General features: G+C 37.7%; 2 protein-coding genes across 2 annotated transcripts in view; one reads left to right on the forward strand and one right to left on the reverse strand.

Moving 5' to 3' along the window:
• Positions 1 to 505: 505 nt before the first annotated feature.
• Positions 506 to 57,957, forward strand: LOC140169314 (ATP-binding cassette sub-family C member 5-like). Its single transcript, XM_072192572.1, has 25 exons — positions 506 to 616; positions 1,242 to 1,434; positions 3,354 to 3,500; positions 5,874 to 6,021; positions 12,186 to 12,419; positions 12,876 to 13,049; positions 16,000 to 16,147; positions 21,059 to 21,204; positions 25,318 to 25,425; positions 27,046 to 27,486; positions 28,164 to 28,430; positions 29,054 to 29,263; positions 29,937 to 30,234; positions 32,231 to 32,415; positions 33,821 to 34,039; positions 34,755 to 34,884; positions 35,681 to 35,963; positions 39,690 to 39,876; positions 43,941 to 44,030; positions 44,344 to 44,533; positions 45,316 to 45,475; positions 47,582 to 47,660; positions 48,925 to 49,038; positions 54,946 to 55,110; positions 57,180 to 57,957. The coding sequence occupies exons 2-25, from the start codon at positions 1,250 to 1,252 to the stop codon at positions 57,312 to 57,314; spliced, it is 4,443 nt and encodes a 1,480-aa protein (XP_072048673.1). The 5' UTR covers positions 506 to 616; positions 1,242 to 1,249; the 3' UTR covers positions 57,315 to 57,957.
• Positions 57,958 to 70,854: 12,897 nt separating this feature from the next.
• The window catches only part of LOC140169315 (uncharacterized), a 2,010-nt gene continuing 775 nt past the window's right edge, over positions 70,855 to 72,089 (reverse strand). Inside the window, exon 1 of the mRNA XM_072192573.1 lies at positions 70,855 to 72,089. This exon is cut by the window's right edge and continues 775 nt beyond it. Within this exon, the coding sequence (XP_072048674.1) occupies positions 70,855 to 72,089 (1,235 nt within the window).

Below are 72,089 nucleotides of genomic sequence, written 5' to 3' on the forward strand. Positions count from 1 at the left end.
ATTTGCTTACGGATCTGGCACTTGCAATATATTAGTGGAAGAAGGGCCCAATTCCAGCTCGTATTAAGATCTGTACCGCTGCCATGGAAACATCATATATAATTTGGAATGTATGTAATAATGTATGCTCATGTATTAAAGGTTCCCTGAAGATGAAAACATTCTGTCTTTAAAACTTGTCCAAATATTAAGTTTTTTCTTAATATCTCAAAAACAGTTTTGATGGAGTTGGGCTCTTCTTCCACTCAGGTATTCAATTGTGTACACAAATAGGTAGGGAAAGTTTTGGGTTTTTTAGTTGGTGGATCAAGGTTTTTTTTAGTGATAGTGGGGAAAATGTATCTTTTTGCTCATGTAGTGGGGGGACTTTTTCAAAAACTTCCAGCACCCCTTTCCCTCCCCCTTGAAAGTTAAATGGTGCATTCCTAAAATAGCGCCTTTAAACCTGCTCTTTGATCTTTGCCCTAAACCTGAAACGTGTCGAAATGTATTGCACTTCATGTATGTAGATACGGTTCTTTATACGAACAACAGTGCATGCTTCTGTGTTCATTTACATGTGTTTGATATTGGCAGCCAAAATAATGGAAATATAAACAATTAGTTGCTTTAGCAGGTAAGATTTTCATTAGTTTAAATTTTGGTCACATGCGAATAGACCGAGGCAGGGGGAATAGAATAAGGTGGTTTGGTTCAAAAGCTAAATTTGTCAAGATAGCGCCGGCCGCCATCTTGGTTTTTTGGGTGAAAATGACTCCGTAATGTCAAACTAATGTCAGAATCGGAATCCTTGTGCTCGACTTATCCGAAAAAGTGTCTTTGTACATGATTATAGGTGCTCTAGTCCAAAACTTAATTTTTCAAAATGGCGCCGGCGGCAATCTTGGATTTTGAGCGGTAGGAGAATGTCGGGATTTTTGCGAGGGAGCTAACTTTTTTCTAAAACATAGAGGTCTAAAGAAGTCAAATCAATCGTCAAACCGTCAAGCCAGAGAATTGTCATATAATTGAGGTGTTGTTATACCTAATCACATGTATCATACTCACTTTGATGTACAAGTAGTAACACTATTCATGTCTCTTATATACTTCCATGATTATAATTTATAGGCCTGGTGAGTCTCATCTCAAATTGAGAGTAATGCATATTGGATCGCAGCGGATTTGCAATATAAGTGCTATATAATCCGCAATTACATGATAAGTTTTATAACATTGAACTGCACATTTCTATTTTCCAGCGTAAACGATGAATTCAACTAAGCCAATGCGTCTAAAGGGTAACGTCAATCAAAACAATGATGATAAGAAAGGTAACCACGGAAACAGAAGAGATTCATCTGGATCATACCAGGAAGCTACACATGCTGTGTATAACCCAACTTATACCAAAATCAATCCGCGCAAGAAAAAGAAATGGACAACGGATACAAGGTATGTTATTATATTGTTAAAACATCTTTAGGTGATTCGCTGAGGAGGACACGCTCAAATTGTTTTCAAAATTCTGATTTCAAAATTCGATCACGATCGACAACATATTGGCAACATATCGATTTTCTTTGCTTTACCTTATTTGCTATGTTCATTAAAAGGGGACATATCTGATTTTTTTTTATGAATTAGGGGTCAAAGTCATCAATAGAAGAGATTTAAACTTCATGTTATCAAATGATTGACATATGTGACGTGTCATGTTAAGGTAGCTGCCTCGGATACAATACCCTTGCAGAAAAATAGCTCCTGTGTCTAATCAATCAGGTCTATTCATTTAAATCTTTAACATAACAAAGAAAAGTATTTTCCCCACCTATTTTAAGAGTCTTATAAGAATTGTAACAATTCTTATGTTTTCTTTATTTTTGAAAATTCCCTTAATTTTGACAGTTTTTGATTTTTTTTGCCCACTTAGGAAGGAGCTATGGTTACCAAACTTTCAGGGATGGTAAATAAGCTTAATATCTAAATTCTCTCGTCAGTTTTTTTGGATAAAGTGTTTACTTTTTGAAAAAAATTATTTTTTCCATTTTTAATTTTAGGGAATGTTAGAAACACTGTAGCTTAAAATAGAAACACTTAATTGGAAAAAACTGACGAGAGAATTTAGATATTAATCTTATTTACCATCCCTGAAAGTTTGGTAACCATAGCACCCTTTCCTGTTGGCTAAAAAAATCCTAGAATTTAGGTAATTTAGTGTTTCTAGAAAAAAAATAAAAAAATAATAAAAAGTACCAACATTCCTGTTAAATATGTAACACTAAATTAGAAAATAAACTTGGTTTGTATCATTCTGTGATATATTGGCAGCAAAATGAAACTTAAAACTTCTATAATACAACTGCTATAAAGGAGAGAAAAATCAGTTTTAATAAAATCTTTGTTTTCAAAAATGTTGCTATTTTGAGAAATTGGCAAAGTGCCAAAACCCCTTCCCTGTAGTAATTCAATGGGATTTTGAGATGACAAAAAATTGCGTAACTCAAAAACGCTTTGTTGGAAAAAATTAAAACTTGGCAAGTAGACACTTTTGGGCAGGATCGTAAATGGAGAAATCTGCCCGGGGGTGATTTACTCACAATTTGGGTTTGTTGCAAATTTGAGATGTTATTAATGTTAAAAATATTGTCTGATAGTTTCAGACCGGAATATAACTGGCATCTTGTATTTTTAAGACATTTTTCAAGGTAATTCCTACTCTGAACATTGTCCATAATATTTTTAAAGGCGGATATCTCAATTTCCAATTTTATAATACCATAACTTACGAACTCAATATCGTCGCTTAGGAATGTCCGATTTCATTGGGGAAAACGGCGTTGTGGAGCAAAATATCTCTATATTTATGATATGTAAAAATCTCCAAATTGATAACCTGCCCAAAAGTGTCTGCTTTTGACATGACACGTCACAAATTAGTGGATAAGCTTTCTCGACAAGAATTTATAATAATGTGACACGATCAAGCTTTGTTTGTTTGAAAATTCTTTAATTGCTCATATCTTTTGAACTGGTTTTTCAATTTCAATGGGGTTTTCTGCAAATGCAGCTTTGTTAATGCTTTTTACTATCCACATGTGCCCCCTATGCTACATCAGTGGTGGAACCAGAATGGTTTTTTTTGTAGCGAATTGGTGGGAGGGAGAAAATGATATTATTGGTGGTGGAAATGTGAAACGTTGCCCAAAATATTGTGTTTTTCAGTATATTTTGTTCTGATGGGGGGGGGCAATACAAATTTTAAGGGAAATACTCCCATTGGTGTTGTGTTTCATATAATTTGTTTTGATGCATGTTGTATTTCGAGACATGAAATCAAAAATTAATTTGTAAATCAAATCTGAATGTTGCAGGCCTCCAATAGACAAAGCTAGCTGGTTTTCGATCCTCACTTTTTCATGGGTAACGCCACTGTTTATCAAGGGATGGAAAGGAACCCTGAAGACTGAGGATCTAACAGTTGCTTCATATAAAGACTCATCCAAGATGAACAGTTACAGGTTTGTAATTTAAATAATTTATTTTAACTGTGAAAGAGATGGATGTTGGCCAAGTCATCACCCTTTTTTGAAATTGATCACTTATAGGCAGTGGCGTAGCCATTGGGTGGATGAGGGAGGAGGCGTTCCTCATTGCCGTCGATCATCTTAGGCGGTTGGTAGACGACGGGCCTTGGCTAAAAAATGGGGGTCAACAATAGACAATTTTGTGTGTACATGGTGAAGAATTAAAGAACCCGTCGCTCAAATATTTCAAATTGTGGATAAGACTGTGCCTTATTTTTTTGAAAATTTTGCCCTCCCCCAATTTCTCTGCTTAAAGAGAAATTAGCTGCATGTATTTCAATGGGGCTTCAACTTTGTCAACAATGCTATTTCCTTAATGTTTTTCAAATCTTACATTTCAAAAATACCTAATGACAATTCTAATGACGTATCCTTTACTTTTAAGTAATTCGTACACAATTTCAATTTTTTTACACTTTCGCTGGGATCACTGAATGGGACTTTAAGCATGCCAAGAAGCGCCCACTTACAGTTTTCAACTTGCAAAATGTGAATAGTACTTTGAGGAGTTTGATCATTTCAACCCAGAGTGTATACCCGACTTCTAAATCTAATCCCAAAATTGGTTCAAACGATAAATGGCGACATTATACACAAACACAAATATATACGTACCGAACCATGGAGCACAACCATTAAAAGAAGGCGTATACACTGTGTAGATAATCTATACAGACTCCCAGACGAAACCTCAGCATGCCAATAAAGCCCTAGGTAAATTCCAACGCCCTGTTAAATTTAAACGCCCTGTCGGACGACCAAAACCAACGTGGGTGGCGCTTATGCAAAAGGAGGTAAACACACAGGTCCATATGCACAGTTAGACTAGGTCTAACTTGATTAGTCATATGGAGAGGGAACCTTTTGGTATTTACATACCTGTTTCTATATTATTTTAGATCCTGTTAAAGGCAAATACAGGAGCAAAGGATGAAGAGAAAAGAGTAAAAAGATCCCCCGAAGTCCAACACGCACCAGCGTAATAGACATTGTGATGTGCCCTGAGTAATTCAATTTGATTATTTATCTTTGTTTACAATTAAAATCTATTTCATGAGACATTTTAGGGATTCCTCTCTCAAGTATACATCAAGTTGGGCAACAACAAATTGAATCATTTTTAATTTTAAATAGTTGGGAATTCCCCATAGATTGTAAAGTGAAAGTGACATAATTTTGGGGAAAACCCCAGGAAGTGATGTAATGAGAAAGGTTAATGTTATATTTAAGGCTCGGGATTTTCCAAGATCACTTCATGTGTTGTAAAATAGCCAGTGGCTATTAAAATAATGGGATTTCCCAGTGCTTGATATATAAGAAAATTTAAACATAATTTTTGGAGAAAGCAGTGCAAGGGGGTAATCGTTTGGAGAACGCAGTTCAAGGAGATAAGTGTTTGGAGAAAGCAACGCCATTTTTATGTGAGGATCTTATTCGCAAGGATATTTATAAATGCAAGTGTACAATGGACTTCGCTGATTTTTGCAGGACAGGTGAATAAGGATATATACACCAGCCGTCCAGAACATTGCAAGAACTCTAGTACTGATTAGTTTAAAGAGTAATTATATTTGATTATTTTGTATGTGCATTTGTTGTCATATTTTGTACCAATCATATCTTACTTTCAATTAAAGACTTAGATATTGTAAGCTTAATCAAACAGTAAATGAAGAGATTTCATATTTCTAGTCCAAAAAACAGTACTCACTGTGGACGTTTCGAAGTCTAGCAGACTTCTTTCTCAACACTGATGTTGTTGTGACGATCCTCTGTTTACCGCTGATGATACTGGTTGCTTAGCAACGCGGTTGCCAGTTGGTTTTCCAAGAAGATCGTCAAATGCATGACTAAGATTGTATTGCCCCTCGTCACAGCAACATCAGTGTTGAGAAAGAAGTCTGCTAGACTTCGAAACGTCCACAGTGAAAAGTACTGTTTTTTGGACTAGAAACATGAAATCTCTCCATTTATTTATCAACAACAGTCCTGAGGAAAATGTTCAGTAATTAATCAAACAGTGTATTTGTGTTGTGTATTTGTGTGAATTTGGGTAAAAGATGATTTTAGCCTTGAGTCTGTACGACTTGTAACAACATCAAGAAACGCAATATTTGCTGTAAATAACAAAAGTACAATCGCGCAAAAGTCTGACCCTAATTACACTTGGGATAAGGTCCATGAATTCAATATTTTGACCAACAATTTAGATTACTTATAACTTGTATTACGTAAGATGCATGCATAGGTAATACAGGCCTACATGTATGCATTTTGTAAGATTGATTTTCCTCTTTTTCATTTTAGGCTTGAGGCAAGATGGGCTCATTTGATAAGCAAGCATGGAAGTAAAGATGCGTCACTGTTCAATGCGTTGTTATATATCATGCGAAGCGGTGTCATCTGTAGTGCAATCTCCCTTGCCATATCAATCAGTGCAGCTTTGGTCTCTTCAGTGAGTAATAGTGACTGCATTTGTGTTTTTGTCCCTGCCGAACAATTTCAAGACAGGACCAAAAAAGCACAGTTTTTGTGTATGTAGGGGCGTACATGTATGGTATGTACGTGGTGTGACAAAATGTCAAACCTACTTTATTGTGCTCTTCAGCCCCGTGGCCAATTGTAACCCATATTGGATCACATGAATTCACAAATTCATTGGGGATATCAAATGCCATATTTATTAGGCCAAGCAAAGGTCATTTAGAGGTCCACTTAGGATAAGAGTCAACCCTTCAGTAACTATTTCCTTTCCAACCCTTCAGTAGCTATTTCCTCCTCAACCCCTCGGCCGATTATAACCCAAAATGGATCACAGGTAGAGTGCGACTTCACAAATTTCTTGGGGATGTCTAAATTTACATATATGAGGTCAAAGGGGGTAAAAAACTTTGAACATGTGTGTATAAGACAAGACTTTTGATAATTTCCATGAAAGTTAGTCTGATATGGGGGAAGAAAAAGTCCCTGACAAAAAATGAAAGAGAAACTCTAGAGTGCAAAGGGGGAAAAAGGTGCAAGGAGCCCCTTTTCCACTAAATTCAACCCGATCATGGGCCAAAATAGTGTAAAATACAATTTTTTGCGCGCTGCGCAAGCACATTGTTACATTACAGCCCTTTTCATTTGAGCATGGGCGAAAATAGAACATTTTCGCGCACATTGTCCGAAATTAGCCTTTTTGGAAGCTCAAAGACATGTACAGTCTCTCTAAAAAAAACCGGTATAATTATGTATTGTATGATGCAAGTGCAATTTTTTGAAATTTTATTTTGCTTCCCCCCCCCCCCGACCAAGAAAGTTGGCTACGCCCCTGAAACCTTCGCATATAGTGGGTGCTGCCGTAGCAGCGTTTAAATCTGCACTAAGAGTATTTGGATATCTATCAGTAGTACTCATGGCAAATCCTTTGCCACCTCACCTCACCTCACCTCACCAAGCTGTGTTCGACCATTGCATTTCTTGTCCATGTAGGTCCCATGTAGGCAGTAATGTCATCACACCACCTCTTCTTCTGTCTTCCTCTAGATCTTTTCCCTGTTCTTGGTTGCCATTCTGTAAGCCGTTTAGTCCATCTGTTATCTTCCCTTCGTGCAAGGTGACCTGCCCATCTCCATTTCGCTTCTTTGAGTTTCACCATAATGTCTTTGACTTGAGTTTGACGTCTTATTTCAGTGATCTTAATTTTATCCCTTTGGGCTGTTTGTAGTTTCTGTTCCAGGTACTTGGTTGTTGTCCATGTTTCTGCCCCATATGTCATTGTCGGCAATACACACTGGTTAAACATTCTACTTTTCAGATACATTGGTAAGTTTTTATCACATAGCATGTCCTTGAATCTTCCAAAGCAACTCTAACCTGCCTTTATTCCGATCAAAGCTTCTTCCCTGGTGTTGTCCTCCATCTTCACTGTTTGGCCGAGATATTTATAACCATCCACCTTTTCGATAACATCGCCTTCAACTACAATGACATCCTCTGACTGGTGTTTTGTCATATATTTTTGTTTTGCCCTTGTGTATGTTCAGTCCAACCTTTTTACTTCCTTTATTCAGATCATTTAACTGGACCTCCATATCCTTTACTGATGTTGTCACCAAAGCTACATCATCTGCGAATCTCAGATCTGTTAGCTTCTCGCCATTTATGCTGATCCCCCTCTCCTGTAGGTTCAGCTCAGACCCCTAACTAACAAATACAGAATTAACAAGAATTTGTCTTTAAAAAGGCAAAGTTAAGGGATCAGGTGTATAGTACTTTGAGCTACTTTGGTCTAACTTTTAATATTCATATCTAACCTACTCTGCACTTATTCGACAATATATTATTATTCTTGCATTTAGGTTCTTAAGCCACCTACAGGAAACAAGTTTGGCTGTAACTACAAAGAAAAATACAGATTCAAGATGCCTTTATATCACTAAAGTAAACAAACTATACAGCCATTATCACTGATTATGGTCTTGCTAGCTTTTCTCAGAGATATTTGTGTCATAGCCCTGCTTTTGTGAACACCAATTATTATTTTGTAACAGAAAATATATTATACAGGTTTTACACATTGCTGGGTTATTACAAGAGTCAATAATCAAGTTCAATTAACTATAGACAATGGACTTAGTTTTGTGCAATATAGTTATATTTTTTCTGAAGTAAATAACCCACTGTAGCTTGCTGCATACGTTTCTATAACTAAACATTCTGTATACTGACCATGATCTGCCTAGCTTTGATTAACCAATCAGTTATGTGTATTGTCAGCATATGATGGCTTAGCTTTGCTCCAAAACCGACCTATTTTCCATCCAATCGAAAGAAAAAATGAAAAACCATGCCATATGCCCTCTGACACTATAGTAAAGACCGGCTGTACGTGCGCCTCGGTGAGTGGACTTGAGCGGTTGGTGGGTGGGGTAGACCAATATCTGTTGGTATACAGTAATACTGCATAGTTGTCCTTGGTGACTTTAGTACGTAGCTTGCCTAGTGATAGTGAAGCTTGCCTTCGGCACTCTCTGTTCTAGGAGTGGTATTAATTTTTTACAGAATGGTCTAACTAGGCAGGGTTTGGCCTTACATTTTCTTTACTCGTCACTTGCTTGGGTTTATTTTACTCAGGGATCACTGGATCTTCTAAGGTACTGCGAGGGCTCTGATCAAGAGCTAGTGATGGCTATAAGCCAATTGCAAACATGTTTATAAAATGCTAAAAATGTCCTACACTGAACAGTCTCACTGCCAGATTAAATGGGCTAAATAGTCCTTGTCATGTGGGGCAGGATTAGATAAAGGCATACAAACTAGGGTATGATATATTAACAGGGACAAGTGATTTTCGCGGAAAAAATAGCCAATTGCGTGGAGATTTCGCCGAAAAAAAAGTTCCTTGTCCCTGGATATTAGGAATTATTTACTAGCCTCTTAACTACAAAGGCTATTCAAGGCACATGATATGTAAGGGATTAACTGTGCATATGAGATGTGGGGCAAGTGGCATTAATGTTCACTGCAGTGAACACAAAAATACGTTACATATATTACACATCATGTAATTACTACTTTTTTCTATATTTTGTTTTTATATTTACCATAACAAAACCGTAACTCTAGGTGTTTCCCTCTGGAGCATGAGCACTCATGTCGTAAGCGAGGCTAAACAACACAGGTCACCTCCAAACAGTGGCGGCACCATGGTGTGGAGGGCATGACATGGGGAATCCTCCTCCCCAATCTGGACGGTGTATTCCTAAAGTGTTGAAGTTTAGGCAAATTTTTGGCTTTCATCCCTAAGAATGTCTTTCTCCCACCCAAAACAAATTATGGTGCCTACTGCCTTTCCCGGGCTGCCTTTGTTTAGATGGTGATGTTCAGGCCCGGGGGGGGGGTCACTCGGATACACCCTAAACGAGTTTTACCTACCAGCAAATTTAGCCCCTTAATAAAGTAATCTGAAATAAAATTGACCCCCAAATGAGTTTTTGGCTAGTAAAAATGAAAAAATGTACCCTTTTTGGACTCGTAATGTACTAAAAATTTGAAAAGGTACTGTAAACAACTTGTTCAGTTTTAGAAAACTGCCCTTATTCTTGAAAAATGGTGTTTTTAGACCCTAATGCGTCACGCGAGTAACGCACCTTGCCTAAAAACACCCGTTTTTACTTGTTTTTTTGGTCACGCATGCGTACAGATCATTTATGTGAGTGGCCCCCGGGTGTTCAGGGTCCAGGGGTCCATTTTACTCAACATTTAACCCTTCGTATCTCTAGTAACCGTTCGTAAGTTACGAATACCCTACGAATTTACAAGTTGTAACTTTATGAAGGGTCCCTGTAGTAAATCCCGAAAGTTTCGTTTGTAAGTAAGTTACAATTGATTTTGATTTTAAGACTTACGTTCAGGGTGTCCCTGAAAGAACTGTATCATATGGAGGTTTCTATACAAAAACGATTCTCTTATAAACCATCGCGCGCACAGTTCCCACCTCGATACACCTGAGCACACATTTTCGTCCCAAGAGCTTCCAAGCAAAGAACACATTTTCGTCCCAAGAGCTTCCAAGCAAAGAACATCAAGCAGCGAATGTCTACACCACAGTCTTTGATTACACTACACGGTTGAGTGCATAGCAATGTAGGAGCTGTGAAGCTTCTAGCTAAAAATGGGCCTCTTTGATTGGTTTCTGTCGAAACCTCAAGTGTTCCCTTCATCCAATCAGATTTTTTTTTCATATCAAGCTAACACTTCCCCCTAAAAACACGTTTAGTCACTAGGTCAACAGATAACACAATTCAATGTTATAACAAGGCGAATGTGGAAAAATCTGTTGAAAACTACCTATCCAAGCACATTTTTTGACCAAAATGTAGGTTTTAAAAGTCAATACCCCAAGTGTTCCTTACAATATTTTTCAACTTTTATGTCATTAAATGAAAAAGCACACTTACATTGTTCATATACTAGAGTCACTAGAATGAGCAATGGTCAATTATCTTTAAATAGCAAATCTTGTGCAAAAAGGATACTATTTTCGCCTGTTTTGTCATACGGTTGTAAATTCAATGAACTATGACTTTAAAAACAGAGCGCTTATAAATTGATATGCGTCGGGAACTGATTTGTATGGGTACTTTAGCGCATAAAGAAAATGTAACAAAATAATTGGTGATGTTAAGGAACATATCAGCTATCACATACATTTTGAATTTTGACAATTGACCGCTCCGTTTTGAATTTTGCAAAACTCCCTCATTTTCATGCCTTTACACGGAATCAATATCTATCAATGACAACAGACGCATCATGCGCTGATGATGCACAGTGATTAGGCCATTTTTATTTTTAATCTTTATAGTTCGTCTCAAAGCCCTTCCCAAGTTAAAAAGGGAATGCGGTTTTAAGTTAATTAGTTAATTTTTTTAACTTTAATTTTGTGTATCTGTGGCAAGAATAGACCACCTTTTCATCTCTCAGCTCAGGGAGGTTGCACTGTGGTCAAGATAAAGAATTTTTTATTGAGATTTGGTTATGTTGACGTCTAATGATGTCAGACGTGAGATATTTGTGTAGTTGATCGGGAAAAATAAAACGGCGGAAAAAATGAAATTTACTCAATCTACGTTAGCGATTTTACTAATGCGCGCGGGGGCTTTGAGACGACTTATTAAATCAAGATGGCCTTAGCACTCTGGCTATATTATTTAGATCATCGATTGATATTTGAATCCGTGGAAAAGGTTGCAAATGAGAGAGTTGTGTAAAATTCACATATTTCACGTATTTAGTTATGTTTAGATGTGGCGTTAAAATACCCAATCAATTACGTTTCCGACGATACAGTTCTTTCAGGGACACCCTGTACCTTTGTAAAGTTAAGTTAAATGGACCCCTAGTTGGCTTGATCAATCGATGTGTAATGATCATCCATCCTGTAAGTTCTAACAACATAGCAGAAAAGATTTTCCAGACTCTCTGAACATTTTGAAACATCTGTCCTGCGTCTAAACTAAATGGCTGAAAATGCCCCCGAATCTGCCCTGTATCCTTTCTACTAAAGAACCCCACTTCAACAAAAATTGACTTTGTGTTTGAACTCTTGTTATAACATTAGGGCCTATATTATTTTTTTATGTATTCATGGTATTGGTCTTCATGTTGTTTATCTTCATGTTTCCTTCGCTTATAATTTTGAATTTCTTAAATTGCTTTTGTATTGATTTGTAATGGTTAAGTAGAGAGAGCACTAAATAAATGCATCGAATATGGTATTGAAAGCTAATGTGCAATCAAAATTAAGTATGTACACCAAAATACCCAATAAATGTATGAGGTATGGATCGTGCATGAACTCTACTCTTTTCCATGCCCACTACTGCTTTTCTTACAGTACCTACTAATCATCTCAGTAACCAATTGAAATAGATCTTTAGATCTTTTAACAATTTTAAGCTTAGCGTAATTCAGCAGTCCTACTGACCATACTTGGTGTATCTGTCATTGGCTCAATACATGATATAGGCCTAGGCTTCTATGCAACCAATAAATTTACAGGCCGATACTACGACGGGTAGTGCACATGCGCATGAGTATACAAAAAACTTATTGTCAATCTTTTTATTTCAGACCGTCGTAATGCGTAGACTCATAGCCTTTACACAATCACCTGAACCCGACTTCATTTACGGCTGCCTATTAGTTGTTGCGTTCACAGGCCTCCAGTTGACAACGGTTACTTGTTCAAGCTTAGGATTGTACTTGAGTGCACGTGTGGCTGGAAGGATACGAGCAGCATTGGTGGCGATGGTTTATCATAAAATCTTACGATTGCGCAGTTTAAAGGGGAAATCTGTTGGGGAGGTAAGGCTACCGTTTATTAAGTGACGTAGCCAGGACTTCTGAAGTGGGCGGGGCAACAGGGGACCAAGGAGATAAGACAACTTTCAAGGAGAAAAAATTTGAGGAAAATGGTCAAGAGCTAAAACGCCGAGGGTGAGGCACTCATATATTGTTTTTTGATAAGGGTGTGCCACCGGCAGATTGAACTGATAAAAACAAGCTGGATGTATGGAACTGATCTGCCGGCCAAAGGGGGGGGGGGGTCTTGAGAACAAAAAGGAGGTCTCCTTAACTCACCTGCCAGGGGGTGTTGGGACTGATTAGCTGACAAAAATGGATGTCTCTGGGACTGATCACTTCAATTTCGTTGCATTTTTCATTTTTGCCAAAGATTTTTGAAAAGGAGAGGAATCTCAGCTAGAATTCAACATAGCACTAATAATAATACGTGTATGTTTTTTCTTCCTTTTTTATCAGATCATTAATCTGTGTACCAATGACAGCCAAAGAGTGTTTGATCTCGGTATGTTCCTACCGATGGGAATCGTTGGTGTTTTTATTTGTGTGTTCAGTCTTGTTGCCTCTTACGCAATCCTTGGATGGACAGCGGTTCTTGGGACATTATCTTATATCATGTTTTATCCACTACAGGTCAGTGAAACGAAGGAGAAGGAGGGGGTGGTAGGGTGAAGTTGATACGGGTGTGAGAGTTTAAAATAGAGGTTTCGGTGAGAAAAATTAAAAAGATGGGGACATTAGATGCAAGATGGATTTTTAAACCTATTTTATGGCGGCATAAAAGAGAACATAGGTGAAAAACTCCACAGAAGCCCAGAGCGTTGTTTTACCAGCTCTAAAATTGCTTCAGATGGCTTATTTTTTCAGCATATAATTCTAAAAATCACCAAAATCTGTAAATAAATTACTATGTTTGGTATAATGTTATCCCCCAGCCATTTTTACATGCATACAACAATATCATTCAATCTCAGTCCACTATTGGCCACAAAAATATGGGGCCTTTGGGGGACCGTGGTACTGAAAGGAGGGGGCTTAACATTCCAATATATGTATCACCTCCAATATCAAAGTGCCCCCCAGGTGGAAATAAAGAATATGATTAGATACAAAATAGTTAACTTGCACTTACAAAGTCGACTATTGTTTAACGAGTACCTAGTGTAGTAATCATGACTTGGGACTATATTACCTGGTCACAGACGAATATCTTTTGCATCCTCACAAATGCATACATACTGCAGTTACTGTCCGTTTTCCTATACACAATACACAGTGCTCTCACCATTGACGCGTGACCTCTATAAATGATGTATGTTGGAAGAATGGACACTTGCCTAGTTAACATCACTGTGTGAAAAATAACCAGCCAATATTTAATTTATTCTCCAAACTTCTAGCAAATATGTTTCTCTAACATGACCTAAAATTACAGCTAGGTTAGATGTTCAGAAATGGTCGCACTTTTGTAAAATATGAGTGAGGGCAAAGCATAGCTAGCTCATAGCTAGCCAACTCCCCGTGTTAATTGAATGGAGATTTGACAGAAAATATTGAGCTATATTGGTAACGGACCGCTCCGTTATGAAGGATGCCACAAAAAAACGGTACAAGCTACATTTAAACTATTCTAAATAGGTTCTAGAAAATATAGTTTTGTAACATGTCCTAAATTTTTAGCTAATTTAGATGTTTGGAGAGGGTCGCACTTTTGTGTTTTAGGAAGGATATGTAAACGACAGATAACACCAAAAATATGAAGAAATTATTTCCAAACCGTGTTAAGTCAACAATCATTATGTTGCTCATTTTGAAGAATGCTGGTTAACAAAAAGCAGGTTTCGTGAACAAAGGTACACATACCATTGTTTCCTTTCGTTTCCTTTATAATAGGTTACCCAACTGAAGCTATAATACCAGCTTTATTGCGATGTCGCACATGTAAAACAGACACTTGTGCACAACCAGAGAAGATCTGATTTAATCAGTTGAGCTGCTTCAATGAGTGTTATCTTGGTTTAATAGCTTTTAATGGGGTTTAAGTCCTGCAAAGGTCGAGATGAATTCTACTGTAGACATGACTGCATCATGAAATAAAGAAAGGAAGTATTATGCACATATCAACCTCGGCCCCTAGGTACCCGGCGATGGCCGGGTCGTGGGCTGGGGATTTGGGTTTTAAAAGTTAATACTTCATACTTGGCCAGGCCTGAACCCTCCATGACAAAATCTTGAGCCACTCCCCGGTCCACCCGGGACAAATGTGCGATACAAACCGATGCAAACCCCGGGTAGTTCCTGGCCCTGGCCATCGTATTATAGGCCTAGATAATTTTGGTTTTTATATCGTGGCGATCTTGTCATGCGGGTTCAAAAAGACATATCTTGCATGGAGTGGGGTTTCTGAGGTTTCGTCCGGTCGTCGCCAAAAGCATAACCTAGGCCAGTTCTCGTAAGCTATTTTACTGTAGATCATCCGGTTGTTAAATTATATGATAGCTTATGATGTGGAGCCCGAGCACTGATGAAGACCTCAGCATCGCTGGATGTAGATGTTTTTGCTGACTTGTAACTTTTACCATGTTCAAAGACTTTTGTCTGACACGGCGTTTATTTTATAGTCTAACAGCACGCATCCAAACACTCCACTTTTATAATGCACTTTTCGTGCTTTACAGTGGCAAGGGGGACGGGATAAGAGGATGGCCATCTAATTTTGTCACCACTACTATTATGCATGTTTGTTTGTTTTCAAAATAATTTTGCGATGCATGAAGGGTCAAAAAATGCTGGAAATAAACTGGGAATATCGTATGTTGATATGGCCTACATGAAGGCTGATATGATTAACGAAAACCATAGATAAGATGTAAACAAATCAACGGCATTACAAATTGTTTCATGGGGTTCCCATTTTGGATATTATTTAACATCCTTTCAACGATTTGTGATTAATAATATTGTTAAATGCTCCAACATAAAAACATGATAGCTTGGAAAATGTGTATGTTAACACAATACACTGAATTAAATGTTTATATCATACACCTATGCAACTCAGTGCATTGTTAATATTATATCCACGGCAAACCCCGGCTCAAGTACGACAAAGTGCATAGCAGTCCTCTGCCCATAAATGCGGGCATCCTTTCAGCAAATCACGGCAATGTTGTCCATTTTACTGGTTGCAAAACCCCGGGTAACTTACGACCCAATCCCGGTTCTCACCCGACGTCAATTCTTATACCAGTCCCGGCTCCCCCCCCCCCCGGACAAATTTTGAATCAAATCCCAGGTCACATGATATCAAGTCCCGGGCCATCACCGGGTACCCAGGGACCGGGGATGCAATTGGCAGATGCATTAATATTAATATCATTATCATAGTGCTAGAGTACAAATTTTGTCTGTCTAGAGAACAAATCATATTGTTTGTTGTAGAAATTAATCTGTTATTCCAAGGGCGAGTCATTTTGGATCTAAGACTCAAGTCATGTCTCAAGTCCAAAAGTGTTGAGTCAAGACAGAGTCGAGTGGTTACAATATTTTTCAATTTGTTTTGTTTATGTTTATTTATATACAGATACTCTTGTCCAAACTGATAACTCGCTTTCGTCAAGACTGCATTAAAATCACAGATAAACGTGTACGTCTTATGAGTGAAGTTATCACTTGCATTAAGCTTATCAAGATGTACGCTTGGGAGATTCCATTTGCAAAGCAAATAGGAGGTAAGATCACAGCCCTGTAATAGCGCGATGGTTGCATAGTGTTAGAGGGGACTAATAATTGTTTGAATTATGTAAATGACCATGGTGAGCAAGGTCTAATACAACATGTATATTTCACAAAATTTGACCTCAAGTTTCAGAATATGAGTTTTTGTACCCAAATTTTCAAAGGTTATTCAATGATGTGCAAATGTATTGGGGTTAAAGAACAGTGCCTTGATAGATGAGCAAGTTGTGGACCCTAGTGATAGCCATAGCCATTGCCATCTACACTGCGCATGTATTTGTGTTATGCTTGGACGACAGAAAATCTTACCGCCTGTATCGTGATAATTTAGCGCGGCTTAATAGTTGTGCACCTATCGGTGTCTGTGTACCGTGCTGTTGTACTGGGTTCTGAAATTCTTATAACAATAATAACTTATAATAATATGTTTAATAATAATTATGGTTAAAAAGATCAATTTGGACACAACTGCGCAGTCTCAATGCAATCAGAATCTGGTTGCAAAATCTGACACGGTTTTGACACTTAAAAATTTCTCAGTCGTCAACCCAGAAAGTTGGTGAATGATGGCAGCAGTCTAAAGTTTGTTTGGCTTATAATTGGCAAAAAATGAGACTCATAACATCATCTATTGATATAGAATCGCATGCACGCAGTTGGGTGCAGCACCTAGTTGTGCATTGCGAAATGCATGACTGGTGCATGATGTGGATTTATGCAAGCATAAGTTGGGAATTTATTGACAAGCGCATAAACAGAAACCAAAATTTTTTCGCCATTATAAGCCATTGGCAGACAGATCATGTGTCAAACACAATCATATATGACATTGCCAATACTGAGCTTCTTGACAGCTGATATTCCTAGGGCACATCCTTTGTCTGCTACAAGACAGCCTGCTATAAATAAGGAATGTTCTCTATATACCTCCTTGTGGCAAAAGGAGACCTGATGTCCATGCACCACCCATTTAACCTGCTTCCAATGTGTGTTAGGGTAGGATGAAGGAATGATTCAACAGAACAGATGGCCGTACATGCTCAAGATCGCTGAGCATTGAGACATCTTGTGGTAGTGTGACAGGACTGACGCCGCTTGGCTGTTTCTGTAATTAACTTACACCCCTCTGGAATCAAGGCATGAAAAACCCATATGGTAACTTTAAGTGCTACATTTGTTTATTTACTATAATTCAAATGTGTAATTTATAAATACCTGAATAAAATATCACTAGGTATCTGATCCTCTCACACAACAACTCATGCAACCCCACTCCTCTCAACGTCATACATAAATTCGCCCAGTCCCATTTCCCTAATATGAAATTTTTTTTAAAATCAGTTCGGCTGAGGTGGGCCTCGAACTCAAGCTGCTGCTACATACAGAATACTCAAGTCCAGCGCGCTAATCCACTAGACCACATGACTTATTGGGAGCCTAATTGAATTTTAAACATATGTGACCGTACACGGCGAATGAGCCGTAACTTCCTCCCCAGGCCTTGCCGTCTAAATTTTAAAGGCGAGTGGTTAATCACTCGCTAGCATGATAATAGGCGAGTAGTCGCATTTTCACAAATATCACTTTTCGAGATCATCAAGAAGAACTTCTGTCTTAAAACGGTACTTGCGTATTTATGATGAAATGCGCGCGAAGCGCGCTAAATTTTTTAACTTTCTCCACTTGGAGGGGGCACCGAATCGATTACATGCTGAATTGGCTGATTCAATGGTTGATTTTGGGAGATGCGCAGCGAGTGTTATTTAGTGTCTATGGCGAGTGAAAAATCGCTCACTATAAATTGAGTTTGGGCGAGCGGTGGCGAGCGAGAGCGATCGCTCGCCTCAAACGGCAAGGCCTGCCTCCCCGATTTGAGTTTCCGCCAAGCTATTCATCGAGAGGTACCTTTTGTTCGGGACCAAGGGCTTCCGCCATTAAATCGGTTACTGACCTGACAGCGCATTAACGCTATAATAGGTAGGTTACTGGCAATAAGTGATCAAATGAAAGTCACTTGAAAGCGCCTACAAGAACGAGAGGTACCTTTTGTTATAATACCACCCAAAGGTGTGCTTGAGTTGTCGCATACACACAAAAGCACACTTTACCATCGATGTAGAATTATTTACCACCCATCTTAATTTAGGCGCCTCATTTAAATAAATTCAATAGAGTTGCTGATCGATTACCCGTAACAACGTGCCATTGCTGCCAGGTATAGGTCTATGTCACTTTCTATAATTAACCACTTCGAAGCTATATGTTGTTATCATGGTTATAGGCCTGTTCAATAAAATCAAATGGATTTCTTTAAGGGATGGGGTATGAACGTTTGGACAGTATTTATTGTGGGACATCAGAACACATCAGACATATCGAATTGCATTCTGAATACGAAGAATGTCCTTCTGATATCAAATAATTTTGATTTTTGAAATTTGTAATGTAATACACATTTTATGGCAAATGATTAAAAATTGATATTTTTGATATTTAACAGTACTCGAAGAAAACTTTATAAATCTGATGATTTATTCTTAAAGTGTATGTATATGGGATGAAAAGCCGACGATCAATTGAAAATGTTGACCTTTCGTATTGAAAATATGGATTTTTTCCCCAAAAACACCAAAAAAAATTAGGTCTTTTGGGGAAATAAATCCATATCTTCAATATGAAAGGTCAACATTTTCAATTGATCGTCGGCTTTTCCTCCCAGCTACATACACTTTAAGAATATATCATTAGATTTATGGACTTTTATATATTAAAAATGTGAAAAATAAAATTTGTATTATATCGTGAATTTCTAACAATGAAAATTATTTGATATCAGAAAGACATTCTTCGTATTCCGAATGCAATTCGATATGTCTGATGTACTCTCATGTCCTACAAAAAAATACTGTCGAAACGCTCAAAACGCTCATTCCAGATCCCTTAATATCACGAATGTCCATTTTAAAAGCCAGGGCCAATTGAGGTAGTGAAGGAGGGGTCGAGAGGTGAAAAGAGGAGAAGCGGATGGGTGATCGAGATTGTAGGAGAGGGGAGAAAGACAAAAAAAAAAGAAAGGAAGAGGGAGAGAAGGAGAGAGACGGAGAAGGAGAGCGATGGAGTCACAGGGCTCTAAATTACATAGGCGTAGATCGGGGGTGGGTTGGGGGATAAATCCCCAATATTTTGCCAGCGGGATGGTCGATATAATCATTCCCCCCTCCAATATTGACGCTTGTGCATTAGTTTCTGTCGAAATTAACCTCATATTTGGTCATGTTAGCCACAAAATGCCATTTTTAGCGCTTCGCGCGGATTTATTCCACTTTTGTCCCATATTTCACCAGTTTAGTTTCAATAGGCCTATGCTAAAACTTTCGCGCGCATTTGTAACATAATGTTCACTGTACCGGGTACTTAACCCCCCCCCCCCCCCCCATGTCAAAAAGAAATCTACGCCACTGCTTAAGTGCGTGCATAAGAAAGAATAAGGAAGAAAGGAAAAGAAAGGAATGAATAAAGAAAATAATTATTATTATTATAGAATCTAAGCATATAACAGCAGTAGGCGGCCATTCAATGATGCCAAAACCTTAATGCGTTACGTAATTAAAACACCTAGTCAGATATATTTCACACCTGCCAAACACAAGTCACCCAATTTCGATAACTGGACGTTGAATGTACACTCTCATGAATATTAATTGGCAACATTTTCCAATATGTCAGCGCTCAAATCGGACACAATAGAACAATAGACCCTTCAGTGCGTTGGTTATACATACCTATACAAAATACAATGCCTGGTAACCCACCACTTGAACAGAATTTAGCCAAAGCAAACAAAGACCAGAGCTATTAAAAATTCTATAGCCATTTAAGGTAGAAGCTTATTATTCTCTTCAACAATAGGATTTTTGATTGATGTTTGACTATCAGAATGAGATAGATGTCGCGCCAGCTAGAGATACCGATGAATACGACCTTCATGCACATTTTACACTGTAACACAGAATACATTCGTGCTGTACGATCACATATAGGCTATAGGCAACTACAACATTGATCTGGTATAGAATAGAAATACCACAATACATACAGACAATACGAGAGGCATATGTATGATACATACACAATACATAATCGATTTTGTGCTATTGTGCTCATCGCATTGGTTTGCAAGGTAGGTAGTCAGCATGGATTTGTGCAATTTATAGCAAAAGTCTACATAGGTCCCCAAAGTTTCTTTCAGATATTAAAAGATTAGATTCCCATAAAGACGAAACAGTAATTTTTAGTTGGGACCTAGGTAATTTTTACATAGATTTTTCATAATCGTTTCGGCATTTATTTTTATTAAATTCAGAAAATATTTTTACGTATATAAAATTGAAATAAAATTCTCTGCCTTCTAAACGACACCAACTGTACCACAATTGGATATCACGAATCGTTATATATGTTGTGCAGTTAATATTCATATATTCCTTTATACATAGGATGCTTCAGTTTTTGCACAAGAAATATTTCATCGAAAACCCGCCCACTCGGCTATTTCATAACGATAATCAGACTTCCTCAGAATGTGCAATAATTAGTATTAAAATCAAGTTGTTTTTTACGCTTTTTAAAAACACTTGGCCCGATGACGAATACCGACGTGATGCAATCCCAGGTCAAATATAATTCAGGTTAAACTTTCTGAGTCAAATCAATTAGGGAACACCGCCATTAGTTTTAGATAAACTCAAGAGGTATGACACATGTTTCGCAAAATTTCGATTCCCCTTACAGTAGCCTTCACCAGATGATGATTTTGTATAATGTTTCTGGTTTGATTTGTATAGTATTATTATTAGTAAAGTGATGAAAATGATTGTAATACAAATTTACTGTTCAATTTTCAGCTATACGTAATCAAGAACGTAGTGTTCTAGAGAAGGCTGGCTATGTGCAATGTCTCAGTACTAGTATGCCTAGTATGTCAATTATAAGTGCGTCATTTACCATCATCCTTCATACATCATTGGGCTATGGCATTGATGTAGCACAGGTTTGTTTGTTTGTTTGTTTATATGTTTATATTAGAATGTGTATCACTATGAAATACAAATGACATAAGAGGATGGTAAATAATAGATACAGGCCCAAACAGAATAAGAAATAAATGAAGATCAAACAAAAAATATGTTGTAAATATGTCAGCAGTGGTGGCACCAGGGGGCAACCAACCCAGTCAGAACCCTTTCGCCTGAGTTTCTCCCCACAATTACGAAAGAAATACAATTTTTTTGCGGTAATTTTGTGCGAATTGTGTTTGTCACATTTTCTGGTGAGTCAAGCTAAATAATAATGGTCAGAATAAGTAAACAATATCAATGTCCATATGTTGTATACATAATTGGGGTCAAAGGTCATTAACACTTTCCACTATTCACTAAAAATGCTACTAGTTCCACACATTACATACTTTTTACATAGCACATTAGGAAATGAATTTGCAGAAAACCTTCTGACAATAAAATACTATGCTGAGCCATCAGCCTGGGTGGCTCACGCTCCAGTAATTTCAGATGATTGAGCTCAGTAATACATCAAAGAATGTCTTCCAATTCATGAAAACAAATAAATAATCAGCTTATCGGATTAAAAGCTTAGAGGGAAGGTCTTGCTGCTCATCGAGTGTTTGTAATTATCAGAAGGTTTTCTCCAAATTCATTCTCTAATGACAGAGACGTCAAATGCATCGGCTATACCCACTGTGTAGAAGTTGCTAAAAATGGAGTTAAACATGTTAAAGGTCAATTAGGGGTCATTTCCGTTATGTAACGAAATAGTTAAAAAAAAATGCTGCTGCTTCCGCAAATTACATATTACAGTCCTTTACTTGGCTTATATGTCATTTATTGTTCACTTCCAATATGTGAACAAATAGCTTCAAAATGCTTCGTCTGCCACAAATAACAGAGCAGTGTTATGCCTCTTACACACGCAAATATGCATTAACATTACACACTGTCTGTGCTTCACAGATTTGGGGTCATAACTCATTTAAGAGGCTGTGGACTTGCGGCCGTTGGCGACCGCAATCCTTTTCTTGAGGATGAGGATGAGGAGCTGCGAGGGCTTATTATGGTAGATCTAGGGTGTGCACTGTTTGGCTGCAAGCCCGGGGTTCAAAGTCCCTGAATTGTAGTTAAATAGTTTTTGAGTCATTTGGGGATACTAATGTCCGTGCTTAATCTCCTTTACAGCAAGTGTTCATTTCAAATGGAGTTATCTATTTAGGTATTACCACATTGAAATTCACTCTCCATGTGTGGACGATTTAATGTCGTCCATGTACGGATTTCAACTGGAATAGCCCAATGTGTCGAAACACTGTGGGTTTAGCGTAGTATACTATAAATCACCCAGATGAGCAATGGTTTTTGGGGTTGTTGTAAGCAGCGGTGGTTTCGGATTAGGATGTATAGGTGCGCCACACACCGACATCGCCCGCTTAATAATTACATTATACAAGCAGAGACACTGAAATGAATACACGGGATCGATACACGTAAATGTGCTATGCACGATTGATATTCAGACGATAAATCTTTGGATACCGGGGTGGAAAATGATGAATATCTCCCGTAAAATGATTTCGTATAAAGAAACCAGATGTGGTTCCTTGCACTTGAATATATATTTTGAACAGATATGATAGTCGTTAGTTTGCGCTTTGAGAGAGTAGCTTGCGTCTTGAGCTGAAAAAGTGACCAAAATTCAAGATTTTAAATAGCGCAGCGTAGACCCTCGTGGAGGTAGTCTCGGGCCAGACTGTATGTGGCTATCACGAACATACAGGATCGACCAGTGTCAGACCGACTGACACAAACCGGCTGTGTAGGAGACTATCGTAGAGGCAATCTATAAGCAAATGACAATGGCGAATGTATGCTCGCTGACCGTACAGAGGTTAGACTGTCCCACAGTCTCGGTTCGGTCCGGCCCGGATAATGGAACGGTACATAATTACATAATAGCCTACCAAAATATGCCATAGTCCTTCACCACCCCCCCCCCGACGATTCTAAATACACAGCCCAAAACCAATTCCTCTCTCTACACAAATTAGCTCAAATTGATGCCACTACACTGATCACACCTCCTATATTGAACGCTAAAATTCAATGACCGCTCCCCACGCTGAGACTGTTCCGAAGTGTTAGAGATTTCACTTCCAAATATTCGTTCAACGAAGCCCGGTGATTCTGATGTCAATTACGAAAGCCCCGCCCCAGTTTCAATTCAAATATGGTAGCACAAAGCTATGCCGCGGGATGTGACGCAAGATCGGATGGGACACTTGTCATTGCTTGTCAACAACTGAGAGGTATTGAGCTCAAGTGGCACGCGTCTGATAGACCCATGGTACGCGCAATAATAAAAGGCAACCACTCGACTCGGACTTAGGCCTATTGTCCACATTGCGTATATTATCGCGTGCGGTTTGCAAATGTTTGCACATTATTTAGCTAGGGAAGCCTTTTCAAATATCCCCGCGCTGCCAAGCTGCGTTGATTGGTCGGATACAATATCGCTGTTTTAGTCGCTTACACAAACGTTAATGTAGTGAAAACATGGACGTGGTATATAGAAAGATTGCGTGACTCCAAATCCGTGAAAGTGAACTCCCAGCATTTTGTGGGAACTGGAAGTCAAATTGCTTACAGACTGGGAGGGTCCATGTATTGGGTTGATTTTTAATGCTATGTAATCTACATTACCAGTCGTTCTCCATGGACCCGAGGGAGGGTCTATACAGAGGTCAGTCACAGGCTAATGTCATTAGCCTTAGTCGGATGTCCTTCAGCCCACTATGCATTTAAAACTATTAAACAGGTGGCCATTCAACCTACCATGGCATTTTCTGCCATGAAGATATCGGGGCGATGACACTATGCGCCATGGCTACAGAACTATGCGCTCTGTAGCCATGGCGCCTATGTTCAAGGGTATTAGGTTTGGCAGACAACGGTGGCCGATCATTTAAAGGGGGTGACCCTGTTGGTTTAGGATATGGATTGTCTTCAAACTTACATACAATATCAAATATCGTCCCCTTTATGCATCTATGTGAGAAAACGAGAATAATTTCAGCGTAAATGTGAATAATTAGCACAATCAGCAAGCAAATCATTGCGTGAATTGCATTATGGTCCGGCATCCAGAAACATGCAGCACCGTTGCCGTATTCCCGTCGCCATACCACTACGCCCATCATTCTTGACAATATATCTCATTCTTTATGTTTTAATTCGACCCTGAAATATTTTTTTAAATTTTGCATATCATCATGTTCATTAAACATTTTTCATTTATTTTATGATTTTATCATTCTTGTAGTTTTAATTAACTAATTAATTAATTAATTAATTAATTGTGTTCAGGGGTACATTTTTTCTACCTTGAGAAGATAAGGTCTTCTTTTGTATTTATTTCGCCCCTTATGTATTTCTTTATTTTTGTTTTCAGCGTTTCATTATTACAGCGCCCTCTATAATATGTTTGACGTAATTTGAGGTATAAAAATGATATATTCAAGTCAAATATTTGCAGTCTCTTCAGCAGCGTTTTGTTCTGCTCTTTCCAGCTGCGATATATACAAAGTCACACGTAGCATTATACAAATTATAATGAGGCGATTTACAGGGGTGAAACCCCTGATTCCCAAAACGCCGTCTGATGGCGAAAATACGACCCTTTCCCCACGTGTTTATTACGGGTTTACGTAGCTCCTATATATCTGAGTGGGTCCCCAGAGGCAAATAATAATATTTTAAACACTGGTGTGACGTCACTGCTTCTTAATTTTTTTTTTAATTGGCCCTCAAACTCATAATAATAGTCCAATACAAGAATGAACTGCAGAAATTCATACTTTAATAATCTATATTCCTGTATAACCAATTATTTGGGATAATTACCGTCCCGTTATCTTGCTATTTGATGACAAAATCAGCGGGACAAAAATACGTACCGAGGAAAAAATATGACAGGGTTCACCGATTTGGAGATTTGCTGGCTAGCGCCTATTGGCCGATGCCGGCGGGGTGGAATAGCGTCCAAATTTGTTTGCTGCTTCAAAAGTGGATGATTCTCTTTTATTGATTCCTTTCAGGCTTTCACCTACCTGGCATTACTGAATGCTACTCGTGTTATTATATTGGGAATACCTTTTGCTGCCAAGGCAACTGCAGAAACACTTGTGGCCATGCCACGGGTAAAGGTAAATATTGGCTGGACATAAGCAGTGGGGTGGGTATGGGGTTAAAGTGAGTATTGGCTGGACTTAACCAGGGAAGGGGAAGGGAGTTAAAGGACATATTGCCTGGACATAACCAGGGGTACGAGTTGGCTGGACATTACCGGTGGGCAGAGGTTAAGGTGAGTATTGGCTGGACATTACCTGAGGGGGTGGACAGGGGTTAAGGTGAGTATTGGCTGGACATTATCAGAGGGGGTGGACAGGGGTTAAGGTGAGTATTGGCTAGACATTATCAGAGGGGGTGGGCAGGTACCAGCAGGGGCTATTTTAACGTGTCTCACTGTCACGTACGTGCCGAGATAAAATATTCGTACAGTGACAATTAACAATCCGTGTAGATATGCTTTAATAGTAGACAATGGTAGAGCCTTTCTTACGGTCACATTCAGGTAAAAATGTCATTTTTTTATTTTTGAAACGCACTCTACTTCATCAACACTTTTATCTCATTGCACGAACGTGACAGTGAGGCACGTTAAAATAGCCCCTGGGTACCAGGTGGGTACAGGTTAGACATAACCAGAGTATATCGGTGAGGCTGTTTTGCACTTTGATCATGGGTCTATTCCATTAAAATCCACATTTCCCCCCGGCTTATCAAAGTCATCCATAAAGGGAGTATGTTTCAAATTGAGAGACAATTGTGTATAAACTTCCTTTTGAAATACTCACTCCAGTTGTAGAAGATATAGATAAACCATATACAGGGGGAGTATGGCTTTCAAAATAATTAACCCGGGCAAATTCCATTTTGAAAAATATACTCTGTGAAGACTATTCTAAAATCTTACAGAGTGGTATTGAGAAAATCAAATTGAATAGCTCACCTGAGACTTGTGAACCTGTTGGGCTTGGCGTAGACTGCTGTTACTTGCCGTAATGTCAAAATTTAAATTTTAGCGTAACACCAGTGTCATTATAAAAATCAGAATTAGAGATACTTTTTCTCGATTGATGTCACCCAGTAGCGTAGCCAGGGGGCAGGGACACCTAAAATGGGGACGAGAAGAAGGGGAGAAAAGAGAGAAAGAAGGGAAAGGAGAAGAAAATGGAAAGTGGTGGGGAAAAGAAAAGGGAAAGGGAGGAGAGGGAGCGTAAAAATAGGGACGATTCTGACGTTTGCACCCCCCCCCCCACTGACAATGCTGGCTACGCACCTGATGACGCCTATCAATCAAACTCAAGAATGTTTTTGCACATTCAAACCTACAAACCGTCTAAAAAGTTAGGTCTTACATTGTGTCTTATAGTTAGTTTTGCACCTTCAACCATAGAAACCATCTCAAAGGATAGGTTTAGCGGATTCCTTATAGATTTCGTACAACAAAACCACAAACAAGAGTGTATAGCTGAGTGTATTCATTTTGAATTAGCCTGTACACCCACAGTGTGGGAGATTAAGGTCCTGTCTTCCATAGGGGTGTATGGATTTTAACTGGTATAGGAAAACACTGAGCTTATGGGTTAACAGGCAACCAGATCAAAATCTGTGGAATTGAATGTCCATTATGCCCTGGTGTGTGTGTTTCTATTGTTTAATCAAACTATTGTTTATTTTATCATTCAATTTATATTTTACAGGAATTATTGTTAATGGAAGAAATAGAGCCCATTAAAAACAAGCCCAATAACCCAGAGAATGCCATAGAAATCAGCAAGGCCACGTTTGCGTGGGATAAAGAGAGTACTGGCTTACCAATGTCCAGCGTTGGAAGTTTACACCAACAGCAGCAGCAGGAAGGGAAAGATAATCAGCTACAGCAGCAGAAGAATGGAGAGATAGAGATTTTGCTTGATGATAGCTCAAATGTGGTCACATGTCTTTTTGATATAAATTTGGTTGTTAAAAGGTATTGGGGCCAACATTTTATTTATGCCAGTTTGGTTGAAGAAGTGAGTGTGTTGGTAGAAATGTGCCCCATAAGAGAAAAATCAGGAATTTCATGTGAACCAGGATCCACTAAAAGTGGCACATACCATATATTCTTGGAATCAAAACTGATAAAATTATGCTTGCTTACTGTAAGTGGAAGTTTAGTTCCAAATGGGCACTGTTTATGTTTTTGAAAGTGTTGTAATCATGGGTGCACGTTACAGCCAGGAGTCACAAATTTTGAGTCCTATAATTGCTCCAGCGGTTCTGACATCAGAAGCAAAAACAAATTAAACAATGGCCTTTAGGGTTGTACATAGTATTACTTATTCCGGTTGTGTCTACCACAAGTCATTGAAGTCAGCATGTGTTTGTTTACACCATGTATCTTAGGCGTTAAATTTTACTGTGGTAATTAGAAAACTAAAGGTTGTTGCCTTATCCTTTACACCCAAATAATGTGTCTTAGTAAAAGCGATTACACAATGGCCGTCGGCTGCGTCTTACTCATTATTTACGTTTTTACTTTGCATTCTTTGACTGCAAAAATAGTGTGATTTTAAAGAGAAAATATCAAAATTTTGCCCAAATATTTTAAGTTAAAAAGGTAAAGCATGCAAGTTACAGCGCGTATTGCAGGAACAATTAACGCCTGGCCTTGCGTAATGAACTGCGTAGAATGTGTACTCTTTATTGAGTTCATAATGATTTCACCTTTGACAAGTCACAGTGCGTGAATTTTAATAATTATAACGTCGTGAGGGTAATAGAATTTCAAACTGCTATAAAATTATATTGACATTGTATTTTTTTTTTTTAAATAAAGGGTTCTCTTGTAGGTATTTTTGGTAATGTCGGCAGTGGTAAAAGCTCATTAATATCCGCCCTACTAGGCCGTATGGTGAAAATGGATGGCACCGTAGCACTGGAGGGTTCCATAGCTTTCGTGTCACAACAAGCATGCATATTCAATGCAACTGTAAGAGAAAACATCTTATTTGGGGATTATGATGAGGAGAGATATGCCAAAGCCATTGATGCTTGTAACTTGCAGGAGGATTTAGATATTTTAGCACAGGGAGATGAAACTGAGGTAAGATTGATTGATTGATTGATTGATTGATTGATTGATTGATTGATTGATTGATTGATTGATTGATTGATTGATTGATAATGATGTTATGATGATACAGAAGGATTTAGGGAGATGAAACTGAGGCAATAATTATTGATTGATTGTTTGCTGGATTGATTGATTGATTGATTGATTGATTGTTAAATAATGAGGTTATGATGAGGAGAAATTGTAGGATTTAGATATCTTAGCACAGGATTGATTGGTTGATGAGATTATGATGAGGAGAGATATGCCTAAGTCATTGGTGCTTGTAGTTTACTGGATGAATTAGGTACCTTAGCACAGGGAGATGAAATTGAGGTTAGTTGTTTGGTGAAATGAAATTGAGAATTTTAAATTCAAATTTATTCCAATTCCACTTAAAATTCATTTGTTTTTATCTCATACAATGCAATGAATAAATGGAAGACATGACCTTAATTGTCCACATTGGGGGTCTTGGCACTTCATTAAAAAATATTCCATACTTCAAGTCAAGTCTGTACTATCATAAATTGTCTTGTTTTGTTAATGATAACTTCAGCACCATTTACATTGTAGAGCTATAATCTTCATCAAAATATTTATACTTTTTACAGATCGGCGAAAGAGGAATTAACCTAAGTGGTGGTCAGAAGCAACGTGTTAGTATGGCGAGGGCGCTTTACTCGAATGCGGATGTGTATCTATTAGACGACCCTTTAAGTGCAGTGGATACTCAAGTAGGACAGCACATCTTTAGACATTGCATCAAAGATGCATTACAAGGGAATGGAAAATCAGTTGTATTTGTCACTCATCAACTACAGGTATATGTTTATTATATGTGTGCATCAGAAATGATCCATATCAAAAGAATGCACTTGTCGGCTGGTCCATGTTAGCTTACATAATACATAATAGCTAGGAACAAATACCAGACTCATCTCAAGAGGAGATCACTTCAAATCATCCCCAAGTCACATACAAATGTTCTTGGCATTCCTAACCTGCTCGATTTCACTGCACGTGAATATTGCACTGTGAAATTTAAAGACGTTTTGTCTACTTTGATCAGGTGACTTCAAACCAAGAAAGTCTGCGGTCACACAATTATGTATGAAACAAATATCAAAACCGAAACCGAAAACTTTTTGGGCAATACAAACTTCTTTTTTTAGGACACATTTCACATAGAATCGTCATTGTCCCGGTCATCAATTTTAAAGGGATTTTATTAGGACTCACTGGAGGTACTAACTAGGGATTGAGTGCTAATTATAACAAAACATAATTTTTGCGCTTCATTTATTTTTGCACTTTTCACATTCCACGCTGATACCGCGAAAGTAACAATTCCTTTTGTGTATATGTCAATGAAAGTTGTAATCGTGAAGTTAAAACAGTTCAAAATTGGCAAAGCTAAAAAAAAATTAGCCATGCAAAAAGTGTAACTGATTGAAATATTTAAATGTAGGCCTATAGCATATTCTTCTCATACAGTACTTGGCGGACTGTGACTATGTCGTGCTGATGCGTGATGGTAGGATATCCGAGGAGGGTAAACACAATGATCTAATGGCCAAAGATGGAGAATACGCAAATCTAATACGAACATTTCATATGGTCGAAAGTGAAGACACGGACAAGTTGCTGGACACAAGCTGCAATCTTGAATCAAAGACAAATCTTGATGAGGCAAGTCATCATAGCTTGATTTCATCAATGGATGAGATCGGAAGCAAGAAGGACGTGAGACCTGACTTCCTAAGGTCTTCGTCAGATAAACTGGAATATAAAGGTTAGTGTTGGAGTGTAGCGATGCTACATGTAGCAGGCTCTGACTCCTGATTGGAGGAATATTTGGAGATTTTTCATCATAAATTTCATGACCACTGTCTACTATATCAGAAATTTATATCCAAAAATGTTAAAATTGGCAGTATTTGAAAGTGGGATTGGGATAGATAAAACAAAATTAACATAAATAATGGATAGTATAAATTGAACCTGATTAAGCATGAAGTTTCTTTGCTGAGTTTATTCTAGTCTTGGTCCCAACCGGTTTGTGCTCCTTCGTCACTAAACAAACCATCTGACGACAACCTCATAGTACATCTTTTCTGATTATCAGAACATCGTCCCATAAAAAGCTTGGATTAATCGCCTGTAAATCAAACACTGGATAGCCATGTGGTGATATAAATTTACACAATGCTTGCAAGCAGGTTGTGAGCGCCACGAATTCTCTAAATTCAGTACATTTCCGTTGTCAACCGTGTAATTGAATGGGATTATTTTGAAATTTTAAAACGCTTAAAATATCACAAACAAGTAGGCCTATGTTAATAAATAATATTAATACAAGCTAAAACCGTTGGGGTTCGATATTGAACCCCACAAAACTAACAGAGTGTATGGAAAATACCATACGGCTGAGCGATATCAGACGATTGGCGCCATGGCTCCGCTCCTAGTCTAGTCCTGTTGTAACTATGGGTACATTTTGCACTAACCGTTAGCTACAAATCTGGCTGTTATATTGTTTAGTGTCACTTCTACACAAATTACATCCTAATTCTGCAGTCTTGTGGATCCATAGCCAATTAAAAAACCTTTTATATATGGAAATTCATAAACCAATCAGCGATCGCTATTTCGAGCTTGTCGCCAGACAATTTATTAGTGACAAAGGAGCACAAACTGGCTGGGTCGAGACTACTATATATTAAGGGAGTGACTAGCAAGGAACTGCCTATAGGAACTATGTACGCGCTGTAATATTCATCATTCGTACAACCACTCACACCGGGCACTCACATGGGTGTTGTTTTACACGTTATCTTAACATATTTTCTTTACTTTCTGGGAACTTGAACTGCTGTTTAGAATATTTTCCGCGACGGCAGAGCGCAAGCTGTAACACCTGGGCCACTGGCTGGTGTGCTCCTGGGGTCCAGAGCAAAACCATGATGGGGGTCCTGGGCCCGGGGGTCCTGGGGTAGCACCTCTGAAAGCTTTTGTTGGTCAAAATTAGCAAGCTGACTTTCCCGAAGCACTGTTGCATTTTTAGATGCTGTATATTTTGACACAATTTATATTTTAAGAATTATGGTGTTCCCAGAAATGATAAGATCTTAGGATATTTTTCCCCTGTATTGATTTTTTCTGCACCTGTACCAGGTTACTGTGGATTTTGTTGATCAAGGGCGGAAATATTTATTTCAAGATATATCCAAAGAAAGGAAATATTTCCCCTTGTTTCCTATTCTTTTGGAAACTGTTTATGTCTTTTGAACTGAGTGTCCAAATTCAATGGAAATTTCTGCAAAATGTAGCTTTCCACATGCTGTTTATAATACTATAAAAATAAAAATTGTATATTGCGGACTTCAGACTGATTTGGCGTGATCACACCACATTTTGTGTGCTAGTATCGTCGTTGGGGTGGTCTGAATAGCAATTTATTATACAGTTTAGTCAGTTGTCTGAGCGGGAAAGACAAAACACCCCCTGGACATCATTTTGGTGTTGTGTTACTATGCAACTACTTGGAAAGTGCACACATTTGTTCAATTTGTACACAATTTTAGCCCAAAAATTAAGGTAAAATTGTATATTTACCAGGCTAATTTTCAATTTTACTCTATTTTTGAACAAAATAAAGGCAATTTTTTTTATCTGCCCAATTTTCCATTTTACACCACTTGGAGTGTTAAAAACTTTGGGAGAGGGGTTGGGGTTGGTGTTAATGTTAAGTAAAGTCCAAACTTTTATCTTATGTTTCGTTATCACAGGCGGTCTGATTAAGGATGAATCCGTAGAAGCCAGAGTAAGCCGATTCCAGACGGTGCTTTCCTATATCAGGGCGTGTGGTGGGTTTATCGTAGCTATCTTCATGCTGTTCCCCTTTGTTCTGTTTGCATTTGGTAGTATATTTAGTAATTGGTGGCTCAGTTACTGGTTCCAACAAGGTGATGGGGTAAGAAAATATAGGAGACAGAAATGAAACTTAGATCATGACACTCACACCTTTCAACGGTGCATTGGGAATGATTTTAAGTGACCTAAACTTGAGATTATGGCCATGTGTCAGTAACTTGCCACCCAAAAAAGGAGATGGTGTCTCACTTTTTTGCAAGGCATGATGGGGGAAGGTATGCATGTTTGCAGTTTCCTGACCCAAACTACTATCATTGCCTGTACTGATTCTGTCGAGTAAAACATCGGTCGATAGCAACGAAATGTACCTCAATGAACAGAGCACATCCAGATATTGCAAAATATGTGACTATCAGTATCAACTCATGTTAGACCAGTCCATTCTCAGATAAATAAATGGAACATGTACCATGAATATCTGAGTGTCATTTGATAAAAATAGGTTGCGACTCACAGCAGGCCAAACGGAAGATGGACATAACATATTTGGTTAATTTTGTCCCAGTATCTTGACAGATGGTACGTCACTAGTCATATTGGTAATAGCACGTCCACACCACTCCACATAAATTCTCACAGCCACATTTCCCCAATATGAAATTTTAAAAAAGTAAAATTAAGTTTGGCAGAGGCGGGGTTCGAACTCACGGCGTACCACTATCATGGATACTTTAAGAGCCTAGCGCTTAGACCGCTCGGCCACTTGTCTTTTTGGTATCCACTTTGAAACTTATTTGAACATATAATCGCAACTTCAACATAGGCCTACCACGTGACAAGCAAAGGCAGATTGTAATTTTGGAATTGTATTTGCTTAAAAACATTAATGTGTATTTATTAGCGCTCAATTCTTGATAACTGCGTGTTTTACATACAGACATCCCGACAATTTATTAGCACAATACATTATCGATTTGAACTCGCTGGGCGGCTGCACGTGCTATACTCCTATACCGGGCATTTACATGTGGGTCTACCATTTTTCGTGTATACACAGTCTGGATTTTTGCAATTAATAGGAGGTTTTCCACGTATGTCCCCAAAAGTTTCTTCCAGATATTGGAGATAAGATTCCCATAAAGACGAAACAGTAATTTTTAGTGGGGACCTGTGTAAAAATTACATACAATTTTCACCATCAATTCAGTGTTAATTTTCACTCAATTCAGAAAATATTTTGGCGTAACTGAACATTTTCCTCAGGACTGTTGTTGATAAATAAGTGAAGAGATTTCATACTTCTAGTCCAATAAAACAGTACTCACTGTGGACGTTTCGAAGTCTTGCAGACTTCTTTTTCAACACTGATGTTGTTGTGATGATCTTCTGTTTACCGCTGATGTTACAGGTTGCTTAGCAACGCGGTTGCCAGTTGGTTTTCCAAGAAGATCGTCAAATGCGTGAATGCGTGATGTAAAAACTGTGAATCTACGTATGTTGGTGAGACAGGCAGGAAGTTTGGCAAGCGTATCGAAGAGCACCGGGCAGAGGCGGAGAAAGCAGGGGCTACAGTAAGAACCAGAGCTAGCAGAAAGGCATCAGAATCAAAGGTCAATAAATCAGCCATCACGGACCATGTTATGGACAAAGATCACATTATAGACTGGGAAGAGGCTAGGGTAGTAGGCAAGGAGGCGGACAGATATAAGCGATGGATAAAGGAGGCAATTCAGATCAGGAAGCAAGACAACATCATGAACAGGGACGAGGGGCAATACAATCTTACTCACGCATTTGACGATCTTCTTGGAAAACCAACTGGCAACCGCGTTGCTAAGCAACCTGTAACATCAGCGGTAAACAGAAGATCATCACAACAACATCAGTGTTGAAAAGAAGTCTGCAAGACTTCGAAACGTCCACAGTGAGTACTGTTTTATTGGACTAGAAGTATGAAATCTCTTCACTTATTTTGGCGTATATATAAAATTGAAATAAAATTTTCTGCTTTCTAAACCACATAAACTTTAGCACCATTGGGTATCACGAATCGTCATATATGATGTACAGTTAATATTCAAATATTTTTTATACATTATGATGCTTCAGTTTTTACACAAAAAATATTTCATTGAAAACCCTCCCACTCGGCGATTTCAAAAGGTAACCACGCTTCCCTAGAATGTGTAATAAATTAGCATTAATTTTTTTCTTATTTTAGCAGCATACTAGAAACTCTGGCGTACGGCGATGATTGCTGTACAGCACGTCCGATGACAAAGAAGCCCATCTTGGACGTGCAGACGGGCGCTATTTTACACACCGCTAGAGGGCCATTATTTGCATATTAATGATACATAGTAATGAGCTCATTTGCATATTTTATTCAGATGTGTTTTGGGGGCCAAACTAATTTTTGTTTGTGCTTTCAAATTTCAGACAACTCTACGAGCAACAACTCATCTCCATGACGAGGTCTTCAACAAAGTAGTTTCCTGTCCGATGAGTTTCTTTGATACCACCCCATCTGGGAGGATATTGAACAGATTCTCTAAAGATATGGATGAAGGTAAGAATCAGTCAATCAATCATGCCATCAATCAATACCGCATCATCTGGGAGGATATTGAACAGATTCTCTAAAGATATGGATGAAGGTAAGAATCAGTCAATCAATCATGCCATCAATCAATACCACACTATCTGGGAGGATATTGAATAGGTTCTCTAAAGATATGGATGAAGGTAAGAATCAATCAATACCACCCCATCTGGGAGGATATTGAACAGATTCTCTAAAGATATGGATGAAGGTAAGAATCAATCAATACCACCCCATCTGGGAGGATATTGAACAGATTCTCTAAAGATATGGATGAAGGTAAGAATCAATCAATCAATCATGCCATCAATCAATACCGCATCATCTGGGAGGATATTGAACAGGTTCTCTAAAGATATGGATGAAGGTAAGAGTCAGTTAACCAATCAAGGTATTTATGAACACTCCCCTAGTGAAAACTTGACCTTATTTTACCACCACACAGTGAGTGTGAATTACAACAAAAGGGCTTAACTGAATGGGTGACTCCATTTGAAATTCACATTCCCTGTGAGGGAATTAAGATTATGTCTTTCATAGGGTATGTATGGATATCAACTAGAATAGCCTAATGTTTCATGACGTGTTCAAGCACTGACAAATAGTTCTCTGATAAGCAGTGTAATTTACATCAATCAATCAATCAATCAATCTATCAATCAATCAATTAATCAGTCAGTCAGTCAGTCAGTCAGTCAATTAATTAATCAACAAATCAATCAATAAATCAATCATTTGTTATCTTGTATTTATTATCTTACAGTTGACGTACGCCTTCCATTCAACTTGGACTGCTGGATTCAAACCATGCTGTTTATAATTTTTACTATCGGAGTCATTGCCATGGTATTTCCATGGTTTCTCATCGCTGTAGTTTTCTTGGTGACATTCTTTGTCATATTGATAGCGATTTTCAACCGCACCTTCATTCACATAAAGCGTGTAGATAACATATCACGCTCACCTTGGTTTGCACATCTGATGACAACAGTACAAAGCTTATCAACTGTTCATGCATATGGAAAATCTGATGAATTTATGAGAAAGTAAGAATTTAATAATAGAGTTAAACAATTTCATGTTATGAAGATGAAAAGTTACTGGGTGGGCATTATGAGCATGGGTGTTAGTGGAATGAATATGGTAGTTGGATAGGCTGTTGGAACAGCACTATAAATTTTGGGTCAAGTCATCACTCCTATTCAAGGCCGGATTTATCATTGGATCAGATGGGCCCGAGCCCAGAGCCCCCAAAATCGCCCTGTGCCAAAATAGGGTTAAATTGCATAATTTTGCCTGCTTCGCGCGTACTGGCTCTTTGCGTAGGAACATACACCTTAATTTAGGACTGAATTAGTCTGAATTTAATATTATTTCTCGCGCAAATATCCAAGTAAAACCTATGCTCGTCTCACCGCCGCCACTATCATCGATCTTATACCTAAACCAAAACTGGGCACTTGAGTGTACATGCCTTCCTCACGGTGACTTTGGGAGCCTCCACAGTTTGGCCAGGCCCAGCCCCCACCCCCAGGTAAACCCGACCCTGCTCCTGCTTAAAGGAAGTAAACGGCAATCACAACATTATGTCTTATAATACATCGTTGAAATTTCACAAAATTTGTTCAAAATTTGACTTCCTTTATAGGTCCCACACCACTTATTATCTATTACACGGGTTTCAATGGAAAAATTGCTAACTTCGGGTGGAATTTTCTCATATTCAGAACTCTCACAATTAAATGCCTTTAATATCAGGTGAAACTATATGATATAGATGCCAAATGATCAAAAACTCAACATAGGTTGACCTGAGACTTTCCTTGTTTATAACGCACTGAATTGTAAACACCTTAAAATGGCAGTTCGCCCTCGAAGCTGAAAGTTAAAATATGGCAGGGCGAAGCCGTGCGTATAAATTTTGGTATTACAAGCAAAAATGTCATACAATGAGAGAAAATATACCATTTTGAAGCATCAAACCCTAAAATATACATTTTTGGCTATATAATTTGGTCAATTTCAGCGATTTTAATGCAGTCTTTTCAGATGCCATGCAAACAAATAGTTACTCGTCGTATTTCCATGCATCGCCCAGGCCTATTATTGGTGTATAACCTATACGCGATGTCCACACACAGAGATTGTCCATTGAAATGTGTGTGATACTTTCCGTATAAATATGACATTAAGATTTCATATTTTGGACACCTACGTCGTATAAAACGCACGTGTTACGTGGAAATATGCTGATTTTACGACATGTCGAAGTTCATGCAATGCGTCTAATTTTCAGCACGAAAAAGTAAAGTCATGATATATGGATGTAGTGGTCCTTAATCTGCCAAAATATATGCCTACTGTTTTTGGGCAACTATAATATTTGGGGCATAAAAATACAATTACATTTAAGCAGTAACCTTGGTTCTTAGTCATAAGCAAGAGCATGCTGTATTGAATTAGGCAGAGACTCTGTGACCGGCGGTAACCATTAAATTTTCAATCAGAATGCCCTCTATCGATAATAGTCTTTGTTCCAGCCGCCTTGTTCTCCTTCGTGACGAATGAGTACAATCCAGTTTGGAACTAAGACTAGCAATATTTACGAGGGTTGGTCAATAATATCCCGCAGCCATTATTTATCTCCACTCATGCATGACTTAGATGACTGTTACTTACGATCAATAAAGTTTGAACCTTTGTCTTTCAAAACACACAGCAATTAGTATTCAGAGTACCTTTAATTACGTAATCTCATTTGCATAAAGTCATTGTCGTATGTACACTGACAATTGTCAACATTGGCGGAAAATTTGAATTGTAGTTGAGGAACGTGTAATAAAAAGAAGCAGAAGTAAAGACCAAAGCAATTTACAAGCCTTATTTTTGGTATGAGGTAATCTGAGTATATTCAATTGATAATTGTGAAAGAAGAAATGTACCCGTCAACAGATCAGGGAAGGGACTGTCTTTGCACTTCACCAAAAATAGGCCTTAACGACAAACAAAAATGGTGTGAAAATCGGGAGAAAAGAGCCCACACGGTAGAAGAAAGAATCCAAAATATCTCCAAAATAAAACAAAAACAAATATGATTATTGGTATTGTATGAGAGATCATAGTCAGGACAATAGAATTTGTTGCAATAAAAATAGAAATATATGCGCATGCTTTGATGGTACGAATGATTGAAAGTACCAAAAATGTATGAAAAAAGTAAAATTTCATCAAAAAAGCGCTAAAAATATGACTAATACAAGGTTTGCGGAACAGTAACTGTGTGAGTGAATTGCTATACCGAGTCTTATAAATGCTACAATTAGACATACCTTTTGAAATTCAAATTTCTTATTCAATCCAGAGCCTCTCTATGGTGTGCTACTTTGATTACAAAAACAAGACCTTTTGAAAACAAGGGTTCATTAAGAAAGAAATGTTTGTGATTTCACCACTGGGATCTCCCTTTTTAATAATCAGTAGATACCCAATCAAACCAGGTACCATTTGTTAAATTTTGTCATCGATTAATCTCTTATTATGTAAATAACAATGGGTGATAAAGCCTACTCAAAATTGGAGATATTCAACACGACCCCTATTCTTTAATAAAAATTTGGAATTATGTAACAATACCTCAATTTGGCGCGAGATTTCTTGACTATTTTTCACCATAAATCAGGCAGTGTCCATACACTATTGTGTTTATGCTAATGTCATTACGTAATCAAGTATTCAGGATCGCTAATACATATTTGTTTTGAAAGACAAAAGTACAAACTTGTATTTAGCGTAAGTAACAATCATCCAAGTCATGCATGAGCGGAGCTACACCATAGTTGCGGGAACTTATTGACCAGCCCTCGTAACTTCGTTTACAACGTCGTTTGCCACGCACCACGTATATAATGTCGCAATATCTCTAATACTGTGATTGCCGTTCACTTCCTTTAGAAACCAGTAGCCTTCAATTTGTCCAATTTTCAAAAATGTGAGTACATTTACAGTTCTTGGGTAGGCATTTTGAACCATTGATAGTCCCATCCGGTTTGTGCTCCTTCACCACTAAACAAACCTGGCAACAAAAGTCGCTGATCGGTCTCTATGAATTCAATTGGCTAAGAACCAAATGACGGCGTGAGCGTGTAATTAGGACATGACATATGTAGAGGTCTGACCTCCATGCCCAGATTTGAAGCTAAACTGAAACCGCAAGCCGCAAAGTGTACAACAGAATAAAGACTAGACTAGGGGCAGCGATCACGGAGGCACCAACCGGTGGCACTAATGCGTCTGCTATTGCCTTTGATACCTGAAAAACCACAGGGCGTACTCCCGTACCTGTGTATTATGCTGTCAATCACTTTTGATTGACAGCTGATGAAACACATACAAATTGTGTGTTCGGTTCAGGCCAATCAGAAAGGACCTCGCGGAAAGGACGAGGCTGTCACCAAACGGTTCGACTAAACGAAGGAGCACAAACCGGACCGAGACTATTTGAACGACTGAAAAGGTGGAAATGCCTTTTGCGCGCAACACAGCTACCGCAATAAAAAAAACAATAGGCAAATTTATTTCATCTTTTACATATACAGTGTAAGAAACCTAAAAATAAATTTAAATACAAAACAAAGTGGTCCAAACTCGGCAGCAAAGGGCAAAAAATACACTTGCGAAAATTGCCACATGTAAATCTAATGTATAAAATGTAACTTTTTTCCAACGCATGAACTGAACTGACAGCTTGTTGTTCTAACTATGTCACGTTTTAGGTTTCATAGACTGCTTGACGAGAACACCGTACCTAAGATTATGTTTTTCATAGCTAATAGATGGCTGGCTTTTCGATTAGACGTTGTTATTGTGCTAGTGACAGTGACCGTTGCATTGTGTGTTGTGTTTACTCATGGTCATATACCACCTGCTTTAGCAGGATTGGCATTGTCATATACTACAACGGTAAGTGGGGTGTATGTGTGTGTGTGTGTTACATAGCTAATTGATAGCTGGCCTTTTGATAGGTCATTCTTGTTTTCAATATTGGGGCCTATTTGACATTCAAACCTTCCGAATTCGGCACCTTTGCAGTGCATGCGATGATTGCGATCACAAGAAAATGGCCAACTTTGGGCTTGTCGTTTTATATGAAGGCAACCTATAAAAGTACTGGGACCATGTTGTAATTTAAGACTAGCAGTGACATAAGGGTGATGTTTTATCAATTTTGAAGGTGGACCACATTGACTTTGGGCCCCCTGAAAGTGTGGAATTTACAATAAATTTCATATTCGCGAGGGCTCTGTTCCAAATGTAAATGACTTGTGGCCTCAATTTTTGGATATGCATTGTATTATCCTATATGTAGCATCATTAACAACAAATAATAATTAATCTGACAAGAAATGTGAATTAACGGGATCTATCTATCTTTATAAGAAGGTACAGGCTCCCAAAGATGAAATTTATTTAAGCTTTTGAGTCCAAATTTAGACCCTACTCCAACTTTAAATGGCTGTCAGAGGAAATATTTTAGATTTATAATTTTAACATATGCCTAGCCTAGACATATTTACAACATATGAGTAAAATATAAAGCAAATCTGAGGGGTGAGGTGGGGCCCTCCTTTAAGTTGATATGGTGTAGTAGAGTGACCCACACGCTGACTTAACCGAATGTAGTATCTGGTAGAACTTACGTAAGTATGTAAGAAGGTGACACTGCCTTATACTGCCTTATACGCTGTCTGAATAAAATATGTAAACGACTTATGTACCGTAAATACTGACATGAAAAATGCATCTAATCGACTTATACGTAACAAACTGAGTTTTAATGTACGTAAAATTGAACTTCTTGTTATTGGTTCTAAGCAGAGATTATGTAGAATTAACGATGAGAACGTAAATGTTCATATTAATGGAACCAAGCTTACTCGTGTTAAAAAAATGTAAACATCTTGGTTTCATAATTCACGCATTAGGTTTCACTGCCTGAACAGAATTGATCATGTCTCACCTCCTTTTCCAACCAAATCGACGGTAATAACTCTTATAATGAGGGATCAACATATTAACCACAAATTACCTCAGGCAATACTCACTTCCTGGGAACTAAAATTCCACACATGGTCATTTTGCTGTAACTCATTGACCCATGTGTGTTATAAAGTGGCTCTAGATATAATTACAACCTGGTGATATGGTCAATTTATTGGCAAATACTAACCTCAGGAGGGAATTCAATTTTTGATCAATTCTCTTCAAGTAGTGAAACTTAATGGAAAATCTGTCATGGAATGACCATGAACAACATATTGAAAAGTAGGTAAACCCAGGCTTATTCCATCCATCCAAGACACTCGATGTGCTATATAAGAGCATCATTGAACCTCACTTTGATTACTGCAATGATTTATACTCCAATCTTCTTTTAAAAGTGGTTGAGAAATTGGAGCGATTTGAAAATGTGCAGACAACGCAGCGTGAAATTATATAGTCCATTCATTCATTCATTCATTCATTCATTCATTCATTCATTCATTCATTCATTCATTCATTCATACATTCATTCATTCATTCATTCATTCATTCATTCATTCATTCGCTTTATTTATACACGGTTACATGTTCAAATAATTTTGTTCTTCCACACGTCCGTGGTGTAAAACAACAAATATAAAAACAAGATTAAAAGATAGATATATAAAAGAACATTATTATAATACAGGTTATTACAAAACATGATAATAGATCGTTTCAAAAACGATTATCTTACAGATGTAAAAATAAAGTGAATGAATGAATGAATGAATGAATGAATGAATGAATGAATGAATGAATGAATGGTATAATTTCACGCTGCGTAATCTGCACATTTTCAAATCGCTCCAATTTCTCAACCACTTTGAGGTGGACTAAGTATTTGGTCGAGGCAGCCAAAAAGATCGATTTTCATTTTCTAAATCAATATATTATTGAAAAAAAAACCACATTAATGTTTTGCAGAAGTTCAGACTACAAATCATGTACTTTAAAAACTTATTGAGTTATAAAAGTATATTATTATTATACAAATGAAATTATAAAAGTATATTATTATTTAAATGCTTCTGCATGCTTGCTATGAAATGATCAATGCAATTTTTGCCAAAGCTCAGTACCATTCACAGGATTCTGTGAACGACCAAATAAAAGTATATTATTATTTAAATGCTTCTGCATGCTTGCTATGAAATGATCAATGCGATTTTTGCCAAAGCTCAGTACCATTCACAGGATTCTGTGAACGACCAAATCGCAAAAGTTGAAAATAGTTATACAAGGTGTCCCATAAAAAGGTTACATGTACAAAATGAACCACATTTTGCGATGGTACACCAAAACACTGTCATTTTTTCACATCTTATTTATCTATCCGTTTTGTAATTGTCAACTCAAGTTTCAACTCCGTATCTTTAAAGCAACTGAACTTATGAGCGCAAGATGACAGGGGTGTCAAGAGTGACTAATCATCAAAATATATAAAGTTAAACACAAGCACATCTTTGTGCTCTATTTTTTCTAATTATTTTTATTTCTCTATTTTCATTTCTCTCTTTTTTTTTCATGGTTGAAAAACTTTTTACACTAAATATTGCAAATATCTTATAGAGCTTCTTGACTCTTGTTAGTAAAAATAAAGATGGTCATTAGAGAGGAACACTTTTTGGTGAAGGCATTTCATTTCTGCACGCTGCATCTCCTGCCATCAACATAATAAAATTAATAACAATTTGTATTTAGGCTTTGTTTGGGTTTTGTTTAGTTGAAATCGCTGCTGTGTTATATACTGTAAGAATATTGTCCATTTTCTGACCGAACTCTCGAAGTAAAACTGAAAAAGTTTAATTATCTGTTCAACAAAATAATATACTGCGCCTGCCATGCTATGGCTAGACCTACTCAAATGACCCGCCATATGCATTGTGTGCCGTGTGTGGCAAGCGAACCTCGTGTTGCATTATGTCACGTAAATATGATAAACAACTTGCTCAGGAATGCGTGGAATGCGAGCTAAATACGCACGTTGTGAACTTGATATTCACAGGAGTACTCGTAGAGGGCACATACATTGTGTCATGAAAAGGACATTTATATTTGTTAACATTAACTTTTAAATTGTTTTCAAAATTGTACATGTAACCTTTTTGGGGACACCCGGTACCTTAAATAATAAGAAATTAGAATGATATAAAAGTTCTCGATCGTAAGTTTTGTACACAATCTGACAGAGACAGCGCCACTTGTTGAGAAAGCCAGGACTCGTCAACTGAAATTTGTAGGGCATATGCCCCGCTTGCATGACGATGAGCCAGTAAAAGAGCATGCATTGTATCTCCCAACTCATGGCAAGAGGAAACCCGGACAGCAACGAACCGTGTTCTGGAAATACATCCAGTGTATTTTGGAGGTTATGGACAGCATGCTGAGTCAAGGTCAACTATCAGCAATGGCTCAAGACCGATGTAGCTGGGGGAAACTTGTCAGCCGAAGGATGATGATCAGTGGCGTAACTAGTATTGGTATATGGTAGCGCCCTGGGTAGGAAACAAAATTGGCGCCCCTACCCCCACCCGAGAATATCTTAGACGCGGGGGTATGGGAATGGCATCGGCATTATGATTTGCGATTTAGTGGTAGCACCGGGGCACGTTGCCCCCTTGCCCCCCGCTAGTTACGCCACTGATGATGATGATGATGATGATGATGATGATGATGATGATGATGATGATGATGATGATGATGGTGATGATGATGATGATGATGATGATGATGATGATGACACAAAACGATATAATTCTGTGATATCATTCTGCAGACTTTGCAATATGTTCATAAGAATTTTATTGGTTTTAATTAATTATGTTAAAAACCATATGACCATTCAAACAAGTGAGGACTTCTTATTTTGAAGTGTATGTAGATAGGGCAATACATGACTCAAATGTCTGATAATCTATTTCTGACTTTGTTTGTGTCCACAGCTTCTTGGATTATTCCAATACGCCGTCCGAATGACTGCAGTCGCAGATGCACAGTTTGCATCAGTAGAAAGAATTATAGATTATATCAAGGTATGTGTAGACTTGTGGCACTAGTTAGATTGCAGAAGAAGTTGTAATCGCATATTTCAATTGCCTAAACCCCATATGGCGTGTATGGATTTTGAGGTAAATCCATTTAAAATCTACACACCCTGTGTGGGAGATAAAGGTTATATCTTCCATATAGGGTGTATGGATTTCAACTGGAATAGCCCATTGCATTTCAACAAGTATGTTTAGCCTATTATAGTCTGTCCCTTTTTATCTGAAATAATGGACTAAAACCGTGTAGGCTCTGCTTTCCAATGCTTCAGCATTCTCTTTCCTGTGTCGTGTATTTCAGAATTTAACATCAGAGGCACCAACAAAGATCAAAGGTCATGAACCTCCAGCTGACTGGCCCAAACAAGGTCATATTAAGTTCGAGAAATTGAAGATGAGATACCGTGATAATCTGCCCTTAGTTTTACGAGGAATTTCCTTTGAAGCAAAACCAAAAGAAAAGATTGGAATAGTAGGCAGAACAGGTTCGGGTAAGTAAAAGTATAAATAGAAGATTTGGGATTTAGTTAGCTCTAGTTCTTGTGAGGGATTTTATTTGGAAATCAGACCATGTACAGCATTGCCTATATAGTATTGAGATGGATGGGATAGTGTGGCTTTATGTTAGGGTACTCGGCTTTGGTGCATGTGGTCCCAGTTCTTGGTCGGGCTCTAGTAAAGAGCCTTAATGTTGGCGCTGTGTCCTCTTGCCGTGTCAGTGCTGTGTGCCTCTTTATTTCTGCTATAAAAAAGAAATTTTTGGCGAGCCAAAAGGAAGAGGGGGGGAAAGCAATTGGGGGGGGCAAGTGATTTTTGGCACACATTCTTGGGGCGCCTTTTAAATAAAACGCTCTAAAAAGGCTTAAGAAAACCGTACGGAAACGCTTAAATATGCAAATTTTCCTGCTCGCTGCGCTCATAACATGTATATAGACCATTTAAGAATTGCAAATTGGGATCCCAAAAATAATTATTAATAATTATTGCACAGCCCCTAATGCGCCTCTGCTCGTGCTATAATACACACGCTATAGTGGACCTTGTGATCCAGGGGAACTTATCAAGTTCTACTCGGGTTTTGGCTTGAACAATAAAGTCCGAACAATATCAGGCGACATGTATGTTAAATTGAAACTGTAGATTTCGAATGGAGTCATTCATTCAGATAAGATAACCCCATTTGAAATTCATGTGTGTAAGATTAAGATCTTCCATAGGAGTTGTATGAATTTGAACTGAAATAGCTCATTGTTTCTATATATATCCTATACAGGCAAATCTTCCTTGGGTGTGAGCCTATTCAGACTAGTAGAGAAAGAAGCTGGTGAAATCAAGATTGACGACATCGATATCAGTACCATAGGGCTCTATGATCTACGCTCAAAACTAGCCATAATTCCACAAGATCCTGTGTTATTCATAGGAACTATTAGGTAAGTATAATCCATGATTTGCTGATCAAACGAAAGGGAGAAAGTGGGGATAGTGTATGGGGAATAATGGTGAGACTAGTAACCAGTTAAATCAAAGATTTAGAATGTCAATGGACTATTCCAGTTGAAATCCATACACCCCCTATGCGACATATGACCTTAATCTTCCACACAGGGAATGTGAATTCCAAATTTGGTTACCTGAATGAGTGACTCCATTCGAAATTCAAACACCCTGTGTGGGAGATTAAGGACATGTCTTCCCAAGGAAGTAATATGTGTATTTCAACTGGAAAAGCCCAATATCAGCCCAGTATGATTTACGCTCAAAGCTATCAATAAGACCACAGGATCCAGTGTTAATAATCACTGGAAGATCTGAAAGCTATATGTGGCTTTGCAAAGAGGCTGTATGTAACTGCGCAGACCCGCAAGGCAAATTGACATTAATGAGAACAGTAAAAAAAGACACATGGTGTCTTTCATGTCTTGAAATGGACAAATAATTTGTTAAATTGTTTTGGATGCTTTTGTTAAGTGGTATGGTATTTCAGAATTTCAGATAGGGCCACGGTAAAGTAGAGGATCCCAGGATTGCCAACAATGGGGCAACTGTACGGTAGCGTGTGGTTGAAAAATTGAAGACGCCAGTGCTAAAAGGGGACTAAAATCATGAAAAATGAGTGTCAGTTTCTGCTACAATGGCTTGTCTATGCTCTCTGTACAAATTTCATAATGAAATAATGTGGCATATAATTGAAACAGCCTGGATAAAACCACCTTACATTGAAACTACATGGACATAACAACCTTTTTTGCCATTTATCTCGAAATACACTAAATGTGGCTAAATGTGGCTTAAAAGCCCCTCGAAATACACTAAATGTGGCTTAAAATCCCCTTTTAGTTCTGTGGTCGTTTGTAATCTGGGGTGTCCCAGAAAAAAATACCGAGTGATTAAAAGTCGAGAAATATACATCAGAATCATAAATATTAAAATGTAGCGCATAGTCTATTCTATTGTGCATCACATACGAAAATGTTATTTGATTCGGTTGACTGGTTGCGAAGAAATTAACGATTACATAATACGCGCATCAATGCAGTTCATTCCAAGTTTGATCAACAGGCGCATTTTTATACTCGCTCACCGCTTCCTAAAGTTTGTGTATCGCATTAAATTTAGTCCACATTATCTATTTTATAATCTGACGGTGTTTTTTTTCATGCTTTCACTGAAGATGAAAAACAGAAGGTCCGAGAAAACTTTGATTTCTGCAATTGGAAACTTTCCAACTTTAATTCTTTAGGTTGTGCAAATATGTTATATTTTAACTTTCCAAAGAGTGTTTGAGCCAAGAATGACAATGATCAAGTGCTTACAGCTTTACGCGTGATTTTTGATACCATGCAACATTAATTTTGAAGTTTTAAAAGATTTAAACTTTGCATTACAATTTCTTAGAAATATTCCAAAAACATTAATGTGTGTGAGACATTTTTTAAGCCAGCTGGAATTCGTTATGCATTAATTTTCTATGCAACATTTATATCAATATTAGCGAAAAAAGATATTTACAAGCACCGAGCATCATCTTACATGCAAACTTTCAAACAAAAAATATTAAGCCCATTGACAGTTACCTACTTGTGCGCATTGTGTTGAATGTTCTTTCTTTCAAACTTGGAATGAAATGAATTATCGCATGCATTTATGTTATTGCTAATTTCTTCGCAATAAGTCAACCGATTCCAGTAGAATTAGTGAATAAGATGCAGAATAAGATGGGCTACACGCTGATTTTTATATTTTTGGTGTATATTTCTCAACTTACATCCAAATGCATTCGCCCGGTATTTTTTTCTGGGACACCCTGTATGTACATGTAAGTTACAACTAGATATATTATGCTTTTGATCAACTCGTGGTTATAAAATAATGATAAATATGATGATGCTAAAAAGAAAGCAAAAGTATACCAAATTTGAGTAGCGTAGAAGTATATTTTGCTTTCTATTTACGTTTACCACTACATTATGAATATGTATGATCAGGGAAGTGCCACTTCCCTGGTATGATGATGTTATTTTATGTTCATATTACAGGTACAACTTAGACCCATTTATGCAGTATAACGATGAAGAAATATGGAAAGCCTTAGAGAAAACATATATGAAAGACGTGGTAAAATTATTCTCTTCTATTTAAGTCCCGGGGTGGGGGTCACTCACTACTTGGCTTGCTACGCACCCGTGTCCAAGAAAAACGTCTAAAAGGGTATGTTTTTCACCACATAGCGTCCTCGACATCTTTTTGAAAAAGGGGTACTTTTTTTAGAAGGCATCGCCATTTAGGGGTCCTTAGACGTTTAGGGTTAGTAATATTATTGTTTGAGTGAGTTTGCACTAATTTGATCAAAATCACCACTTTTAATTGATTCTTGTTACTTTTGAGCATGTTTTCTTCAGTATCTATATGTCTGCAACATCAAAACGACACCTTGGGTATCAAATTAGCTCATTTCCTTGTTTACGCCACTTAGGGTATCAATATAGATATTTCTCAGTTGACGCCATTTAGGGTATGTTTTTTGCATGTGCTACGCCATTTAGGGTAGGATTTAGCATGTGTTTCACCATTAAAGGGTGCAATTTGCTTATGTGAAAATTCGCCATTAAGGGTGCATTTCAGAGGTGTTCGGACGTGGGTGGGAGGCACTTTTGTGTAAGAGTGACGCCCCCCCCCCCCGGGGTTTAAGTGGGCTTTATTAATTGGTTATTCACAAGATGAAGCCTTTTTTTTGGCTATTTTAATGACCAAATGCGCTGCCCGTAAAATGCAAAATGTGTAAGAAATTACTCAAATTGTGCGATTGTGCACTTTTCATTGTTTGTCATTTTCCATTGTCATGGTCAATTCAACTTAGAACCTCGCACTAATTGCTCTTTTTTGTCCATGCAAGAACACAAATAAGTTCGAGTCGGTTTATTATAAGGGAATTAACCTTTGATCGGCAATTCAGGACAGAGAAATATCGCAATTGTTTTGATCATTGTCATCAATTCTCACTACTGTACTATTGTCTAAACAATGATATACTGACATTATTAATGAGGAACATGTAAACATACTTTGCGATGTGCTTAGCTATCAAAGCAAATGGCCAAGACATGCAATTTATCTTCTATATTGTCTTCATGTGAGTCACATGCAAGGTACAAAGATTTTTCCCATTCAGAGTTAAATCATCTATGTTTTCCAACAAAACGATGTTGTGAGCTCTTGTTTGACGTCATCTATACTTGTGACGTCATCAGAGGTACATCACTATCAACAACAAATCTTCAGAGCAATAGCATCCGCTACAGAAGCTGGCAAAAGCGCTCCGGGGAGTATACCAAATTTGAGTAGTGTAGATGATGTTTTATTGTGCTTATGTTGTTTTCAGGTAAGCAAGTTGGACAACCAGTTAGAAGCTCCTGTGGTAGAAAATGGTGACAATTTCTCAGTCGGTGAGAGACAGTTACTTTGTATGGCTAGAGCAGTGCTACGTAAAAGCAAGGTGTGTAATTATTGTTGTACTAAGACACCCTCTGGCTTTAGCCAAGAAGCCAAGACAATGGAATATTGGGGAATTCCATCTACAAGAATATATGTTAGACAATTAGCTAGTATGTAACAGAGCAAAAAGCACGAAACAGACGTGGAAAACGGACGCGCGTCCAGTCTGCAATATTAAAAGGCCAAATGGACGTGGAAAATGGCCAAATGGACGTGGCAAAAATGGCCAAATGGACGCGGCAAAAATGCCCTAACAGTACGACAGCAACTTCGTGACCTCTTTTGTTCGACAGACATGACAGAAAATGTATACGGGTTGGTGAACACGGGTTACGTAACACAATGTTGAAATTTTAGCCGGCAAACGCTTTTTATCAAAATAGCTCCAGAAATGGAAGACACGGGTCGTATATTGCTCCATTTATGTACCCTGACCACAGATGGTCTCCAAAAGTGTTAAGGAGGACAAAAGAAACTACATCGAAAGGAAGTGTGTGGAAATGGAAAGATGTAAGGGTGACTCAAAAATAGCTTTTGGTATTGCCAAAGAACTTACCAAGAAGTGGACCCCCAGGATGGATGTTATAAATGATGAGAAAGGTAACACTCTTACCGAAAGTGTAGACATCAAAAGGCGATGGGTTCAGTATAGTTCCCAGCTGTTTGAGGCACAAGATGACAAGGTGTATGTACAGTGTGAAACGAGTGAGGAAGAACCTCCACCATTGAGATCTGAAGTTGAGCTTGCCATGGAACAAATGAAAAATGCTAAGTCACCTGGCATTGATAATGTAGCTTCCGAGTTGTGGAAGGCAACTGGGAAAGAAGGGATAGACCTAATGTGGCGTCTATGTGGTATCATCTGGAAAAAGAAGAAATGGCCGAGAGACTGGTGCAGGGCAGTATTTATTCCACTGCCAAAGAAGGGAAATTTGAAAGAGTGTGCCAATCACCGGACCATCAGCCTGATTTGTCATGCAAGTAAAGTGCTTCTGAAGATCATCATCAAGAGAATGAAGAACAAAATGGAGCAAGAAATATCTGATGAGCAGGCAGGATTTCGTGAAGGAAGGGGTACTAGGGACCAAATTGTCAATATCAGGAATGTGATTGAGAAATGCAGAGAGCATAGACTTCCTCTTTACATGTGCTTCATAGATTACAGTAAAGCTTTTGACTGTGTTAGCCACCCTCAGATGTGGGAAACTATGAAAAAGGTGGGTTTCCCAAGTCATCTTGTGGATCTGATCAGCTCCTTATATGAAGACCAAGAATCGGCAGTCAGAACAGGTAGTGGAGACACAGATTGGTTCAAGATTGGAAGAGGCTTACGACAGGGCTGTGTGCTATCACCAAACCTATTTAACATCTACTCTGAAGACATAATGAGAACAGCTTTGGAGGGGTTTGAAGGTGGAGTGAAGTTTGGCGGTACAAGAATTACTAACCTGAGGTACGCCGATGATACCACTCTTATTTGTAGCAGCAGAGTAGAGCTGATTGATCTTTTGAAGCGCATCAAAGAGGCCAGCGAAGAAAAACACCTTCTCCTGAACACAAAGAAGACAAAAATAATGGTTGTAGACAGAGAGCGGAAAAGTGATGAGTTCGTGATAGATGGACAGCAGATTGAGGAGGTGAAGCAATTTGAATATCTGGGTTCAATGATTAACAACAGTGGTGACAGCACAACTGAAATTAAGAGAAGACTGGCTATTGCAAGGACAACTGTGCAGGGCATGTCAAGCATATGGAAAAGCAGAGGCCTATCCATTGACCTCAAGGTACGCCTACTTCGTGCAACTGTGTTTTCCATTGCCACTTATTGATGCGAGTCTTGGGCTATGACCAAGAATGATAGGAAAAGAGTAGATGCTTTTGAGATGTGGTGTTACAGGAGGCTTCTACGAGTGACATGGAAAGACAGGAGAAAAAATTCCTGGATCCTCGACAAGATTGGTACAAGTCTAACCATCAGAAGCGGCATAATGGAGAGAAAGCTGAAGTACTTTGGCCATATTGTCAGGAAACATGGAGGTGTAAAAAAACAGATTTTGCAAGGGGCTATGGAAGGCAAACGAGGAAGAGGACGTCCACCAACATCTTGGACTAATGACGTGAAGCTGGTTTCTAACCAGGGAATGCAAGGTGCAACGCACTTGGCATCAGATCGAGTGAGATGGCGTACTCTTGTGAAGACCACATCAGCGCTACACAGCGCCACCTGACACAGAGAGAGAGAGACCACAGATAAGATATCAAACATTTGTGTAAAGCAACAAATAACGTGTAAAAGTTGAATTAAATGGAAAAAAAGAAGCTTGAACATGTCCAAAGTAGCTCGGAAAATGAGAAAAATTGCATGTCACGAACACAAAATGTTCATATCATCAAGCAAGAAAAAGCGCCGGAATCAAAAATGGGTGTCATGTTATAGAATAACTAAAGTTAGCTTGCCTGAAAATTTCATGATTTTTGGTTGGGGTATATTTCTAGTCGCATATTGAACATGTTGAAATATTTATCTTTGTGCGTGACTACTGTCACGCCATATATTGTACGGCCGATGTTTTTCCTGCAAAGAAACTTTCATTGTCAATTGTCCATTGTTGGTTATTTAACTTGAAAATAATACTCCCAACGTTCAAACAATTTAAAAGTCAGCATAAAGGTTTGTGTTACATTATTTGGACGGTGTTAATTCATTCCAGAAATAGAATACACGAGTGAGCCACTGAGTGGGAATAACATTGCTATTATTGTCACCGAATCTATCATATCTCTGGTATGGCTTAGTGGTAAATACATGTATTTGGAAGGTCGATCTTGGTTCGAACCCCGCTAGCACCTCTCTTTGATTTTTGATTTGATTTTAACTCATATTTTTAAATCATATTTTTCATATTTTTATTAAAGCCATAATACACGCTTTCGGGCAAGTTTGAAGTTTTGTTATTCCAAAAATTATAACAATATTTATAATATTAGTAAATAACTGTCAGGAAGGTTTTCACGTTACATTTGAAGCAGAAGTAGCGAGATAAAAATGAAAGAAAACACTTAATATCTTGACCGCTTAATTGTGGTGTTATATGGGGGATTAGTCTTAAGACATCAAAGTTAGTTGCTCTATCTAGACAACGAACTTGGCTGATTCCAATTAGGTGTAATCCGAGGTGTAAGCTGGACATTGTGTAAAAATTACCGGAAGTGAGCTAAGTTGCTGTCGTACTGCTAATGGACGTGGGAAATGGACGTGATAGTCTTTATCTCCAGCCGTTTACGGCCAATACCTATTAATTGAATAAAAGTCATTCAGTATTATACATATTTATTTTAAAGCTTTATTATGTAGAGACGGGCCGCATACTGCGTGTTTTGCCCGTACAGTTTGCTGCAAAAATAATAATTTAGGCCTGATCGATATGTCGTAAAACATCAAGTTTGTGCTTACTGTGTCAGAAAATTAGATGTTATCAATTATCATGTTTAAAACACGGTAGATTTTGTTTTATTTCTGTATTATCGAAACTAGAAGTGCTGATTATAGGTCCTGCATATGTGAAAACCGGCGCTTATGATAAGTTTTGATCATCACTCATTTAGGCCCTATTATTATTATTATTATTATTATTATTATTTTTATTATTATTATTATTATTATTATTATTATTATTATTATTATTATTATTATTATTATTATTTAATTATTACTATTACTTAGACTTTTTCTATGTACACATTCTTGCTTCTATAAAAGCTTATAAATACTTGGTCCTGTATAATAAGCCTATGTGGAAACATTATTTACTATGTCAAATGTTTAGCCATTGAATTTTGATAAATGTTTAATCAATATGTTTATGGAAGTTGACACATGAATGTTCAAAATGACTAGCTCAAGGGCTGAGTGCGCCTTTCTGTGTAGGCCTATAGGTAAAATTTAAATTGAATTGAATAGTATGCAAGAACGTGTTTAACTTTGGAGGTGACGCGTATGCCTGTAAGCCTATAGGTTGTTAGGACGCCCCCTTTCAGCATCGCTGTCACCCCCCTCCCCACCACTTTTTTTTCATGTTCTGCCATGCACCCAAAGACCCCTTATTTTGCCATTTATTCTTTCATCGCCCCAGGGCCCTTATTTTGAACAGCAAATTCATTATCACCATAGGAACAAAATCTTAATCTTAGGAACTTCTTTTGAAATAACAAAGCAATTAAGCAAGAGGTTAGGCCTACCATTGCCTACTGTGGGTTTGTTTTGGCTCTCACCCAAAGACCATAGGCCCTATTTGGAAAAAAAATCATGCATTCACCCATGCCCGCCTTAGGTCCAAACGGCCCGTCTCTCACCCAATGACCCAAATTGTACTTTTTACTCTCACCGGATGCCATGATCATGCCCTCATCCAATTTGAAAGTGTCCGATGCGGCCCTATACATAGGCTACCAATTTCATATGAGTGTCCCCGGGAGGTAAACATTTATAAATACTTTAAGCAGACCTACAAACTTCCTCCATCATTGTCCATGGGTATGGGCATGTTTAATAATTACTCTCGTATCTATATAAAAACAACCGGCATTCATTCACACACCTATATCCTTTTAAATCAGAAAATGGTTCTTTCTGACCTTTACAAAACCTTTTTCATGTCTACAAATGGTTCTTTCTGGCATATTATAGGCCATACCACCAAATTCCAAGACTCATGTCAAAACTACAATACAAAATACACACCCATCTCCCCTTACACCCCCCCCATGATCCTACAAACATACACGCGGTATTATAGATGTTGAGTGCAGAATGCAGAAAAATGCGTTTTGAGCTCACCATACAAAATAGCATCTCAAAAGCGCTTTATCACATCAACTAACCAGCACACCCCCTGTTGTACACTCAACACACCCCCCAAACAAACATTAAACACGCACATAAGCACTCCACATCATTCATGGACTTTGAAAGATTTTTAAGCGCATGCAGAATGTCGCAAATAAATTTGGGACTTTATAATAATGCCAAATGATAAAGATTTAGAGCTCACTTAAATCTAAATTAAATTAGATTTAAAGGAGTATTTCGTTTTTAATCTAAAAATATATCTATGAAATGTATGTAATGTTATGTATTATTTTGGCATGGAAATAAAATATCTATTTTCATCTTTTATGATTCTTTCATTTATCATGCTTATGCTTGTTGTACATGCATCCCGGCATGTACATTCAATTCAATTCAATTCAATTCTCGCTATTCGCAATAAGGGCGCCGCCAGCGGTTTTCGATGTAATCGTAATGTATCATGGGAAAATCGTGATGTATCATGGGAAAAGGTCGACATCCAAGTCCGCGCAATACGAATATTACCATGCTATTACATAGGAACACGTGACAATATTTTTTAGTTTGTCAATATAACGGTATTACACGCAAATCGATAGAGAAAAAATTAATTGTGCACATTTCAAATCACATTATTAAGTATTATTGAGTATCGATTCGCGTGTAACACCTTTATTTTGACAAACTAAAAAATATTGTCACGTGTTCCTATGTAATAGCATGGTAATATTCGTATTGCCCGGACTTGGATGTCGACCTTTTCCCATGATACATCACGATTACATCGCAAACCGCTGGCGGCGCCCTTTATTGCGAATAGCGAGAATTCAATTCAAAGTAGTTTATTCACTTTGAGCATAACCATGATACATTGCACATCATATTTCTTTACCGATTGCTAGGACACACCACACCTATATATTAGCTTATATTATAGCATTAATCATACTTATTTATGAAAATTTTTGATTTGTAAATGATTGACAGTTATTTCAAATGGAATAAGCCAATTTGCTGTTTAAATCAACATTTAATTTTTTTGTTCTCTTTATTTTGAAGATTTTAATGTTAGACGAGGCCACAGCTGCAATAGACACACAGACTGACAGTTTAGTGCAATCAACAATACGAGAGGCTTTCAGTGACTGCACTCTGCTGACTATAGCACACAGGCTGCAGACAGTACTAGATTCAGACAAAATTATGGTCATCGATAATGGAAAGGTATGATTGTCGATAATTGGTAATGATGGTTAGTGGTGATGATGATGATGATGATGATAATAATGATGATGATGATGATGATGATGATGATGATGATGATGATGATGATGATGATGATGTAACCTTACACGTGCAAGATGGCATCTTACACGTGTAAGATCGCATCTTATACGTCTTAGAATCTAGCGGGATGCTTAAATTGACGAATCGTATATAAAGAACTCATAATTAAACCCCAAACAACCTATCATCTTACGCGTATTCAGCTTCGACCAATGAACCCTTGTATAGCATTTCTTAAGGTAGTACTACACATCTTGAAAAATTTGTGACTATTTTTGCATTTTTCTCGAAAAATAATAACACACTGGTAACAAAAGTTATGTATATTATAATGCTACACACTTGTGTAATTATGCCAAATGAGAAAAAATATATCAGGGGTGTAGTACCACCTTAAGTAAGAATTACCTGTTAGGGATGAACGGTATTTCAATTTGACTGGTACATACGACGAGCGCCAAACAATATCGATATCGATCTTTACCGCGGTAGTTTTCGCAATCGTAATCATTAATTTTTATCTTCACCTCTTCCAATTAATGAGTATAAATTGACTCAAGATAAATAAGAAAAGTAGCCAAAAGGTGAGGTAAATCGGGCTGTGACCATGACGGACCAACAGTCGGAAGAATTCATTAAGTTTCGGCATAAAATACAGGACATTGTTGTTGTAGCACTCATACAAATGTTTAAAATGCCTTGTTCACGATGTTGTTGACGAGCTCTCCTTATATCTTCGGTACGCCGCCAATAATATCGTGTATCATCCAAATCTTGATAACCCCCACCACCACCACTACAATATTTTGCTAGGGGGATGGTCCATACAATCATCGCCCAATGTTGATGCCTGTATGCGGGTTTCTGACCAAATCAACCACATATTTGCCATTTTAGCCAGAAAAGTGTTAAATTTTGCGCGCTTCGCGAGAATTTATTTCATGTTTACACCACATTTCATCAGTTTAGCTTTAACCAAAGTTTTTCGGGCGCTTCGCTTGCACTTGTACTATAAACGTATTATGTCGCCAAAAGGTCCTGGATTTACTATACTTCAATAACTTTTTTTCGAACCCATCCCCATCAATGTCAAAGAAATCTACGCCACTGAACACCAGCACCAATTGAGATTAGCGATAAGGCTGGGCGACAAGTTAGTCCCCTTCCCTGCTCAGTCGACAGTTATGTTGAGACAAAATTTACAATTTGGTCTATTTTGGTCTTTTGGCTTATTTTAAACCCAAAATTAACACCATTTTGACCCATTTGGTATTAAAATGTCAAGTTACCGCGCGCATTTAGCTCAGTAAAGCCATTCTGTGAGTTTCCCCTGGGAAATTCCTTTTTTTTTTTATCTCTAACTTACACACGAATCTCAAAAGGAGAGTTATAATTTTATCCTTTCTATAATGTAAATCATAAATAATATAAGTGATAGGGCAGCTCCTTTAATGCCTGGAAAAAGCATAAAACGTGTGTATTAAATCAAAGTACGGACTTAATTATCCCAAAGTTGTAAAAGGCCTATGCATTTCGCGCGCATTTGTCCCGGTAATGTTTTTTAGTAGCAGATCAGTGCGACGATTTGAAAATTTTGCCCCCTGGCTCGATGACTCCGATACATCTCCCTTTTGAATTTTAGCATTGAAATAGAAAGTTTTTGCTCTCTACTCGCGCACTTTATCCGCTTTTCCCGGTAAAGGAATTCTGCGGACAGCTTGGAAAAAACACTTGGGTTACATTATGCGGGAGGGGTGTCTTCTATCCGCAGAGCCAGAGGTGGCAATCATGTAACCGTGCCCAGGGGCCATCAACAGGTAAATCCGGCCATATACCAGCAAAAAAATTTAACCCCCCTCCCCCCTCCTGAGAAAATGATTTAGCGACGGCCCTGGTCATAAGGTAATAATTATAGTAACTCGATTTTCAATAATGCCTCCTTTGGCTTCCATGGACAAGACCGTGTTCATATGTAGTAACTTGTATTTCTCATCATCTTTCCACAGGTTGCAGAATTTGACACCCCATCCAATCTTCTGGCCGATTCCAATTCACTTTTTAGCTTCATGGTAGCTAACATGACAAGGGACAACGAGCCAAAAGACACAGGTGACACAGCAGCATCACATGAACGTGAATAAATAAAAAAGAATTTTATGAAATGTACACATCTGGACCAATTTATTGCACCATGCATCATTGTGTGTGTTGCATCTGAGTCCATAGGAGTGATCTCTCAAAAAATACAGTAGATCAGGGCTATTCATCATTTGTTACGGAAAGTTGACTGCTATAAACTCAAGTGCATCCGCAGTTTCAAATGTATGAAGTATAGCGCGAATAACAAAATCCAATACACGCGACCTTCAATCGTGATGCGTACATCGTGATGCGAAAAATTAAATGGCAAGCTCGCGTCCATGTATTGACAAAAATCAATGCATGAAACACACGTATAAAAGATCAGCTGCTATTGGTTCATTGTATCATGAATATTAATATTCTTTATGAATAGTGAACAATATTACATGTTGTTACTGTTGGTATTACTTGTCGACCGTTTGATAATAAATTCCAGAGTAACTGTTTAGCACATAATACATGGTAATACTTTCCATGTATGTGATTTGAGCTAGACCAAATATTAGTCTGATTTTTAATGCAACGAAAGTGCCTTTTATCATTTTAGTTATTTTAAGGATATAATATATTATGTGCTGGTTCATGCTGCTCAGGCAACATGACTCCATATTACTTAAATATAACCAAACCAAGTAAATGAGAATAAAGTGTTGCATGATCAAATTTGAAAACAATAGATTATGGTATCATTGTGTTATCTTTTGTCTTGCAAAAATGTTACTATTCTTTTACATCAAATGTATTGCAATTTCTGCAAAGCTATGAATACTAGATTACTAAAAATCTCCCTATAAAAATAGGATATTCCAGTTGAAATTCAAACACCCTTTAGTTTTGGATATCTATCAGTCCACATTGGCTCACACCTTTGATGTAACTTGTGTTTGCACTTGGACCTCTTTTTGTAATTGTTCAAATTACAGGCAAATGTAACTCAACCTGCATTTTCCCCCTCTAATTTACTTTTCCCTCCCCTTCTTTTTGTACTTGGTGGGGCGGTCTCAGAGGTGCATTGCACCTGTTCGCTCCAGCCATTCACTCGACTTTTTTTTAAATTTGTTCATTTTATGATATTGTGTAATTTTTGATGTAACTTATGTGCAATATTACATTTTTCTATTTCTGTGCCAGTGATTAAGTGAAATAAATAAATAAATAAATAAATAAATAAATAAATAAATAATAAATAAATAAATAAATAAATAAATAAATAAATAAATAAATAAATAAATAAATAAATAAACAAATAAATAAATAAATAAATAAATAAATAAATAAATAAATAAATAAATAAATAAAAAAGAAAAAAAAAAGAAGAAGCATTTGTCCAATTTCAAATTTCAATGGAGTATAAATCAATAGGGCAAAGTAAGGCTATTGCATCTGTTTGGCACATTTTCGCCAGCCCATAAGGGGCTGGAATCTGTTTCATAGATGGGATTTGTGTACAATAAAGATTATCACGAAAACGAGTGAGTATTGCCAAAGTTATGTTTAAATTGATTATGACTTTAAAAGTTATAGAGTAGGCCTACATATAACAATTACTTGTTCTATAGCATATCAACATGGTCAACAAGGTAATTATATCACCAATGAGGTCATATCAGTATCCTTGACTATCATAGCATGATGTTTGATTGCCTGTGAGTGCATAATTAATATGTTGATAAGATCTAATAATGTTGTAGAATCAAAATCTTCATCATATGGACCACATTGAAGTTAAAGTAATTATCTTTCCTATCCTGTATCGGTTTATGGATAAAAATGACTCAAATTAATGCTATTGATGAAATTATTGCTATATTAAACATCAGTTTTGTCTTTTCAACGAGAAAAATCCGATGGAAAAGTTTTTAGGGGCTAGCATAATATGGGTATAAGCCTATAATATAGTATTGAACAATGTATCCCATATTTTGACATACACTTATAGAAAATAAATACATGTACATGTAAAATATTGTATAAATACTAGTACTGTAAAATGACACAACTAAAGTGAAAAACTTCCTTTGCAGCCACCCCTTTATCTTGTCACAAAACGTACATAATTATAAATGACAACAATGTTTTCTGCGACTTTCTCCAAAAATGTATGCTTTTATTATGGAACTTTTATTACATGCATTTCTGAAAGTAGTTTGTCCCTTAAAACGTTCCATAGGAAGCTTCCTTTCCAGCGGCGTCTTTGTCGTATCGAGTTATGACTTGAAGAACACTAAGAAAACAATAAAAGCATAACAGTTATGAACTAAAGACTAATATTAAAATCAATATATGCAACAGATCCAGCTAATTGTTCAGTAATTTTTTCTACAACTTTTAATAGTTCCCACAGCAGTTCTAACCCTATCCCGGAAATAATCAGTTCACCAGTTTGTCAGCCAATGTACAATATTATGAGCCAAATGTGAGAATTAGTTACAGCTTGTTCAGTCGGGCTTTTCAGAAAGTGACTTTCATCCAAGGGAACATTGTCAAACATTGGCAGTTGATAACGCGTGTCTTGTGGAAGCATTTTTGGTCATCGTATGATTGAATACATATTTGAATAGTCTCCGCACTTTCCCAGCTATAAAACCGTTTGGAAAATAGAACAAATTTGTTTAAGGAATGTATAGCGTAATCATGGTAATGGGCAACGTGTCACACCTTGCTTTATATCGCCGTGTTATCATTATCTATTTTCCCCCAAATGTTCCAAAATAATATTTATTTGGCAGCTGGTCTGTTCAGAATTCTTTTTTTTTCCAAAAGATCTAAATTATTTTCGTGTTTTGGGGGAAAAATGCATATCTTCAATACGAAAGGTCAAAATTTTCAAGTAATCGTCTGCTTTTCATCCCAGGTACATGCACTTTAAGTACATATAATTAGATTTATTAAGTTTACTTCGAGGACTGTTAAATATAAAAAAAATATCAATTTTTAATCATTTGCCATAAAATGTTTTAAAATAAAAATTTTGCTGTAATGTAAAACGTAATAGTAGTGATATTCCAGGAACAATATATCAGTTATAAGGAAAACTGGCTCATTGAATAAAATGAGAATATTTATTGAACTTACGCAGTGAGTATCAAGGGAATGAAGCCTAATGTTCCGTGTATTATGAAGACCAAATTTGGTTGCGTTTGCACCGTTTTGCTGTAAATAGAATTTATAAGCAAGGGTGACAACAGTTTGCCAATGCTCTCTATACTTGCTTTGAAGCCGAAGACCACGCCTGGAAAAGAGAACGAAAAGAATACCGTAAAACCCCGTCTATAAGCATACATAGTGTTTTTTATGAAAGCTAAATTAATTCGAAGCCAGCGTAAATATACCAATACAATAGATTGGTCTTAAAATAATACTTGTTTGTATATGCTTGGATCCGTAATTTATTTGCTCATACTTCATATTGGCGCCTGGATTAATGTAGCTTTCATCAGAAGCACTCTATATGCTTGTAGACGGGGTTTTACGGTATACTATTTAACATAAAAAATATGATGACTTTTGTTCACTATCTATAATGATCAGTGTTACATAAAATTGAAATTGACACGATTTCACCTAGTCAAAAAAAGTGTCAACTGTCACTCAATCTGGGTCAAAATTGACATTATATGGGTGTCAAATTTGGCTTGAAATGTATCCGAATGAAATATATAGATTCGATTTTCTGCAACCGTTACATGATAAGTAAAACACGTAAAAATTATATTTCGTGATACAACGTACCATATTCATGTTCTGAGACTAATTTGGCCATCATCGCAGGGATCAGAGGCCCGCTAATACTATCGTAAAGATCCCACAAGCGCCGCTGTAATAAAAAAGAAGAAAACAATGGCTTACTGTGCAGGTATCATAATAACATTATTACATAACAATTTTCTATCTTTTGGATTGTCTGCTGTGGTTTATCATTGGGGTGGGCTTGCCCAGCTGGAAGTGTAATTGACAAAAGGGGGTAATTATCAGTAATTGGGCCTGGATTAATCCCCTTTTTCGTAGCAAAAGGCAACTATAAGCTCTTGACTGACGTTATTAACGATACCTTTGTCTGGACCCTTTATTAGAAGTTTAAAAATGGTTTTCCTTTCAGTTTGTTATATAGTCGTGCAACCGCAGAATCTGTGGGTTTAAAGTTACCTAATCAAAGTACGCAAGAATGTGTTTAAATATCGCAGTGCAATATTCACGAGCAGAGAAATCGAGTAGTGTGTGAGCTGGGGGAGGGTACCACGGGGGAGGGAGACAAAGCTGAACATTTAACATAGGTAGCTGACATCAAAGTTCTCCGATTTTGATCAAAGTGGTGTCAAAATGTTCGTTTTGTCGTTTTGATAAAACAATTCAAATAAGGACAGGGTTGCATAATCATTTCGTTACCTAGGTAATACAGCGCAATAGGTCAAGTACCATTGAGGCATAATTGACCTTGACCTATTTTGATGCATTACGTAGAAAACGAAACATAGATTGTGCAATCTTATCCTTAGTTGAATTGTTTTATCAAAACGAACATTTTGACACCACTTTTGTCAAAATCGGGAGTACTTTGATGTTTTGGACCACACAGAGGCAAGAACGTGACCTTTAACCTTTTCGTTAATAACTTAAGAACGGTACGTCCCAGATAGGTCAAACTATATATTTTTTGAATCCTTATGACTATAGGTATATGAATTTCAACACAATTTGAGCAAGTTTGAAATTTGACCCTGTGTAAAGTTCGATGACTTTTCCCCGCCAAAACCTACTCCGGTTTAATTGCTATCAGGCATATTTGTGCAGCCCATGATGTCAGCTAGCTATGGTAGCAGAGCAGCTCCCCCACTGGTACCGAACATCCCCATCTGAGGGTGTCCGGCTAATACGCTAAAGTAAATCTACATTTGGAAGCGTGGTTTAGATGGTCAAAAAATCCTAGGATTATTTCCCTGCTTCCGAGAGTACAAAAGAATAGACACTCGAGGGATGTATACACATCTATTCATATGCATACAGTATCTCATGTGGGAATGATAGATTCAAGCTATATGACCTCCTATATATATTATATATTTTCTCAGGCATGTATTCTCTGGATCCTCGCATTTAATATTCTCATATTGACCGATGTCCTGCCTGCTAGGACACAGCAGATAGGCCGCCCTCTCTATTTAAAGTTAATTAACCGTTAACTTACCAATATACAGTCCTGGCGTTGTGTTTGCAATAGCATGAAGATATCCAAAAAGAATACCAAAAACCATGCTGACTTGAAGATTCCAGAGGTCGGAAAGACACAGGGAAAAACCTTTCGAACCTATAAGAGCACCTGTAAGAACATAATATATAACATAATAAAGAAAGTAAGAACATAATATAGGCCTAAATATATATATAAATATATATCCCTACCACCATCACTGGTTTTATTTCAAGAATTTTTTACACTTCAAATTGTATTTTCGATACTATTGAAACAAAAACAAAACACTATAATAATTTAAACTTTCTCAACATCTTCAACTATATATCAATTATCTAACATCTTACCATGGAAGAAAGAGATCTCTTTCTTTATCTTTCTTTATCTCTTTCTTCCATGATCTTACCTAGAGCACTGCTAAAAATAACCAAGGTCGTATAGCCGGCAACTAGCACTGACGACCAACAAAACGGTGTTCCCAATCCATACACGAGGACGATCCCGAGAACGGCAGTATTTATCACCTGATTCATAAATTCTATCATATAGAGAAATCCTAAACGCCATCTTCGGAGGCGTGTTTTGTTTTTGAATAGAAGTATCAGACTTTTAAATCCATATATGACACGGGATTCTGATTGGTCCATTCCCGGTTTCTCATTTCTATCAATAGTTTCGATTAAAAATCGTGGAATGATAATGTACAGTAATGCAAGGCAATACGCAATAAACGCGATCCACAGTGCAGGGCCAAATCCGTAATCTTCGATAAGGTATCCAATACCCACCTGAGTCAATCCGATCCCTATTGACGGCATTGTGAAAGCGATTGCGATACGCAGTAATCGGTTTTCCTTGTTTGTAATATCAGAAATGTATGCATTATACTGGGCAACTAAGAGCGTATCACTTCCGGTTAAACCTGTCAGATAAAATTCAACAAAAGTCTGAGTGGGAAATAAATATCTACCAAAAAGTAATTAATTGTATGCCAAATTTGGAAAATGCAATCGAAGTATAATCTCTTTCTGCGCATTATGATCCCAACATTGATATCGCAGCGAACATTTTAATGAAAGTAACCCAAGATTTGAAAGTTGCAGCAAAATCCTATTGTCTTGTATTCAGTATCCATTGAAGACAATCTTATCAGCTCTCATTGAATTCTTCGTTTTGTTTCATGCATTTGGAGGGGATCAAATGGTCATTATTCACATCAGTGATCATTATTCACATAATGTCAAATTGAAACATGAAGATTTCTATATTGTTTTCTGACTAACAAGGCCCTAAGGGTCAGCTTCTCGAAGCATGGCTAGTAGTCAGGCTTCCTAAACAATCAGGCTTAAGCCCAGTTAGTCATATATACCCGTGCTTAGAATTTTACATCGTACATCACCTAGAAAGATAAATCATTAAAGTGGATCCAAAATGGTAGGGCTAGCCTGCTGTCTTAGGAAGTCTGACCACTAGCCAAGTTTAAAGAAATCAGACCTAAATGACCTACAATTAAAATGTGTCCATTCAGTGGTAAAGTTAGATTCAAAATTTACTGATTGGAAGGTGTAAAACAAATGTAACCCTGGTTTTCCACTTCTTGTGATCTTCTTGGTCACAGAAAACATTGAACTTGTAATGCCTTAATATGGGATTAAGTAACAATGACCATTGATGTGAATGCTTTTTTTGATCATTTACATGTTTTGAACTCCTCTTAATTCAAGAAACAAGAAGATTAAACCAATGAGAGCAGAAAACATTGATGATGGACACTGAATACAAGCTATAGGACGTTGCTGCAACTTTCAAATATTGAGTTACTTTCATTTCAATGTACGCTGCGACATCGATATTGGGACCATTGCAACAAATGAGATGTCATAATGCGCATACTTGAATTCTGCTTCGACCGCATGTTCCAACGACCAATATACAAGCAATCGTTCAGAATAATTGCCATATTTTAAGGGAGAGGTAATTAACCTTTTGGTAGATGTTTATATATTATATACAGAACACCTAGTTTCGTCTTGAGTTTGGTTTAAAAAAAGGGTTTTTTTAATCAAATTTGAATCATCCCCGGTACAATTAGCCCACTGAGAATTTTGGCTTTATATTACCCTTCCCAACCAATGACGTATATCACCTTGGTCTGGGGCGGACATTTAAAAAATGAATTTAGAAGAGCAGCAACGACACCACTTGCATTACATTCCAGATGTTAAATCTACATCATATGCAAAATTTGAGGGAAAATGTACGAGTCCGTTTTATTTTAGGGTCATTTGTCTATAACTGGTCTTTACATGTAGCCCTATGGAGAGAGTGCCCGTTGAGGGCGCTATAACCCCCATTTTAGGAACAAAAATGTGATTTAAAAAAAACGGACTCGTGCAAATTTTCTAAAATTTTCAGAGTATGTAGTATGAACATGTAGAAATATAATCAAGTAGATACCCTACCTGCTCTTCTCCGAATAAATAAAAAGTCCTATACCTTAATGATAATGAAACCTCCTACTGCGCCACTGATTCATTGCAAGATGTTGCCTGATCTAAAAATATATACTAAAAGTAATCACTTGACTCAGGCTCAAAACTTAGTCCAAATTATTTTAATCGATCTGAATTTAAGTGAATCCATAAAATGTACACTACAATAAACATAGACAACGTTATCGGAAAGACTATCGGGAAAAAGACCAATCAAATATAGCAAATGAATAATCTTGTTTTGAAATTCTTTTCAAAATCTCAAAACAGTTTGTTGCATCAAGAATTTGACAGTATTATTCACCTTCAATAAATTTAGCCACAGCGAGGACCCAAAGTGGCAGGGTGAAACGATGTACAAGAAGAAATCCAACCATGAAAACGAGATAACCGAGTAAAATGAAACCGAGAACTATTTTTCGGCCTACTCTATCGCTCCAAACACTCAAAAGCGGAGCTACAATTATAGATGGGATAATACCACACATAGAGATCACCATCTGCCAGTATGACACCTCAGCTTGGACTTCCTGAAGACGCATGTAATATGGGTCGCTTGTATTTTGCTCCATACACGTGCCGTTTATCCCTCCGTTATCTCCAGGTAACGTCACATTTTGTTCGATAGCTATGGTATTTTGTAGAAACTGTGGTAACACCGAGGTCACCACTCCAAAACCTACTGCCGTTAGTAAAAGTAAGGGTTCTACTGTGATATATCGAGAGAATGCCTTTTGAAGGTTGGGCGTTGAGCCTGGAGGAGCAGGTTGGAGAAATGCCATGTTTTTTCGAGATGGTTTGGATTTGACCTCAACGTTGAGTTCTTCCTCCGTCATTCTGGAATAGGAAATGTTTCATATTATTGCACGGAAATGATTGGACACATCAAAACAATCTCTGATCTCTCAGACGTGGTAAAAGGTAATACCTACCTACAATGTATAGCAAAACCAACGTTGTGCTAAGCAAAAACTTTAAAGGCCCCTTCAGTGATTTGCTCATCCGGACGATCGTATGATATGAGAGGCTAAAACTTTGACATTCACCTGGAGACTTGCAACCCAAGTTAGGAGTCAGTGACCTTTTGGACACTTGACCCCAAAACCTGTTGATAAAGCATTGTTAATATTTTATCAACGGGTTCTTAAAAGAACCCGTTGATAAAATATTAACAATTGTTCAAGCTCGTCAATCACTTAGTGATCGGACCCGCCTTTCTGCTGCGCACGTGACGAAACTTCTTGATATGTGTTGAATTGTATTTACATTTTATATAATGGAACTTACTACCAGCAAATCCATGATGCGGATATAGGGCCACCTGTATCCCCGATCGTCTGCAACTAATTTATGGAGCAATTAGAACAGAAAGCTATATGACCATCGCCCGCCCCCCTTTGTGGTGGTTCCGTTATGTGGACAATACCCATACAAATTTTAAGAAACAATACGCGGAGAAGTTTTCGAATCACCCGAACTCAATCGATCCGAACATCAAGTTTACGACTGAATGTGAGGGAAATAGGTCACTCGCATTCCTAGACACTCACACAGTCATCCAAGAGGACGGTACGCTAAAATAAAACTCTATAGGAAACCGACCCACACGGATCAGTACTTGAACTTTGAATCAAATCATCCTGTCCAGCATAAACTGGGTGTAATCCAGACCCTTATAGCAATAATTTTGCTATAGCGCCATTGCTCGATTTTTTTGCTTTGTGATAGCGCCGCCACACGTAACCATCTTTGATGCATAGCAATATCGCTTGACTTTTTTTCAGGCGGCGGGTGACATAATGGTCAGAGAGAGCCGGCAAAACTGCTCGGCGGTATGGCATTTTCCATATACTCGGTTAGTTTTCTGGGGTTAATTATCGAACCCCAACGGTTTTAGCTTGTAGTTATATTATTTATTAACATACGCCTATTCGTTTGTGATATTTTAAGCGTTTTAAAATGTCAAAATAATCCCATTCAATTACACGGTTGATGATGAAAATTTACTGAATTTAGAGAATGCACGGCGACCACCACCTGTTTTTTTTGCTTTGTATTTGCATAGCGCCGCCACACGTAACCATGACACGATGGATTGAAACAAATGGAAACAAAATGGATATAACGGCAAAGGAAGTTGGATTCGAAAAACCTGAACATGATCCGATTGTTATCGGACGAAATTTCCCACTCACTTTGGATTTTGCTTGGGATCTATTAGAATCAGGGAAAGAGTCCAGCACAATAGGCACAATGGTTCTGACAAATTTCTCCAAAGTTTTTGATATGGTTAACCAACCATCATTATTGAGAAATGTATTCCCTTGGTAATCATAAATGATTTTGCTCAGAACATTTGTAACAATACAAATTGTTGGAATATAAAATGTTGGAAGTCTGCTCATACCACCAGCCTAACAAGCTTCCAGGAGTGATGGGGAGTTCACAGGGTGGATTCACTCTAGCGATCGGAGCGTTGTCTCTCATACCTAAGTTCTTTTCGTCTAGGCCGCTTCAGCTACCCAGCAAACACAAAACGTTTTCGACACCATTCGCAAAAGGTAAGACAAGGTTGCCAGAAAACGTTTAAATGTCGGGTTATCTAAAGGGCATATGAAGGGTATAAAAACGTTTTTCATAACATTTGTTGATAACCTACTGCAAATATTCTAACATAATGTTATTAAAGTGTTGACAAAATATTTGGCAAAAAATGTTTGCAACAAATATTTTTCAATAACATTTTCAAAACATTTTCAAAATATTGTTGTAGTGTGTTTTCATACAAAACGTTTTAAAACGTTTCCATGACCTTTATATAACCCGACATTTAATGTTATTCAAACGTTTTTATCTAAACCAATACCCAATATATAACATGTTTAAAACGTTTTAAAAACATTTTTGTGTTTGCTGGGTAGTAATACTTTATAAAACTAGCAAATGCCTGCGTTAGCAGATTATAATATTTCATAACCACAGCGGAGAAGTGCCGAACATTCCGAACAAAGATTTTTAGGATATGGAGCACATTTTATATTTTTTTCAATAATACTGACCTTTTGTAAGTACACTGATCTCAGTACAATGATGTAAACAAGTGAGCATATTTGAAACAGTGTGTCTTCCATGAACGTTTGCAACTATACAGTCTCTAATTCAGGATTTCATGTAAAGAAAATGTACTATGAACTCCGTTTATCAATGCTTATCAATTAATGTTGATCACTAAAAGCGCAGTCGCTATAGATTAAGGTAAACAAGCAGATAACAGATAAGGTAAACAAGCAAATTCAACGAGTTGAATCTGCTACGACCTCATCCGTGTTCAACTCTATGCCAAAGACTCGTTTGATTTCTTGAACTGTGCTATTGTTATTTGACTTTTTGTGTATATTTTTAAGCGCCATGGTGTCTTGGTGAATGGCGCCATAAATGTCTGTAAATGTAAATGTAGAATTAGAGTGGTTTTTTTTTGGGGGGGGGTATTTTTCTTGACACCAAAATAAATAAATTCATGACCCACTCGAGAAGAAAATGGCAGCTCCCTAAGTTCCCTGTCCTCACGTGCAAATTATCAAATAACGTCATCGGCAGCTACACAGTTCTGACCTTAATGCCCGTAAGAATCCCATTACGTCATCGATATGGCCAATTGGCACGTCCATTTAGCACGGAAACAATGAAATATAAGTTTGTAAATCAGCTATATCTAGCTTTTCCGTCGTTAATACTGTTTCCGCAATGATAAAATGCAAATAAAGAGTTTATCTTTCGGATCAAATTATTTTACCCTTTGCAATAAATGCCACTCTTTTGTAAGAACAATTTTCCTTGCAACCTGTCATTTTCGCCTGTACTTTGGCATGTGGAGTTTGTGTACATCAGGGTACCTTACATCGTTGAATACGGTATGGCGACTTGTAGATGTCAAATTTATAAATATAACCGAAGTATACTGCTGAAGGACAAAAGTTTTGGCCGCAACGTCGGTGATAACATCTAACCAAAAAGTCAGTTTTTCTTGTCGATATGATCTAATTAATCACAATTTGAACAGATGATTCCCGGATGACTAAGAATATAATATACCCAGTCGTATACTGTCAAATCTTGAATTATTTGCCAATAACACTGTGTAATGTCACTCTGGACCAAATTAAGTCCACTTTTCTAGAAAACTATAAAGAAAATACACAATGTGTTAAAAAGATGATTATCATTATCCATGCAGAAACAATGTTTTAGGACAATATAAAAAGTTTTTTACTAACATAATCAATCATATGTGGTTGCTGAACTGGGGTTATTTCTCAGGAAAGACACTTTCAAACTTTCTGAGTGCGTACCACTTTTAAGAGCCATAATTTAGGCTTTTCCGATGTTCAAAAAATTGGTACCCACATACACATTGTAAGTGTATTTCAGCTGTGATGAATGCCTATTGCTGACGAAGTTGAGGAAATCACCTCAAACCCCTATACATTTAATAATAACAGAACAATGTTGTATAAAAGTCCGAAATTGTGTCCCCTTCAAAGCTCAAATTTAGCCTCCCTAAATCCGCCAGTTTAGGCAAATTCGCTATATTATGAAAACCATAATTGTGTAAACTTATGGAAAGCACATTTTCTATCAAACATTTATTTCATACCCTTTCCAGACCAGTCCGGGAATTTTGAGGAAACATATCCCATACTAAATGTCAAGATTGTATCTCTGAATTTTAAAATGCAAAGATTTGTTTAAATAGTCAGCCGCCTGAAGGATTATTTTGGTATTATATTAATATTAGGGCAAACATCGTAAAATGCTCACCTTTGAAAAAATGCTATTCTTTATTTGACAATTCGACTAGACTAACAAAAGAAATAGATTTTAAAACCATCATAAAACGAAGTCGAACATAAGAATTATTTTGTTTTCGAGATTCTTGTTTTTAAAATTCTCATAATTTCCCTCATAATAAAATGTAAAACAAAAGAAAATTAGTGGCAAATGGTGGTCATAGACCACAAACCTAGCTGTGGCGTGTTGGTGTTGTGGAGGTATCTGACCCCTGTAGAATGTTCCAAATTTTTTGTCTTGCTCATGAGGTTTGTTGTCACCGAGTTTGACTCCCGTACTCCTTACAAATGTCCAGAAAATGCAATTCTAAGATTTGACCCCAGATGACCTTTGACATGAGCCCTGCAAAATGTTCCACAAATGTTCTCGTGGTCATCAAGTCTGTTGTCACCGAGTTTGAGCGCCCTATCTGTTACATATGCCCAGAAAAAGCTTTTCTATGATTGGACCTCTACATGACCGTTGACCCGACCATGCAGAATGTTCCCCTGGTCATGAGGTCTGTTGCTACTGATCACAAAGTTTCTTGTCACCGAGTTTGAGTACCGTACCACTTATAGATGACCAGATAATGTAATTCTAAGATTTGACCCATGATGACCTTTGACCCGACCCCTGCCAGACATTCCATAAATCCCCCTGGTCATGAGGTTTGTTGTCACCAAATTTGAGTCCCGTACATCTTTACAGATAGGAAGCAATTCAATTTTAGTACACTCACCGGAGCGCTTTCACCGGGTCAACCGGCGTCTTCAGCGGATGTTATTGCTCTGAAGATTTGTTGTTGCTAGTGATGTTGTTGGAACACCTCCGATAACGTCATAGATGTAGATGACGTCAAGCTTGAAGATGTGGTGGCGCCCCCTTGGTTCCGGGGGGTCAGGAGGTTGTCCCAAACAGGGTCGATGTCTAACCCTTTGTCACGGTTCAGTCTGGGTCTTTTGGTTCTGATATGGATGGCTTCCAAGACCCTACGAGGGAAGTCCTTAGACTCTCTCTCTAACACTTTCACGTTTCCCAGTCAATCTGGTGCCCTTTGCTCCTGTCAATATGTTCCTTGATTGCTGACTTAGAACTGGCCGCTTTGGATTTATGTTCTGTTAGCCTCTTTTCGAGCTTGCGTCCAGATTCACCAATGTATAAGGAGTCACAGTCTTTGCAAGGGATGCTATACACAACACCAGATTGTTTCTCTTGTTCAGTTTTGTCCTTTGGGGAGACAAGGGACCTACGTAGGCTATTCTGCGGTTTAAAGGATGTGCTGACACCAGCAGAATTAAAAACCCTACGTAACCGTTCCGAGAGGCCTTCCACGTACGGCAAGGTGACAAAGATGCCCTTTTTGCAGCTATCGTCGTCGCTGTCCTTATTTTGTTCTTTTGGTTTAGGACGCGTCCTGAACAATGTCCAGTCTTTGTAGCCACTCTCGTGTAGCACCTCCTTCACATGCCTAATCTCCTCCGATTTGTCGTCAGGATCAGTGACAACCGTCTCCGCTCTGTATAAAAGTGTTCTCACGACGCTCAGTTTATGCTCCAGCGGATGGTGTGAGCTAAAGTTCAGATACTGATCCGTGTGAGTAGGTTTGCGGTAAACTTGGATTTTCACAGATCCGTCTTGTTTCCGATAGATGAGCGTATCGAGGAAAGCCAGTTGCCCGTCTCGCTCTTCCTCGCGCGTGAATTTGATATTAGTGTCCTGACTGTTTATGTGGTTCGTAAACTCCTCCACATGCGACGATTTAATTACGCAGAATGTGTCATCCACATAACGATACCATGTACGCGGTGTGTGAGGAGCAGACGCTAAAGCGATGCGTTCAAAGTGTTCCATGTAAGCGTTCGCTGCCAACGGGCTACAAGGGCTGCCCATGGCACACCCATCTTTTTGCTGATAATTTTGGCCCCTAAACACAAAATATGTTGTATTAAGGCAGAAGCTTAACAATTGGATAATATTGTCAACACTAAGGTTTTCAGCACTGTCTACTTGCCAACTGTTATCATTTTCCAGCAAATGTTTGATCACATTCAGGGTATCCTTGACTGGGATAGATGTAAACAGCGCAGTGACATCAAAGGATATCAGGGACTCATCCGCATGTACAACAAGATCCCTAACCTGATCAACAAAAGTCTGAGTGTTCTTTATATGATGCACTGTTTGGCCGATAAGAGGTGAAATTATGTCAGCGACAAATCGTGCTAATTCATATGACACAGATCCTATGCTCGAAACGATAG

This window comes from Amphiura filiformis, chromosome 14 (genome assembly GCF_039555335.1).
Source record: "Amphiura filiformis chromosome 14, Afil_fr2py, whole genome shotgun sequence".
NCBI lineage: Eukaryota > Metazoa > Echinodermata > Ophiuroidea > Amphilepidida > Amphiuridae > Amphiura > Amphiura filiformis.

What these genes read in the sequence shown, in the direction of transcription:
- LOC140169314 (XM_072192572.1), top strand. Translation starts at nt 1,250, where the DNA reads ATGAATTCAACTAAGCCAATGCGTCTAAAGGGTAACGTCAATCAAAAC. An exon ending in ATGGCATTGATGTAGCACAG is followed by an intron (nt 21,205 to 25,317) that starts GTTTGTTTGTTT and finishes GATTCCTTTCAG; the next exon opens with GCTTTCACCTACCTGGCATT. An exon ending in TTATTCATAGGAACTATTAG is followed by an intron (nt 45,476 to 47,581) that starts GTAAGTATAATC and finishes TTCATATTACAG; the next exon opens with GTACAACTTAGACCCATTTA.